The 60948-nt window shown below is 39.0% G+C and overlaps 1 protein-coding gene across 4 annotated transcripts; it reads left to right on the top strand.

Annotated features, from left to right (window-relative positions):
- The first annotated feature begins 218 nt into the window (after positions 1 to 218).
- On the top strand, positions 219 to 43236 carry SS18 (SS18 subunit of BAF chromatin remodeling complex). Of its 4 annotated transcripts, XM_041399374.1 has the most exons (11): positions 219 to 399; positions 3874 to 3950; positions 5207 to 5291; positions 17464 to 17617; positions 23955 to 24176; positions 32156 to 32323; positions 33043 to 33147; positions 35368 to 35460; positions 36187 to 36309; positions 38909 to 39042; positions 41159 to 43236. In XM_041399374.1, exons 1-11 carry the CDS (start codon positions 331 to 333, stop codon positions 41183 to 41185), a joined length of 1257 nt encoding a protein of 418 aa, XP_041255308.1. In that variant the 5' UTR covers positions 219 to 330; the 3' UTR covers positions 41186 to 43236. The 4 variants fall into 4 exon arrangements, with proteins under 4 accessions (XP_041255308.1, XP_041255310.1, XP_041255309.1 ...); XM_041399376.1 differs by lacking the exon at positions 33043 to 33147; XM_041399375.1 differs by lacking the exon at positions 35368 to 35460 and having other exon boundaries at positions 221 to 399.
- The last annotated feature ends 17712 nt before the right edge of the window (positions 43237 to 60948 follow it).

Below are 60948 nucleotides of genomic sequence, written 5' to 3'. Positions count from 1 at the left end.
AGACAAGAAAGGCGCGCGACAAGGCTGTATGGGGGAGATCACTTTCGAAGCGTCACAGGGTCGGCTCTCGGTCCAGTTGTTCTGGCCGGGCCGTGCGGGGCGGCCACGGTCTCATCGAAGCGCCCCCTCGCCAGGGGCAAAAGCTGGGACGCGCCGCCGGTCCTCCTTAACCCCTTCCCCCGGCGGGACGGGGATGGGCCGTCCCACCGGGCGCGCGCCCCCGCCCCCCCGCGCGCCGCGTTCTTCCCGGATCGCCGCCACTGCTGGGTCCGCGGGGCGCGCGCGCGAACGGGCGGGAGCGGACCCGGAGGCTCCCGGCAGCCGCCAGACATGTCGGTGGCGTTCGCGGCCCCGAGGCAGCGGGGCAAGGGCGAGATCACGCCGGCCGCCATCCAGAAGGTGAGGAGGGCGCGAAGAGGAGGGCCCGGCCCGGCCCGGGCGGCCCCGGGGGCTGCAGCTGCCGCTTCCTGCCGCGCGGGGAACGGGGGCGGCGGCGGCGGCTCAGGCCCGGAGCGCCGAGGGCCCGGCGGGGAAGGGAGGAGGCCGGGCCGCACTCGTTGTGCCCGGAGCTGGGCCCCGGCGGGACGCTGCCTCTCTCTCTGCGCTTGGACACTTGTTGGAGGGTCCCGGGGCCGGCGGGAGGCGCCGGGCGGAGACGGGCGATGCCCCTGGGCTCGTCCAGCCCTCGTTTTTCTTCCTCCGCTCGGGCTGCCCCGATCGCCCCCGCGGGCCTGAACTGACCGAGAGGACTCGGCCTGAAAGTGGAGGAGCCGAGTAAGTCCTTCCTGCGGGGGGGCTCTGACTGTGGGAGCGCTGCCGGGTTGTTCCAGACCCTCTGCCTCACTCCGGGCGCTGCGGGGTAGGAGGCGGCTCCAGTTGCCAAACTTGGTCGACCTGGTAGTTAAGGCTGCCTCCCAGTAAGCCTCAGGTGTGATTGAAAAAGAATATCGCGTTCGGAGCCAATGACAGCGGCTCCGGGCGACTCCACCTAAGCTTGTGTGGGAGGGAGCAAGTTAACTCGCTAAAGCGATCAAAGAAAAGCGCGTACAGGATTAATAATAATCCACAGCAGCAACAAAGGAGCATGTTCAAGTTCACTGGTAACTGTGGTATTTAGGAACTTAAGACTCGTACCATCACTGGTGTGGGTGGCCGTGAATCAAACAGATTTCAGATTGGTACCAGCTCTTTATTTAGAGTAGTTCTTTAGGTAGATAGAGCTGGCCTCTGATTTAGTAAAGAATTGGAACTTCTACAAAGCAGGTGTTGAAGAGATACGGACCTCAAAGAAGACCCTGGAGTTGTAATGGGAGCATCCAGGGCACTGTAGGAGAAGTCAGTGCTTGGGAGCTGTAGATGAAAAATACATATCCATTGGGTGGAAAGCTGCACAGAAGTAGTCAGTAGAGACTTCAGGATGCTGAGGTGCACATGGAGAATACGGACAATAAAGTTCTCCTGGGGCTGTAGTCAAAGCATTAGTTTGATGGCGGTGTGCTGGCAAAACCCAGTGTTAAAGTTGAAGAATTTTTGTAATGTGCCTAAGTTGTCAGAAGCCCTGAAGGTATTTTCATCCACCTGGAAACTAAATTCTCTTTCGATGGTAGGTGTTTATAATTATCCCGATTTTCTATCAGCAGACATTCAGTTAAACCTGTAAAAAACCAGTTGTATGCAGCCCCACCTAGGATACAGTTATATTCCTTCTTGTTCCCTGTCCTTTTAGCATTCCTGTCCCCCTCTGGTCCTTTCCTCCCCAAGATGTCTGGCTTACATGGCTATAATGAAGAATGCAACCATCTAATGGGCATTTTCAAGGTCTACTTGTCTGCTAAGCCTTAAGAATCTGCTTCCCTCAGGACTGTGGGAGGTATTCAGAGGAGAGCCTTGATTCACAGCTTCCTTTGTAAGTGCTCTATTAGACTTTGGTATCAAAAGTATTATCTCATTTTTTCCTTTTTTTCTGATGAAAATGGCCACCGTGTTTCCTACAAAACTTGAAGTTAGTACACGTGCTGTGTGCCAGTGTAGCTGTGGGTTTGTGGTCCTCTTCAGACAGTGCAGTTGTAGCTTGGCCAGTTTTCTGAGGCTCACATAGTAGCTGAAAATACTGCAGTTATGTCTGTGTTTAGTGCTTAATGAATGTGTTTCCAGATCCAGCAGTTTCAGGCAGAATACTGCACTGGGATCATTCTAGTCCATTTTGGTGAATTACTGTTAAAAGTTTAAGAAAATTTGGCTGACGGGCTTGTTCTTACTGGATAGAAGTCCTGAGTGAACTGCATAAGGTTTCTGACTCCATACTCTTTTCATAGTAGAGATGGATTAGGTACAGAAAAAAAAGTGTCATTACTACTTTTTTTTTTTCCCTCCCTGTAGAATTTGTTAGGGAAATAAAGGTTGTGGAATGGTGGTGTGCTTTCCTTGTGGAAGGATGAGTCTAGTCATGGCTAGTTTCAGCCATGTTTGGAAGAAGGAGAGAATCTGTGGATGTTTTAAGATTCTGCTAGTTTTGTGAAATTCAGCAGCTGGGTAAAGGGATCTAAACTGACTTTCCAGTGAGAGAAAGTAAATGAGTAAATTGATGCAAAATTTTGCATTTGGCAGTAAATTTCCCATTTCTGTAAGTTGACTTTGATAACTTGGCTGGTGGCTCAGATTAGCCATGGTTCTGGTGAATCTTGCCTGATCAGAGTGCAGAGAATAAGCTAGAAAGATGAGTGTGGGCCACATGCACTCCAGGAGACCAGGCTGTGTGGTTTTTTCCCTGTTTACAGAGCTTGGAACACTCTGACTTCATGAACTTTTTGTAGAAAGTTGTGAAATTGGCCATTTCCCACGATTTTTAGACCTACTCTTTCTTGATGAGAAAATTAATTAGTAGGTGTTCATTTTCCTGGACACTGCTGAAGTATGATAGATTTATGGTGTCCATTTGTTCTGGTTCTGGCCACCACAGCATTAATTCTTGCAGCAGCCAGGAGGGCTCATGGCATGGACCCGAAGGTTTTTCTGTAGCACCTCACTCCATTTCCAGGGAATGGGGGAAGGGGTCTTGTATTGTTGGGGGCTCTGTGTGGTGAACAGTTGTCTGTGAATCATTTGCCCTCTTGTACCCTCCATTAGTAGTATTTTTGTTGGTATTGTTCGCTTCTTATCTCAGTGGTATTTCCAGTAAATTTTTGCTATCTCAGCTGGTGATCTTAACCTTTTGTACCTCCAGTTCTCCCCTCCACCCTACCAGAGGGGAGAGGAATGCATGGTTTGGAGTGTTTCAATGGGAATACTAAATTGGGCAATACCATTCCTAAACCATAGTGTGCCATTATACCAAATATTTATAAAATGCAGCTTAGAGATTTTTCATGTAAATATTGCCTGGCTTTCCAGTGCATTTGCTTTTAACAAATCTGGTCAGCTCAGTTTTCATCAATAACAATTTCAGTGCCTTTTAAAATTAAATTTATAAGCAGTTGCAGGCTTTAAAAGGAGAAGGGAAGCTTGGGGCATAGACTTTTAAGTGAATTTCTTGTTAGCAATCAAATGAAGGAATGCAGAAAGCTTTTAAAACTTTCTAAGAACTTGGTGCAGAATCAGCATAGGTATTTGAACAGGATGCTTCACAAATGTGGCTGCTGATGGTAGCACTGTAAAACCCTTAAGCCAAAACCTGTAAAACTGATCAGAGGGTGGAAATGGGAGCAAAACGGTGTCCTGCAAATAAGTGGTGAAGTAGAACTTTTTGGATAACAACATTTTTTTGCTGTTTTTTAAAACTAAGAAGAGGAGCATTACTAAAGACTCAAACTTCTCTTCAGTTTCTTTCCAAAAAGAGCATGGAATTTACTTCAAACTTCTTCTTTATTGTTTCAGATGTTGGATGAAAACAACCATCTTATCCAGTGTATAATGGACTATCAGAACAAGGGAAAGACTTCTGAATGCTCTCAGTAAGACCTTAATCCATACCTACTGTGGACTGGGTGAATTTCTATCTAGATCATCATTCTTGATTTGTTTAACTTACCTTACAGGACAGCTGTGCTGTGGAGAAAAGCATTGCTACAGATACTACACTTGAAATTCTTGTGGAGGGTGGGTGGGTTTTATTTGGTCTATGAATATCACTTTTGTCACTGAAATGTTGCAACTTGCCTACTGCAAGTTGGTGTCATGATGATGATGCTCATAAAAATAAGGACTGCCTAAAAAAGATCTTTTTCTTCTGTATTGTAATTACATTGTTGGAAAGAGGTAGTTTTGTTTGAAAAATTCTCAAAGTTGTGTAGGAAAATGGACCCTTCTGCTTCCTGATGGCATGTTTGAAAACTACCTGCTTTTCACTTGCCCAAGAACTAACAGGCTTGTTGTAGAAGTTTGTCTTGCCAAAATATCCATCATAGACTTGCTGTCTAGTGGGGTCTTTGTAGAATGATCTGAGAGAACTATAGAAGGAGTGAATTGTTAAGGAATGTTATTTTCCCATTACTCTTTTCTGGCATGAGATGATGATGGCACCCATGTAATCAGACAAATATGGACAGATAGCACATCTTACTCCCTTGCCAAGAGAACTGGTAATCTGGAAATAGGAGTGGGATCATAAACAATAGGTGCTTTTGGTTTAAGGGACTACTTTTGTTTGCAAGCCTGTAGTTATGCACTTGTAATCTGCTCCAGCTTTCAAGGTTGTTTTTGTGACTGTGGTCTAGATACTGAGAATCAGGACTGTGGTTCTCTAGCAGAAAAATTATTCCATAGCAAACTTCCAAAGCTCAGGGTCCTGATGAAATGTGGTCATGTAAATCTATGATATCTTGACTATGGGGACATAATAAACAGCTCTCTTTCTGTAGTGTTTGTGATGGAAATTATGCCAGACACAAACACACTGGCTGTATGTATTCTGGTGATTTAGTTTAGGGCAGGAAGTGAAATATGTGAGAACAGTGTCACCCAGCTTTCGATTTTTTTCATAGCGAGACACTAGTACAGTTAGGCACAGGTATGATGGAGACATTGGGAAAGATTGGATAATAGATAAGTGTGAGGGAAAAGGCTTAAGATTCCTAATAATGGTACTCTTGTAAGTGTCCTGAGTCTTGTTTTGCATAAGTAGCTTTCTTTACATTTGTGGAATTAAAGTAAATTCTGATGTTACTGTATTTATGAATTAAGATTTGTTTTGCTTTGCTTATTTTGATAGATACCAGCAGATGCTGCATACAAACCTGGTTTACCTAGCCACTATAGCTGACTCCAACCAGAACATGCAGTCTCTACTACCAGCAGTAAGTACAAAGTAGTGTAAAAGTAGGGAATATATTTCATTTGGATTCCTGAAGGTAAAAAAAACCCCACCCAAACCAAAAAGCAACCAACCAAATGTTTGAGATAATGACCAAACACTTGGCCTCTGATATACTCTACATTGAATACATGATGCTGTGTCTTTATGCTCTATTTGGAGTAATCTCACTGCTTAGGTATTGCTTAAAATCTGTGTTGTTTAAATGTAGGCTTTTCCTGTAAATTAGATATGCAATGCTCAACTATCTGGTCTGCCTCAAAGACAGAATATTTTTTTTCCTTTTTTGTTTTTTCCCCTCAGCTGAGAACTGTAGTGGTATGGTTCCTAGTCAACTCCTATGTCAGTACTCTTTTCTCCCTTAGATTAGGGAAAGGTGGGGAATGGGATTTTTTCCTTGTCTTTTTATTTTTCACTGCAATATCATCCATTCTCTTGCCACAGTGGAATGAGGCTGGGTCAATTTTTCTCTGCTTTTCCACCTTCTAGGCGAGTCTCAAATTCTTTGCCTTTCTCCTCTACTGGAAAACAACCTTTTTTTAAGGTGGATTATGATAATATGAAAGAAGTAAGGGCCCAGAGGCCCTTGAAACACTACATCACTTTACATGTGTTGGATATTACTTGCTATCTTTTTTTAGTCTGAATTTTTTCTGAATCTGTAGTCCTAAACTCTGTATTTTATAAGATGCCTCAAATTTTTCCCCTTTTCCATTGTTTATGTGCAGTAAAAAAAGAAACAGCAGCATAAAGATAGCTTGCTGTCTGTTTGCTTTTTGTGCTAAACAGAAAGCTTAGGGAGTTCATTGTGAGTAACACAAGGAAGTTCTTTGTTTTTTGGTAATAAGACTTTTCTTGAATTAATATAGTTTGATTCATTTCTGCAAAATGAAGCTAAAAAGAATGTCTATAAAACAGCCATTCCTAGATACTAGTTTTCACCAACTGAAATTGAATTACTTTTTCTTTGGTCTCTGGAGAAGTGTTCTCCAATCATTGCTACTGGCGAAGCATCCTTTCAAGTTGGTACCTAGAGGACTATAGAAACAGTGCTTTATTATGTCCAACCTGTTGTGCCTGTAGAGGTTTCTCTTTTTATAAATCCATGCTTGTAGCTGAGGGGGAGGGAAAGAACCCTTTAAGAGGGCTGTGTGTGTTCCTCAACTAATATGTTTTTGGAGGCTTAATTCATATCCTGGTTCTGATGACAACTGGAAATGAATTTGACCTTATCCTAGTCCCTGGTGGGCAACCCTGTTGTTCAAGTTCAATGTGATGACATTCTCTTCCTAAAAGAAAATGAAGATAGGGCTGTGAGAGGCTTTTGCCGATCTGGACAGAAGTGTGTTTCTGATCTCCAGTGTCAGGAATATTCCATGGTACTGAGAAAAATAGCATAGTGTGTGTGAGTGGGTAGAGAAAGTCTCTTTTGGACAGGTGAGGAAGGGAATAAAGGTTTTTGGGTTTCTTTGGGTTTTCTTTCAAATATACTGAATGAAATTTAGATCTTCAGTCTTACCTAAATGTAGATGCTCTGACCTACAATCTTTGAAGATTGTCCCAAAATGTAGCATAATATGACAAGATGATTTTGGGTTTATAGGAAAATATTCTTTAAATTCTTTCTGTCTTGCTAGTAAATTTTAGCTAACAGAATTTGGGAACATGTGAGATGTCATGTTATCTTTCTTTTTTCAATGCAAGATGAACTAATTCAGAGTCTTTTCCTCCACTGGCTTTCCATGTAGGAGCTGGTGAGGCTCATGCTGACTTAGAGGTAGTATGATTCTCTTCACCATGCTTATGTATCAGTAGTTGATCAGTCTTACTAAATGCAAGGTGTGGGTGGTAACAGTAAATACAGAGCAAGATACTGTGTGTGTAGACATCTATTTTTAATACTAAAATATATCTATTTTATGCTACTACTATTGCAGTTTCTTTCCACAGAAGTTAGGAGACCTTGAATTTGGATACCTTCTGAAGTTGGGTTGTGTCTCATCTATTAATTTCTGGAAGATTTGTTCCCCCCAGTAGACTAAATTTTCTTTTTTGTTTTAAGTTTTATCCTGTTATTGTTTTAATCAGGTAAATAAGCTCTCAAGAAATTTCACAACTTTTAAAGCATTTCATAAAAAGTAATAGTTATGTGTTAAAGTGAGGTTGGAAAGAGAATTCTTCTCTTCAGATATCATTCACACTGAACAAAAGACATAAATTACCAGGTTCATTGAAATTTTTAATATTAGCAAAAATTACTCCAACTTTATGAGAACTTGATTGTGTCCTCTAGCAATATTCCTTACACTTAATGCTTTATATTGTTAGGAAAAATGCTTGTAGTCGGCTGTTGTGCCTTCTCCCTTGCCTTTCAGAATTCACTATTATAATGAAATGACTGATGTAGCTTCTGAAACTCTGGTATTACCTTAGAAAACAAAAAGTGTAGTGATGCAACAGAGCTGTGCAGAGAAATGTTTATATAACTGGGACCTGGAAGTGTGGAAAGGTGAAACAAGTGAAGCAAAGCACTGCAGAGTCTGGGTGAAGGGAGCCAGGAAGACTTTGAAAATCCAGTGTCATAACACAGCTCCTGTAGTCTTGTATGCCTACTAGAGTACTAAATTATTACTTTTGGGGTAAGACACATTTTTTCACATTAAAAGACAAAGTGTAGAGTTCTTGAGTCACCCAGTCTTTCCTCAGCTGTGTGAAGAGCTGTGTTATTAAGGGCAGGGCTGTTATCCCAGCTGGATTAGAGCAGTGACTAAGTTCACATGGGAAGTTGATGCAACATTTTGCTGTCTCTTTCTGAGTTGTGGCAGGTATTCATGGATCACAGTGGAGTCTCTTTACCATCACCTTGTGAGATAAGCTAGCTTCCCAGAAAGGGCTTTTGCAGCATGAGGAACACGACGCTTGCTTTCTTGTGGTTTTTCACTGGTGCTGCTTTTGAGGGAGGCCTGCAGCAAGATACCGGTGTCCTTGAGCTGTAGAGAGCAAAAATGCAGTTGAAGTGGTGGTGAGGTATTGTGTGTGTTTCTAAACATGAAATTTCAAACTGCAGAACAAGCATTCTCCTTGACTTATATTTTTTTGTTTTCTGAAGTGTTTTTAGTGCCCTTAAAAAGTCATTGAAGACTACTGAGTAAAAAAAACCCAGCTTTTCTGGGGTTTTTTTGGACATCTTCCCTCTCTTATATGTCTTCATTTTGCCAGATACTTTTAAGGAAACAATCCATGACCGTCGCTTTATTTGGTATGTAGTGGGAAACTTTCCATTTTATAATGGGCAGATATTGAGATCTGCAGGAATTATTTGGGAACATTGGTGTTTGGGTTTTTATTGGTTTTTTGGGTTTTGTTTTATGGGGGGCCATTTTTTGGGTTTGTTTTTTTTTATTATAGGAAGTGATTTTTTCTTTCAGTTTTTCTTACATTCTGTCAGCATGTAGAGCATGAGATTTCAGTGTGTATTTCAAGGTGTTGAAAATAAGTGCTTCTGATTATTACTCACTTGTGTAACATTGAATTTTCTTTTATGTTGGAAGTGCTAGTTTCTTCCAGTACTAAGTTGCAGTCTGTGTGTGTAATGACTTCCAAGAAAACTTACTGTGTCCAAATCATAGAAGAATCTGAATATTGCATTAGTTTTTCTAAATTTCCTGATATTGTAAAGGTTATTTATAAACTTTCTAATTACAAACAAGAAATACCTTTTTTCTTGAGCTGTTTCTTTCAAAAATTAAGCTTTTTGTAGGACTTGGCGAAATGCCTCATTTTGTGCTGTTCCCAAACTTGTCACACAGATTAGGGAGGAGTCCAGTCACTTTAGTTATAAAATACTTCTCTATAAGATAATGATTGCTTTTTATAAATACCTAATCTCAACTGTTGTGATAAGGCATGAAATGATGACACAGACACTGCTGCTCTCGAGGGGAACAAAAAAGAAGAGCTTTATTTTCTGACTCCCAACATTTGTGGATTGGAGGGTGACAGTGCCACCTCTCCAATGCCACTGGACAGACCAAGGGTCCATCAGTTCTCTCCACCTCCATGAAAGAATGCAAAACATAGGTTATTTACAAAACTGTATGTGAGAAAGTTTGTTGAAAGAATGTAAACATCAGAAAGCTTAACAAAGTCTTACAAAATCAGGGCGACACTCAACACGTACTGAAATGCTGGTGCTTTCCAAAGTAACTGCATCAAGAGATAGGAAAAAACCCAAACCACAACAAACCAGACTAATACAAAAAAATCTCTCAAACCAAAACCAAAAACAACCACTGACCAAACACAAAATAATTAAATACTTCCAAATATTAACTTGAAGACAAGCTTTCATGAAGTGTTAGTAATGATGTTTAATGGTTCTAAGTTGTGGAGATCTGCAGGCTAAATAGGAATCTTCATTCCTAAATAGGAATCTTCATTGTTTGGTTTCACTCAAACAATGAAAGCTCTCATATAATTTTACACACTTTTATTTTTCAAAGGGGTGATGTTCAATCTATGGTTTTAATCTACTTGAGATGTGGTTGTAGAAAAAAATTTGAGTCTTAAGAACTGAGCTGTGCACTATGGTTTTTTAGTAGCCTTTATTTTGAACACAACAGTTGTCTAAAATATATATTAATTGAATTACCTTGACTTGGCTTTTCTTGAAAAAAGCAAGGTGGCATCCTGAGAATAAAAATATGGCTCAGTTTTCACACTTTAAAATAAAATTGTGATGTAAACCTTTTATTACTGATGATGAGAGGAATCCTAAATTAATGAGATTCTTGTCCAGTTATGCACCAAATGCCTGGTAAAGTGGCACCTAAGTACCACACAGCTGCTTGGTTACCCCACACACCTTCCTTCCCCTTGTAGTGGGCTGGGCAAGAGAATCAGAAAAAAAGATGAAACCCATGTGTTGAGATAAGAACAGTTTAATATTTGAAATAAAATACTACAATAAGATTATAATTGTAATTAAAATGAGACCGTAAAACCACAGACCAGTGCCCAGCCTGAGTCTGGTGCCCTGTGGTGTGGATTATCCCTTTGGCCAGTTTGGGTCTGCTGTCCCAGCCATGCTCCCTCCTGGCTTCTTGCACACCTTGCTGGCAGAGCCTGGGAAACCAGAAAATCTTTGATTTAAGAGTAAGCACTGCTTAGCAGCAACTAAAACATCAGTGTGTTGTCAACATTATTCTACTGAATCCAAAACCCAGCACTGCACCAGCTACTGGGAAGAAAATCAACTCTATCCCAGCAGAAATCAGGACAGGTAGCATAGCAGAAAATCTGTTTCTGGTATGTGGAGTATGCTGCATAATTTTGCACAAGTCCATGCCCAGTTCAAGTTCAACTATTTGTAAACTGAATTAATAAAGAACAGAGCAAAAGGAAGGTTGAATGTTGCCTGTCAAGAGGCAAGGGAGCTATTAGTGATTACTGGAGCTTGGATTTTGAAGAATAATTGCTCTGATTAAATGTTAAATAGTTTTGAAAAACAATAATTTCTTAAGATGTTATAAAAGAGAAGAAGGTGGCTGTGTTGGCACAACTGAAAGGGTACTCTTGGAAAGGAAGAGTCACTGGTGGGAGCTTCTTAACCCAGCAACTACACTAAGAAAAAAATAAATACAGGAATTTTGGTTGTTAGGATGTTAGGAGTGAATTCAGAGCCCAATAGCTGCCATTTTAAACCACAGGATAGCTCTAAGTTCTGTAAGCTACTTTGCATGTATTGTTAATCAGGTGTGTCCACATGGGGAGCTAGTGCACTGTACACAAAAAACTACTTCTGTTGCCTGTGAACTTCTGTGGCTGATTTAGAAATCAGTAAAAGTCACTGGCAGTTTGAATGAGGAGTATGCTCTAAAGTGTAATTCTTTCATACTCAAAGATACCATTTGCCTCTCTGTAGTGCAGTATCTGCACAATAAATACCTTTTCAACTCTGGGCTGCTTCCTGAGAGCTGTACCAGGTATTCTGGTAACATAGGTGCAGAGGCTGTATGGTTTTGCTGTTTCCCAAATGCCTTGCTGTGAGGGTTCTGCTGGATTCTTTCTGCTTTAGGTGGGTTTACATAAAGCATTTAGCTAGAACAGAGGTGGATTTTTTTTCTCTTAGGCTACTAAATGCAAGCAAAACCTGTAAGTATCTATCAGACCAAACATTAAACCATCTTAAAAGCAAAAGAGGCAAGGGCTGTGGAACACAGAGCTTCTGAGGACAGACAGGAACTGCATTTTATGGGGCAGTTGCAGAGCACCTCAGAAGTTGTCTAGTTTCTATAATTCAGTGATCCCTGAGTTAACATCCACAGTTAACTGATTCATGGTTACTTTTAATAAACCCGTATGAATTAATACTGAATAATGAATTAGTTGTAAAAATTTATCATTTAAGTAATTTTTAGTTCTATGGAAGCTCCCCAAAGAATTTTACACTTATTTTTCTAAGTATCAGAGTAGCTATTGCTAAGAGAACATCAGATATTTCAGGGTTAAATTTTCTTTGTTGAAATGTTAAAGAATATTGGGACAGTAAAATATTTTTATGCAGTGACATATGCAATTTGAAACATTAAAGATTCCAATTTCCTCTTTAAACAGAATGTTTAAGTGTTAAGTCAGAATTTGTCTGATTTTTGAAGATACTGATGTAAATCAAGATGTGTAAACTCGTTGTCATTCTAAATTTAAAATTCCTTACTCTGAATTACAACTGGTAACCCAACAGTGAGAGCACAAATTACATTTGTAATTAACTTCATTATTTAGACATGATTGCGAATATTTTTCCTGTAGAAATCCTCCCTACCCCCAAATATTACACTAGCTGAGAGTTGATACGGGGTTTATTTTATTATTTTATTTTATTTTATTGAAGACACTCAGTACTAGAATACCCTGTACCTTGTAGAAGAGTTGTAACCCAATTAAATCTCTGCTCTTTCAAATCTCAAAAGCATATTCCCTTACAATCTTATTTCCCAGTCTGACACCTCAGTGAGTACTCCACAGGTGCCATCACCACCTATCAACAGAGTACTGCTCTCTGAGACTGGGACAGGTCCTGTGATATTAGCAATGTGATATGAGCAGGGCAGAGTACCCCCTGGGAAGGGGCATTTTGCAGAAAATGGTATTTGAGAATTGAAAACAAAGATGATTGATTAAATCCTGAGTTAAGGCTTCTCTTGGAAAGAAAAGAAGGCTATATTTGCATTTCTTGTAGCTTTTAATTGTTATTCTGAGAGAATTTCAAGAAAATTGTATTTTTGATAGTGTACTTTAAGTATCTATTGCTAGTTGTATTGATTAGCAGTGTTGTGTTTTAATGTGCTTAACAGTATTTCCTGGTTGTTTGGTTGGTTTTTTTGGTGTGTTTTTTTTTTTTTTTTTTTTTGTTTTTTTTTTTGTTTTTTTTTGTTTTTTTTTTTGTTTTTTTTTGTTTTTTTTTTTGTTTTTTTTTGTTTTTTTTTTTGTTTTTTTTTGTTTTTTTTTTTGTTTTTTTTTGTTTTTTTTTTTTTTTTTGGTGACTGAGTTGATGTTCAATCTCAGTTTTTGTAACGATATTCCCATAACAAATCTTTGAACCTGGTGGTGGTGGGAAGAAAAATCTTACCATCTTCAGGCTGCACGTTTTCACCCTAGGAGATTTTATTGTTGCATCTTGTATTTGATCTATTTTATTATTTAAAAGAAACTCCTCTAAAAATGCAGTGTAGCTGTTGTCTTTAATGCATGCTTTTAAATAACTTTTGGATTTAGTAGGATTTTGTTTGCTGGAGCTTGTCAGTTAAAATCTATTTTTTTTTTCCATGTTTCTTTTTTGTTGCAACTGTTGGGTCGGTTTCAGTCTTTTTCCAGTTCAAATTTCTAAAGTTTCAGTAAAGAGCTTATAATTATTTTTTTCATGCTCTGATAAATTTTAAATGCTCATAGCCACTATAAGTATAATCTGTGTGTTTGGGGAAATGAGCCAAAAGTTAGCGTTTAGCAAGTGAAGCTATAGCTAACATTTTCTAAGTCTTTAATTTACTTTTTATTGGAGTAAAATATTTACATTTTCTACTTCATAATTGGAATAAAATCAGCAGTGATTTCAATTTTCATTCCTTTTTGTCACACTTCCAGCAAATGGAGGGAAGTAGCCTTTCCTTTGGTTCTGTTAACCAAACTGTGTTTGGATGTCGTTTTACCCTTTGTATCTAGGTTTAATGGCTAGAGTTTATTTTGGGTAGCTTTGCTTCCATAAAGGGCTTCTTTTGAATACTGTGTGATCATTTTGCCTTTTAAAAAGTTTTTGCTATATGTAGTGCATGTTCCTGGGGATAGTCAATTTTCTTAACTTCTGTAAGGAACAAAAAAGGTTAAATAATCTAGTTTATGTAGCTGGGTGGAGTTATTTTGTTGTTGTGGGATTTTTAAATTGAAGTTAATTTAAAGAAGTTTATTATCTGTAAAAGTCTGGATCAAGTCCAATAGAAATTGGGGAGTTACCATTTAAAAACAATTTTTTCTTGTTTTCTACTGTCTGCATCCACTAGAAAAATACTCTGGAGGAATTTCACTGGGGAATAATTATATCTGCAGGAGACATTTCATTTTAATTACTATCAGGTAGTGATTGGTTTATGATCTGACAAAAAGGCTTGTAATGCTCTTTAAAATATCCTATATAACTGTTTCTATTGCATATATGTATGTGTAATTATCTCTTAATCTTATTTAAACTTAGTTCTAGCGTACTGTGTTGATGAATACCTCAGATTTATGTGATTTATGGCGTGTCTTGTATGTTTAATGTTATTCTACAATTTACTGACTATTCTCCTGAGGTTTTCTTTCTTGTTAAACCATAAATTGGATTATCTACTTTTTGTATGTATCATGCATTAAATTGTCTTTCTGTCATATCCTCTTAAGTTATATTCCTTTATAGGTAAAAAAAAAAAAATCTGTCCTTTTTGCTGTTTCAGGTGTAAAGTCGAAGTTTTTAATCACTGAATGCCTCTCTTTAGAATCCTGCTATTTTTACAGTATCTTTTTGAGATTACTTTGCCCAAATTGAATGTGTACTATGGTATCAAATACACTGGCATTTTTTTCTTTAGTATTCTACCCGACTTTGGATATTACTGAAGATAATCAGAAAGTGACCACAGGTATTATGCATAGATTTTGTGGGGTTTTGAGTTTTCTGTTCATTTTGTTGGGTTTTTTGTTTTGGTTTGGGATTTTTTTTTCCCCACCAAACTCTCTGGATTGTGGTCAGTTCGTTTTTGTTTGTTACTTTTTTTCTGGGTTAATGGCAATAGGAGCTTCCTCTTTCTGAAGAAAGTGCTTTACAGTTCCATGTAATTGCCGTATAATTATCCACATCACTTGGCGTCTTCTGCTTATTCTTTCTTCCACATTTTCAGTAATATTACAGTAGCTTCACATGTTGGCATTTACTAAAATATTTTCAGGAGAGCTCTGTAAGTTTCTTTACTCTTTCAGCTTCCCTTTGGGCAGTTTCTGATCAGTGCCATTGGACAATGTATTGCTCCAAAAGGCTTTGTCAAAAAACTTGTGTTAAGAGGCTTCTGTTAATTATGCAGCTAGGTGGTTTAATTTATATTTTTAAAAATTTCTAGTAAATTAGAAAGGTTTGACTTTACTATGTTGGTCCTACTTTTTTTATAAGTAGAATGTATAGTCTTTGTCTACCTTCTAGTTATCTGATAGGGTAGTTTCTTTTAATGACATATTGTTACTTTTTTAGCATCTTGGACCTTTTTCTTGCATAATATTCAACAATCTGATATGGATTCACACAGGTCTTTGGGCTGTTTCCATATCCAGAAGCTCCTCTTGATTAATTACTTTTCTGGTAGTACCTCTTCAAGTGTTTTTAGTTGCTCCCTCAATTGATTTAATTCCCTGTGGCTTGTGATGTCTCTTTAAGGTTTTTGTATCTAAAGTCCTTAACAATTTTTTGTTCCCTGTCCTTGCATGTCTACATTCTCTCATGCTTTTTGATAACTGCAATGTTTTTCTTGAAGGATAGTTGTTTTGAAAACTTCAGACTAAAGAGAGTTGGAATATATATAGTTTTGTTTAAATAATCCTTGGAGCTTTTTTGCATCCCTCTTTCCAGAGATAAGGGCATGCCCATGTTTGTACAATGTCATATGCAGGATAGCTAAAACCTAGATATGAGCTGATCTTCTTTGGTACTTCATTGGACTTCCTAATGTTTCATACTTGGAATTGAAGAAGTTCATTGTAATTTTAAAAACATTTCAGCTTGGATGATTTTTGACTCTGCTCTCAGTTTGCTGGCGTGGGCCTTCTCTGAGGCTTACATGGGACAGTCTCTGAGCTCTGTTCATGTGGAGGTTACAAGTGTGTTGGTTTTGATAGTATCCCTGAACATACTTTCCAGACAAAAATTAAAATAGTCTGTTTGTTTTCTTTTTTGTTGTTTCTTTGTATATCAGTTTTAGATAATTTCTGTTAGATTCTCTTAAATGAAAAATTAGGGTGATAGTGGGTTTTGAAGGTGAAAGGATGGAAGACTTTAACTGAGGGGAAGCAACCTTGCCTTGGTTGCTCACTAGTGGAGGAAGAACAAGCAGAATGGAGCAGCATTTCAGTCACAGTGTTCAGAGGGTAGAGCTGCCTTTCACTCTTAACCTTCTTCACCTCCTGCCGCTTCTGCTATAGGCTGAAGAAGGAACTTTGCTTGTAAAATGTTACTCTTCATGGAGGAATGAAAGGAATTTAGTAAGAGAAGTTGCCTATTTGCTTGTATTTTTCTTCAGCTCCTTCCTTCTTCCTGCTGAAAAAAAAAAGCCTTCACTAATTTCCTGAAGAATTTTTTAAAGTACTGAAGGGAAAATAATACCTGCTTGAGGTATTTGAAGAAATGTTGAGACAACAAATTGCTGCCATTCACTCCCCTCCCCTGGCAAGTGAATGTATGTGTGTGTCTGTGTTACCCTGCTGTTACCATCGCCAACATACACTCACTGGGAAAGCCTTACTCTTCACTACTGTATTGTGTTTTGTCTTTATGAACCTGGTGAATAGTGTAGGCATAGGCAGGGACTGGGTTAGAGAGGAACTTGGGGTTCACCTGCTTGTTCTGTCTGTGAAGAGAAATGTTGAAAAACGCACACGTGGTTGTCTCATGGGGACAGTTTTTCATGAATGGTTATAACCTGTAGACAGAGTCCTCAAAAGCCAGAGAGCCAGAAATTTGCTCTCACTGAGATGATTTTTACTCCCCTGAAAGTGCTTGGCTAAGGTATGTGAGAAGGATTGTAGAGTCTCCGAGGTGTTTTTAGTAGGAAAACAAAGCTGGCTACTAGCAGTTTCTCTGTCTCCTTACATTGCTATGAGTAGAACCTACCAGTAAATTCCCCCTTGTATTTATTGTTTTTCTTGCTCTCCCTCTTTGAACTCTCAAGGTTATTCAGTTATTTTCCTCACAATTTCATTAGGAAATTTGCCAAAAACATCCTTTCTAGGCAGCTGTCTCTGGACCTTTGGAGGCCAGCACTAATGTGCTTCCAGTCTGTAGGGGGTGTTTGGCATGGAATTATGAACTAGGCCTTCATCGCTTTGGGGGAGAGCGGGGAAGAGATTGCCAGTGTTTTACCACACCCAGGTGCAAATTTTTTGCTGGTCTATGAGCATTCAGAGGCTTTCATCTCATGTTGTACCTGTTTTGTCCCAGTGCAAGGTCTGTTAACAGCAACAAATAGTTGATGTGAGAGAATTACAGTGAACACTTATTTCTGTGTTGAATGAAAGCTTTTGTGTGTGTGTAAGAGAGTGACTCCAGCAATCTTAAACTGTTCAGATGCAGTTTTTAATGAGGCTTTGATTTTTATTTTTTTTTAATTTTGAAATAGTGCTCAAAGGTGCTGTGGTGTTGTCTGCATGTAATACTTAATGTAAAATGGATTAAAATGTTAAATGTTTTGCCAGAATTAATGTTGGAAGGAGTTAAACATATCAGATAGAGAAAGAAATGCATTTCAGCGCTTTCCTTCATACGCCATTGAACAGTATAGGCAAGTGCTGTACCATATGTACATATAATATATTTGTCAGACTAACTGCTTCTCGTGTTTGACTAAACTGTCTCCTTTCAGCCACCCACACAGAATATGCCTATGGGTCCGGGCGGGATGAGTCAGAGCGGCCCTCCCCCACCCCCGCGCTCGCACAACATGTCTTCAGATGGTATGGTAGGTGGGGGCCCTCCTGCACCACACATGCAGAACCAGATGAACGGCCAGATGCCTGGTAAGTTTTTCTCCTCTAAGACATTAACACCAACGTTGCCTGGCAACTGAAACGACATGGGGGCTCAAGGGATACTAGATTGTTGATGACAAAACTGCTTTGAATGCCCCCGAGTACAAGCTCTCTTAGAGTTTGTTAGCTACAGAGCTACGTGACCTGTATTCAGTGTTTATCAGGCTGCCCTTGGGCTTTGATGTAGCTGACACACAGCATTCCTCTGATGAACAGAACTGGCTAAATTTAGTCTGTTTGAAACCATGCAGTACAGCTGGCTTTAGAGGGCTTACTGGGGAAAGGTATTGGCCTGTGGCTGAGCGAACACAAATCCTTCCATAAAAAGATAATGTGAAATCATTGTAGCTAAATAATTAGATAATAATAAAATAGATACATCTGAAAGAGGCTGTTTCTGATTTGGGTAAATGCTTAAAAGAAAAAAAGATTGCTTTTATACAGCTTCCACTAATCTCCTGTGTTCTTTATTATTGAAGATGTGTTGAATTGTAAGGGATTTGTAAAGAAATGGCCTCCGGATTATTGTTCTAGGTGTAAATTTTAAGTCAGTTTCTATGCCATCCTGTTTTGTAATAAAAAGAAATGTACTTGGGAAGAAGAAACAAAGCAGAGGAGGAGGATGATAAAATTCCACATTGTACTACCAATACTGGCTTTGGGGTAACTATTCCCTTTAGCAGTCAGATCAGAGTGGAGTAGGCAATGGAAAAGCATGCTTTCTTTATATAGAGGCTATTTTCCCCTGAATTTCCACTTGTAAAATCATACTGCCTATTTCATGTGAAATGGCTTTCAGCTTAAAATTGCATTCCCAGGATTGCTTTTGTTCAGGACCCCTTCCTTTTTTTTTTTTTTTTTTTTTTTTTTTTTTTTTTTTGTTATGGAGGAACTTTTCATGCAAAAGCTCCTCATGGTATTGATACTTTCAAAAAAAGGAAACTACTGTCAAAGGATCTTCTTTGAAAATTCATCTCTCACTGGTGACAAGGATAACCTTCGTGACAGCAAACACAGTAATAACCATGCAAAACTTAATACAAAGTAAAAAATATAAAAATTGCTGTAGTCTCTAATTTCTGTGCAAATCTTGATAATGGTGGCTTTTCTGAAAGAGTAGCTTTAATAGCCTCCAGAGGCTGTGTGTAAGAAGTGCAATAAAAGATCTAGAGAAGTTTCATCATACATGTTGGTCATGGCCTGTATTTGGAAGGGTAAAAAGCAATATATGCTGCTCCCTAAGTAGGGCAGAGATATTCTGATTATGGTGTCCTTTATCTAAGATCCATCAGTTCCCATGGAGAATAGCATTGCCTCTCAAAAATCAGTCTCTTTGACCCTCAAGTGTAATCATATTATTGTTATTATAGTGATCTTTTCGAAGGAGAAGGATTACTAAGTCACAATGTGAGCATAATGACTTCACTGCAGAGCCACGGGGGAGAAAAGTCACTCCTTAAACATACATATTTTGTAATTAGATAGAATAAGAAAAGAGCTCTTAGGAAAACCTGTGAAAGGTAAATAGCTTTGTTTTGGTATTCACCTAGACAGATACTTAAATACAGTTTCCAACTAAGCTTTAATTTAGCCTTTCGTCCAATGTATTCCCTTTCTTGAATGCCTGTTCTTTCCATCTCAGTTTGAAGTTTTCTCTGAGGATGTGAAGATAAACAGCTTAGGAGGAGGGCATCTCTAATATCAGAAAGGCTTCCTAAAATCATTTCACAGGTTGGAAGAAGGGAAACAGAATTATCTTGTTAAGCATACAGCTGAATTACACATACCAAGTGTGTGTTAGTTTACCTGCTTGTGAACCTTTCAATATTTCACAGAGAAATTTCTCTGTATCTCTAATAATTTCTGCATTGTATGCATTTGCTTTCTGGTTTTAGGGTGCTCACTCTGTGCTTACATAAACATTTATACTAAAAACCAGATACAAAATCTTAAAATATCTGTAGAGATGATCTGTTTAAAAGGAGTAAAGTCACTAACTTAAACCGAGAGACCCAGGACTGACATCTGTTGACCAGCATGGCAAAAATAAAATGCAGGCTCTTAAAAATGCCCGCTATGGATTTCAGGTATTACCTGGGCAGGGGCTTCCACAGATCTGAGTATGGGCAGAAGAGAAGGGTTGATGAGAGGATTAGAAGAACTGCCTAGTGATGATCAGGGCATGAGTAATTTTAAAGTTCTGCTACAGACCTGTCCCATTGCCTGAAGGGCAAAGGATGATTTTTCTTGTACTTGTGTCCTGATTAATGCAGAACCTGAAGTGCTGCTGGGGCCTTTAATTGCATCCCCTGATAAATGTGTGTGTGTATCCTCTTGCCAGGAAAGACAGTCATGACAAACCTTTTTCAGCTGGTGATACACTTGAGTGTTATTTGTACCTGTGACAGATTGTGGTTTTTAGCTGAAAAAATTGCTGTCTGAAGAGTTGCTTTGACTGAGTTTATGTGATGCAAAGTAAGGGTGGTGTGGATTTGGAAGGAGATGATGACCTAAGATGTGCTGGGGTCAAGTTGTCTTCCTGATTTCTTGAGGTTGTTTTCTCACATATAAAAAGTTGAAAGGTAAGACTAGCTGTAGGGGTCTCTGTCCTTTGTTGAGCCACTGGTAGGTGACCTTCCTGAATAACAGGTTGTCCTGGTTCCAGCCAGAACAGGGTTAATTTTTGCAGTAGCCAGAAGGAGGCATGTCCAGCAGGATATTGTGGGGCTTCTGTGTGGTGAGCAATTGCCTGTGAATCCTTTGCATCTTGTACAGTATTATTAATACTGTTGCTGTGTTAACTGTTCTTTTTTCCTATTTCATTACTGTTTCCAGTAAATTTTTCTTATCTCAACTTGTAATCTTTACTTTTGATGCCTCCTGTTCATCTCTCCAGCCCAGCACAGGAAAGGGGTACAAGGGATCGAGCAAAGTGCTGTGTGATTTGGAGTGTTTTAGTGGAAACGGTAAAGTGGGGAATAGCATTTCTAAACCACAATGCAGGTGTTTGTGTGTTCCCAACAAGTTATCTCAAAATCTTTCCTTCCTGCAAATGTAGTCTCAAATGTATTTAGTTTGGATTACAGCTTCTTGGAGGTAAGATGTATGCATAGGAGGTTAAGAGGAAAAAGGACTTCTGTTTATACTTAGGATAGATAGTTACTCTGCTAACTTCATTATAAAACAAATCTAATTAGAAGTATATATATCTAAGTATAGCATTTAAAGCACTTACTTTAAAGTGGAGATACACTTCATGCCTGGTTAATTCACTCTCAGTCCATTCATATTCTCTTCTTCCTATTTCATTTATCCATATAAAAAAAGAAAATCAATTGTTTTGTCTTTATACGCAAGAGAACTCAATGAAGTGTTTTGACAAACTATAAAAAAAAACTTATAAGTAAAATGTGGTTTTATTATTTTTCATTTGCAAGGTTTTTGATCCTATGGTCTTAGCTTTTTCTCTGTTCTTGTTTTCCAGCTTCTCACTAAGAAACCCCTAGATTTTGACCACAGAAAATTCAGATATCTTGCATTTCATATGACAGCTTTTTCTTATGAGTGCTTTCTTCTGTTTTAGTGCTATCTAGAGACATGAATATAAACCAACCTTTTAGAGAGGGTGTGTTATTTTTTCAAGCTATCTCTTGCACTGATTTTTGCCTTCCTCATTTTGCTTCTTATGTTACCAGTTTTTAAAAACTTGCTCCCCTGTGTGCTTGCCTAACTCTCTGAAGACTATCACTGACAAAGTCTTCCTTTAATCAGAAAGAAACAAAGCCACTCCCAGGCCCTAACTTTGTGACACTAACCCTGAGTATTCCTTCCTTTACTTAGGCAAGTAGTCTTCTAGCAGCTCTGCAACAGTTGCTTGGCACTACAGTAGGAAGCTTTTCATCACTGTAGCTTTACCTCAGAGCACATTCGTGATTGAGCTCATGGTTAGAGACAAGCTCACTTTTTCATAACTAAACTGTCTCCATGTTCTCATTATTACAGAATTAAGCAGTGTTGAATTGAAGAGGGGCAGCATAGGCATCTGTAGTACTCTTGTGGGCATAATCCTATTCACTGAATTACTTTTTCTGTATTTGTGGTGGACCTGCCTTTGTACATATCAGCAATCTTGGCTCACCTTGTTTTGCAGGCACAGTGAACTGCATGTTTGATGCCTTTTTCAGCTTTTACACTTTCCTTGACAAAATAGGTTTGTGTTTATTTCAGTAAGATGTCTTAAGGGCAAGAGGATAAACACATTTTAAAACTTACTCTCTGTTTCTTCACTTTGGCTTTAGTAGCCACGTTCATTTATCATTATCTTTTCCTTCTGCATATTTTTGTTTCCGTCAGTTAGTATTGTATCTGTGACCTTGTGTGCAGCTCTGTGTCCTTTTTTCTGCCTTCATTCTACCCTAGATTAGTGCATTTTTTTTTTTCATTAGCCAAGGACTTAGGAGCTGTTTACATCTGAAGGCATAGGGGGGTGTGTGTATGGTTCTTTTTTTTTATTTTTTAATTTTCACTGGGAAATATGTAAACAAATCAGTACCTTTCTACAACTCTACTACTGTAGTTTCTTTTAGATACCCCTTCTTAGACTTTTCTAGCTTAACAAAAAACCTGTGGCATGTTAAGCAACCAGCAGCATCTTCTTGGTGAAATCTGTAGGTATCAGATTTGCCTTGTTTACAGTTGACCTAGTCTGTCATGTCCTCTGGTTCTACATATTTTCACGAGGTCTTCATGTGGTGCTTGTCATGGGCATAATGCATTTCGTCTACTTCTTTACTTGTCATAGTTACATCCAGTCCCACTTCTTACTAATTTTAGTTCTAGTAGCTGTTCACCTATTCCACCTAAAGTAATGAGTAAACTGACCAGATGGCATTGTAATGTTGTACTTGTTAAAGTACCCATTGAGAGTAGATTGAATTCAGAGAATGATCCGAATTCAACCTCTGTTGTCAGGAGAAAAGGAAATAAAAGGTGTAAAGATGTTGTTGTCACATGGGTGTTTGAGCAAGTTGCTTTTCCTTTGCATCTTCACAAGCTGAACTGATAATTTGGAGACTGTCCTTTGAGTCATCATCCCCCACTCTAGTAATCTGCAAATACACTTGCAGAATATTGGCTATATATAGTATATGATCAAAAATGTTAAATAGTTCTTCAGCCATTTTTATTCTACATTGTTTCATACTGCAATGCTAGGTCCGTTAGAAATCAAAAGCATTGATATTCTGTTGTGTTGAAATTTTCTACTTTATTTACAAGTAGAGAAGATGCAGCACATCACCTGTAACATTTTCCCTTTGTTCCTTTTTTCACACTTTCTTGATTTCCAAGGTTGTTCTTTTATGTATTCACAGCAAAGGTGTTTACCAGCCTAGGTCACTAAATGCTTTCCATTTACATGTCTTTCTTATAAAAAAGTCGTGATTGAAGTATCCAAAAAAAAGTCTTGATGTCTTACCACAAAGATTTGTTCACATTCCCATCTCAGGAGATAAACTCAGGAGTTGTCTTCCTGTCATGAACAACTTTTGGTTACATTTTTTTATCTACAAGGGCATTAAAACACCTGTGCAGACTAAGTTTGGCTCACAGGTTTTCCATAAAAGCCTTTGCTGTTGTATCAGTGATCCATGGAGTGCTTGTCACCTTCTCTTTCTTCTATGGGTGACTGTATAATTATTTGAATGAAAATTAGCCCAAGTTAGCATTTTGTGGTTAACTTGGCAGTGTTAAATTTGTTGTTGGACTTGGCAATCTTAGTGATCTTTTCCAACCAAAATGTTTCTATGATTCTATGTAGTTATACCATGTCAATGTTAATGCTGCCTGCATTTAAAAATAATAATTGTTAGTTTCAAAAAATTGTCTAGCATGAGTTGTTTGAATACACAGAAATGTTACATCCATTGTAACAATTACAACTCTGATGAAGTTATCAAACTGTCTGTTTGGTCTTGTGCCATTCAGAATGACATTCAGGCTGTATTGTGCAAGTACTAAAAATACTAGTTTTGTGTATGATATGGATAGAAGATGAGCTCTATGATAATTCACCTTTGTTTCAGTAGTTTTAGTTACTCAACAAAAGAAAATGTATTTCATAGTAGAGATGAATTTTATTGTTCACTTTGTTATTTTTAAAGTGAGGAAATCACCTGCAAACTGTATTTTAAATTTATTTTCATGTAATTGTATTTAATGACTTCTGTTTAGTTTTGTGATTCAGTATGGCTGTTTTCACCTGGTGATGGTTTATGGTTTTGTGATGGTTAATGTACAACTATTTTCCCTGTTTTTCTTTCTGAAGGACCCAACCATATGCCTATGCAAGGACCTGGACCTAACCAGCTCAGTATGACAAACAGTTCCATGAATATGCCTTCGAGTAGCCATGGGTCCATGGGTGGCTACAATCACTCAGTGCCATCATCACAGAGCATGCCAGTGCAGAATCAGATGACAATGAGCCAGGGACAGCCGATGGGCAACTATGGGCCCAGACCAAACATGAATATGCAACCAAACCAAGGTAAGTGAGGTATCTGTTAGCTTCTGTAAAAGGAAAACATCTTGGGTGCAGATTTTTTTTTAGTGGTCTTATCTTGTCGATTTCCTTTTCTGTATATGTTTGTAACTGAGATTGGCTCCGTTGCTTAGAGCATGGTGTTAAGAACACAAAAATTGTGACTTCAATCACCCTATGGGGGCCATTTATCTAAGACGTGGACTCAATGATCCTTGTGGAAGGATCATCTCAGAATACTCTGTGAATATTCTGTACCCATATTTGGAGGATTCTACACCTCTTTTCTCCCATATATCTGTGACTTTTTGTTTATTTGCAGACATTTAGCTTTTCAGGTATAATGTGAGAATCTGGAAATGATCTACTTTCAGCAGTTACAAGCTGAATCTACTGTTTGTCTTTTTCAGACTTGACATTTCTGGCTAAGTGTTACTGTCATTCAGGTTGATAAATACATCTCTACTTTTAAGTCTCTTGGTTAAATGGAAGAATCAAATTCAGATAGCCCTCAGATAGACCTAGTTAGCCTTTGTTTTCTGCTGTATGCTGTTTCAGCAGTTTTAGCATGGAATGTTGGTTTAGTCTTAGAGAAGCAAAATTCAGTTCCAGGAACAAATTTGGTACTCCCTGCTGTTTTCATGAGATGTCATTGTGTATATAGTAAAAATCAAAGCTAATTTTCTATCTAAGGTATTTCCTTTGCATATACTGATGGTGTTTTGATGTCCTTGTTGAAGTGCAAGGACATTGTGGAATTAAAATATTGCATTAGAGTCACAGCACAGCAAATTACTAAGTTGTATATGTACTGCATATTCTTACAGAGGTGCTTTACAAGTCAGCAATCAGTATTTTCAGCTTACCTGTTAAGTCTGTTACTGCAGTGGATCTGTACATAGCACCTGCTAGAAGACATATGACAAACCAAAGCTCCACTTTATGTGTAGATACCATCTGTTCCTGAGGTGTACAGACAGACCAGGTCATACTGATCAGTTTGATTATTAGGTTACAGAAAGGTGCAAAACAGACAAAAGACTAACTTAATAAGAGGCTAAAAATAAGTCATGATGAGAGAAGCTGTTTCTGCACTTTTCTTACCAGTAGAGAAAGTGAGTGCACTGAGGCCTTTAACTTCAACATAGTTAATGCATTTTTCTTAATGTATAACAATGGAATAAACAAAAGATAGGTACATAGTAGGGGAAATCATAAGTGGGAGTACTCTCTGAACTGGGAAGTTATCTCTGTATTTTGGGCAATACATAGTGTAGTAATTCTGTGAACGTTGTAAGATGCTTTGGAAAAGCCCTATGCTGTTTCAATTCAGATTTTTTAGTTGCAGAGTTAGCAATAATTGTGTAGCAGTATGTGAGGGAGCCATCTAGTAAGTCACTCTGCAGAAAACAATTTTGTGTGACTGGCCTAAAATTTAGGAGATGATTGTGTCTCACAGTAGCATTCTTTACATAATATTCCTCTGTTGTGTTTTCAGTACTCTGTTAAACTTGAAAATTGGTCATTAGAAACCAAGCAGAAGTAAACTTAAAAAATTTCTGTGCTGAGCAAATAGTGGTACTGAAGTGACTTTGGGGAATAGAGAATGAAACAGTATTAGTGAAATTATAGGCTCAAGAACAAGAGCAAAATCTTTACTTAGAACAATGCCATTAGGGCCACAGCAAGCTTTTGCATTGTGTAACTCTAATTCTGCAAGTTTTGACCCTTTAGGCTGATACTTTTCCCATTTCAAGTGTCTGCTTCAGGGCTGGTTCTATTTTTTGCAGAAGTTTCACAGAAGGAGAGGCCAGTAGGGTGAAAAATCATGTTCTTTAAAATGCTTCAATGTCTCACAAAAACATTAGTGAACAGAGAACTTCATATATAAATATAGGAGTGCACGTGCCCCTTTCTTTAAAGTAAGGCTTTGAAACTTGTCTGTTATGCAAGCAACGTGCTATTTGCTGTTAAATGAAAATACTGTTCCAAATACCTGTGAGAGAGGAAGTCTTAAGTCTGAAGATGGGGATGTTCATTATTCTGATCTAAGATGATTCCCAGTCAGGTCTGCTTAATACATTTCCTCCATTTTCTAATCTTAGTTTTTGCATGTGTATTGATGTTTGATGGCAAATTAGAGGAAGTATTCTTGTATCTTCACTCTCTTGTGACTCCAAGACAGCTGGGCAGATAACTACAGCAATCTCTGAAACCATAAAAATTTAGAGGCAGGTAGCCAAGCCCCAGTCTGGCTGGGCAGATGTCTCATCCAAGCATGGCCGCTTCAGGCTTCTCTCCTAAGTGAAGAAACAAGAATGAGCTGCTAGGAAATGCACCCAGTGCTGTTTAACAAAAGGGGGGTAAACACATTTGGACTCAAAGATTTCTTAACTGGTCGTATGTACAACAATTCAGAAATACAAGTGAACCAAAATTTCTGAACCTCAGTGTTCCTGGTCAGGAGACATTTGTGAACCCCTAAGTATGTTTTGTTTCTTTGTCTTACAGGATTGATCCATACTGAAAATGAGAGATCCTACCAAATCTGTCCATTAATAACAACACTAGCTAAATATAATGCTAAATATTCCACAAGATGAGATCTTACAATCTCAAGTTGGCTGTTAAAAATTAGTAGATGTTTTTTGCCTTAATCTTTCCCTGTGTGGGCTCCTCATCTGTAGAGGAATGAATCTGATGGTAAGATTACAATACCATCTGATTTCACAGGAGAGTTGTCAAAGTGTATTCATTATGAAGATTTGGACCAATTACTTATGGGTGCCATAAGAAAACTTTTGAATAAATTAATAATTCTGTCTTCAGTGTTTGACTAGGCATCACATCTGACATGAACTATTAGGAAGAAGCAAAATACTGAAATAGTTTTCCAGTGGGTAATATCTGCCATGTAAAGATGAAGCCAGTACTTCTGGAGGAAAAGAAGCATACTATTATATGATAGATAAAACCACCATAACACTTAGCCTTGCTCTAACACTTGGTTTATGCTTAAGCATAACCTCTTTATGTGCACTTGCTACCAAAACATCTTGCTGTATATACACCTTGTGAGGCAGATGGTGTTAGCAAGAAAAAAATGAAAAAGTGCTAATTAAAAAATAAAATGCATAGTAACAGAACTGTTTTCTGGATTTACTTCCTGTACCCACTCTGTACTCGTTATTGATTTGCACTAGTTATAAAACGCTATCCAGAGGAATACCTTAAATGAGAAGGAAAGTTTTCATGGTATTGATTTTATATAGTCAGTCCAGTTTAAAAGAGGAATTCTAGTAATTTTGGACTTAAAAAGCAGAATATTATAAGTGGAAGATTCTGTAGATGACTCTTCATTGAAGAGTTAATACAGCAGCCCGGGACATCTGCAAGGAATATTGGCTGCCTTTTTGGAAAAAATATGGAACAGAAGGAGCTGAATGAGTATTGAAGAAACTATGTTCTTATGGGTGCATTTCTTCTTGTGTGTGGTAAACTACTTAGGTTGAAAAAAAAATTCAACTGTTGCCAGTTTTTAACTTTTCAGGGGGGAAGATGTAGGCATGATTTTTCTGAAACCTGAAACTTGCATGGAAATTCCTCTTTTTTATGTTGAACAAATCTTTCACACTCAGGGAATAATATTTAATAGTGAAATTAATACATTTTATACGTAAGAACCAAGAAATTGTAGCTTGGTCATCTCAGAAACTCTGTTTGGTACACATGGCCATCCCAGAGACTGTTTCTCATTTGTCAGATCCCTCTGCTGGGATTCCATTTCCCTGCTAGAAGAGCTTGACACAAAATTGCCAAATTCCCAGTCTCTATTGAATGAGTATTATATGTTTCCTGTGGTAAGGGAGGGGAAATAGTTTACAGGTAACTCCTGCAGGACAAGATCATGTTGACCTAGTCACTTGCAGACCAGTTGTCAAATCTGGTGCTGAAATTTTTTAATGATAGTTTCATTTATATAACCTTGGAAAAATTCCATTAAAATTTCAAAGCTCTTTCTCTTACAAGCAAATATGAAGATAAGGAAAGAGTAGTGATGAGACAGATGCGGATTCTGGTTGTTTTGTTATGCACATAAAGAAACATAAAGATAGGAACATCCAATGTTAGCTAAAATATAAACATATTCAGGGTATGGCAGATCAGGATAAAGTGATTTCTGAGTTTGACTACCTTTTGTAGGTGTCTTCACATCTGTTCACTCCCATGTAAGCTGAGACTGTTAGGTTTCAGTACCTTGACTGTTTACAGTAGTCAAGATGTTCTGGAAAAAGCAGGGCAGTCTCAATTTTTTTTGAAATCTAGCCTATCAAAGGGAAATAAAATTGCCTCCATATTCTGAAATGTCGTCATGCTATAGCTGCGTTGTGTAGGATGTCTAGCTGTAGAAGACACTAGTTTTGTCATGAAAAAACAAAAGATATAAACAGCTGCCACAGAGCTTGTGCTTTCATCTTCTTTCCCTGGAGTAAAACATGAAAGGCAATGTTAGTAACTAAGGAATTTTTTTCTATGTCATTTTATGTTCTAGTTTTTTTTAAATGATACCTGAAACTGTGGTTGAGTTTGAGATGAGAAATTTGTGGAGTAATAAAGTGTGGAAAAGTGTCTACTGTCTTTAATTTGCAGCCTCAATCATACATTAGAAGTAGGAAAAAAGTTTTGTGTGCTCAAAGTCTTTTGAGATAATGTTTAAACTGCTCCTGGTGTTAAAACACCTTTAGATGGTGGTTCATTTGACTAAGCACATCTGAATTGTAGTGTTTGTCAAGTTAAATTGATCCTGAGTTATGGTTTCTAAGATAGTTTGCACAAGCTTAAAACTGTCTTTTAAAAAAGAAGAATTTTTTTTAAACATGTGGAAAAACACCAAAAAAGTTTCAGTGAGGGCTGCTGCAGTTTGTTGTTACCTGATTGGAGATTCAAGAGCTGTGTTTCAGAGAGCTTGTCAAAATCTGTGCCACAAATATTAGAAAACATTATAGAATCGTTGAATGGTTTGGGTTGAAAGGGACCTGAAAGATTATATAGTTCCAGCCTCCCTGCGTGTGCTACAACTAACCTAGATTTCTCAGAGCCCCATCCATCCTGGTGACCTGAACACATCCAGGGATGGGCATTCACAACTTCTTTGGGCAACCTGTTCCAGTGCCTCACCATCCTCACACTGAAGAATTTCCTCCTAATATCCAATCTATACCTACCCTCTTTCAATTTAAAACTATTGTCTTTTGTCCCATCACTGTCTGCTGTGTAATAAGTCCATCTCCCTCCCTTTTATAAAGCCCCCTTAAAATACTGGAAGGCCAAAGTGAGGTCTCCCTGCAGCTTTCTCTGCTCCATGCTCTCTTAGAGTTTCCTTATCTATCCCTCTGATAATCCTTGTGGCCTTCCTCTTGATTGGTCCAGGTGGTCTTTCTGTGTCTTTCTGTGCTGGACACCCTAGAGCTGGATACAGCACTCTGGGTGCGATCTCACCAGAGCAGAATACAGAGGCAGGTTGACCTCGCTTGACCATCTGACCATGTCCATGCAACCCAGGATACAGTTGGTTTTTTGGGCTGCAGGCCCTCGTTGCCAGATCAGATCCAGCTTTTCATCAATTCAAACCCTCAAGTTCTTCTCAGGGCTGCTCTCAGTGAGTTTCCCACTTGGTACTCATATCTGTCTAGCTTTGCCCTGACCCAGGTGCTGCACCTTGCACTTGGACTTGTTGAACTTCATGAGGTTCTCTTGGGCACACTTCTCAAGTTTGTCCATATCCAAGTAGATAATGAATTAAGAATCTTAAGTGTTTTATGAAGTTTTGGGATTTTATGTCATATTAAGTATTACATGATGAATGTACATAGCTTTCTCCTAGGCTAGATTTTTCAAATGGAAGAATAAATTCAAAGTTCCCTCATCCCTCAAAACCACTGCATAAAATGGATATGTTCCATGAGGCAGTAGAGACCATGGTGGTTCTTTTAGGTATCTTTTTAATAAGAAGAACCAAACTGGAAGGAAGCCAGGCCGTCTGCTATGAACACAACACACAGCCTAATACAGGGTAGTGAATTCTCATTGTGGCTCCACAAAGCGTTAATGAAGTTCTAATTTAAAAAGCAAACAGAAAATCTCTACATTGCACCACAGGGACCCAACACATTTTATCACATTGTATTGTGACTAATATTAATATTGTTAATTAACAAGCTTTCTTGAGATCTAGGAATATTATGGCAACAAGTTTCTATTTTTTATCAAGACTGCCTAATGTTTCTCAGTACCTCCAAACAGAGGAGCAGTGAAATGGAATAATCTAAATTACCTACTCATTTAGAAGATCAAAAAAGGAAATGTATTTTTCCAATAATTAAAATAAGTACATCTGAATTTGACCCCTTTTTTTTTACTTTAAAGTCAGGACACAGAAAGTTGCCATACTGAAGGACAGAAGCATAACTGTATCTTCTTAAGAGTGGCCAATATTTATCTTTAGAGGAAAATGCAGCTTAGGCCGCTTTACTTCTTAGTGAGAGATTCCACATTGGGGTTTTATGGGATTTAAGTAATGCATTTTGAATTCATACTATTAATTAATTTGTCATAACTTTCCTTCAGAACTCTGCATAGACAGTATATAAGTGACTGCATATTCCTTTGCCTGTATAAATCCATTGTCCCTTGGCCTGTATCTAGGTATTTCTGCGGTACTGTAGTTGCATAAAGGACTTTCTGCTTATACTTCAGCACCTAGTTATTCGAAAATACTAAATGAAATAGAAAATCTAAGGATACAGAAAGAAGGTGATACCTTCCTTTTTCTCCTTGGATGGTACTTAGGAGTGGTTCTGCTAGTTTGATGTTTGATGTCATGGTTTGTTTTAGTTTTTGGTGAGGCTACTAGTTTCTTACTCTCTTTGTAGTTTATAAAATAAATTATTTTTTCAAAAGCCAAAAAAGCTTAGGCTTTCACCATTATAGACTGGGCAGTATGTGTGAAGTGGTGTAAATTAATATATTGCAAAAATCTGTTTTAAAAAAAGTTTAGCTCCTTTTCAAAACTTTTTCCTCTTCACGTTTTTGATACTGGAATAACTCTTTTCTGAAGTGGTACTACAGAGGAGGTGCAGAGGCTGTTCTTTGTTACATGTGGTATCAGTCTAACCTGCAATCTCATATAATGAAACTGTGTAATCATCATTTTCATTGCTGTGTGGTGTCAGTAGGGTGCTCTTTAACTGTCTGTTTTCATTACTGAAATTTGCATTTCTTCAAGTACAGCCTTAATCAGATTTTGTCAGTTGATAAAACATGGACAATACTTGATCTCTCCTGGTCTCTTCCTGGGTTCATAGAAACTTGGTGCAGCTAGGTATGAAAGATATTTTGTTACAGATTGTTCAGGACTGTTCAGTGTCAGGCAGAGCCTGTCTTCTGTGGGTCTTTTGCGTATGCCTTTGTGTAATTGCCTGTCTGGTTCATGTGGTTTGTCTTTACAGGCTAAGTAAAATTGTTGATTTTGTGATAACGGCTGAGTGGTTTGTTGATGGAAAATAACAGCAACTATGTATTTGTACTGAAACTATGCTCTGAGGAGATCACAAATGTTAAATAATTTTTCTATGACTTAGCAAGGTTTTCACCTACACTTTTTTTGAAGATATTTTTTAAAACAAAAAGTCATGAAAGTGTTTCAGTTGTCTTTGTGCATGTGTAAATTAATATCTGTGGTTTTGAAGATAAACCATCTAAAAAAGCAACCTTGTTTAGGCTGATAGCTGTTTTCTAGTTCGGCTGCTGAATTGTTCACCTACATTTGCATAGGTTCAGAAACAACAAACCCTTACCAGAGCAGTGGATATACAGAGCCTTTTTTGATCCATTTTTAAAGGTCAGTTTTTCCAGGTTCTTTTGGACAGGTTTAATCACAAATCATTTTTGTGTATTTGACATTGTTGCTGCTTTTCCTTTTGCAGGTCCAATGATGCACCAGCAGCCTCCCTCCCAGCAATACAACATGCCACAGGCAGGTGGCCAGCATTACCAGGGGCAGCAGCCACCGATGGGAATGATGGGCCAAGTTAACCAAGGAAATCACATGATGGGGCAGAGACAGATTCCTCCATACAGGCCACCACAGCAAGGTAGGAATTCACTTCAGTCTTTTTGCATTGATTTTAAATAACCATGTTTAAAACCATTTTACATCTCTTTCTTGCTTACACCAAATTTCTGTCAAGTCATTTGGTGTCACAGACTTTGTTTGCATACTCTTTTTGTTACCCATTTTAAGGGTGGTTCTTGCAGCAAGAGATTACTGCTATCACCATGAAATGTGAAGACAAGTTTGTTTTCTTTTTCTTTTGGTTCTTTCTGAGATTATACGTTCTGAAATTATGCATCTCAGATATACTGATGCAGAATTCTGTTTTGATATTTAAATGATAGGTACAGAAAAGGAACAGAGTACCTACTTGGTTCTGGATTCATTCATTTACAAAAAAAGGAACAATGTTCCACGATTTTGGTTTTGTTTTTTTTTTTTTAGTCCTTTTCAACAAGGAATAATTTTATTTTTAACACCCTAGTCTGTTATACACATATTCCTAAAATGAGCTCAGAACTGAAGTTTGATGTATATAGTCTCAGTCTAGTGCAGCCAAACAACTGTGTGTTTGTTGTTGTAGATAGATACATTTACATATTTTTTTTAACTAAACCAGATTACATATATTGTCTGTAATGCAACAGTATGGGTGGGGAATACATTTGAGAAATATTTCTCATACTAAAATCAGAAATTAGCAGGGTTTATAACAGAGAAAACAAGTTATTTACGTATTGACTGGTTGTGGTTTTTCAGGCCCACCACAGCAGTACTCAGGCCAGGAAGACTATTATGGGGACCAATACAGTCATGGTGGACAAGGTCCTCCAGAAGGCATGAACCAGCAATATTACCCTGATGGTAATCTCTCATAAATGTTAACTTTCCCATTTTCTATACCTGCCCAATACTAATGTAGTCATATGCCCAAAATTAGGGGATGAGGCAAGAATAGTAATTGGATATCATACCTCACATTTAAAAAACCTTCCAAATTCAGAATTGTTACTACATTTAAGTTACTTGACTAGTTAAATTTGCAACTTAAAGCATGTAATTTGTATGACTCCCATTTGAAATTCTAAAAAACAGTTTTAGGATTTCATAAGAATGCAAATAATTTGTTTCTCTCAAAGAGATGGAGAATGTTTCTTGATGGATGTTTCTCTCAAAGAATGGAGAATTCTTTAGCATATCTAATATAATTGAGATGAATTTAAACAGTCATAACTTTCTTATCAATAAGAGAGGGGGCGATATCCTTTTATTAAAAAATTTACTGAACTGAAAAAACTTGCTAAAAAGATGTGGGTTTTTTCTGTAAATACTTTTTTAACTTAGTGTTTCATTTTCATGTAAGTCGCACAAATGTGTTATTGCTGACATGGTGTGGGCCTCAGTTTAACATTTGTATAGGAATAAAGTGGTCCCTGCCCTGAGGATATTGGAAATGTGAATCCTCTTTAGATTTCCCCTCAGTGCTTTCAAGACAAGACTGAAACTTTGAATTTCATAAATCTGTCCTTCTACCTCTTGGAATATGGAGTGCTGAAGACTATTGGATTGTGTTATAAGTTAGGAAGGTTGAAATTAACTTGTTTTCAGGCTGAGCAGAGACTGGGAGAACAAAGATGCTAACTCCTGACTACTGTGATAACCATGTGTGCAACTTAATGATGTCTTATGAAGCTCAAGAAATGTGGTAGATATTAATATTTAAAAAATACGTACAAAGCAGAGCTGTGTAATTGCCAAAGCAACTACTCATAGCAAATAAAGGGATGCGAGTCAGTTGTTTGAATTCGATTTCCGTCAAATTGATTTTAAGGTACATCAAGCCTTATCTGTATAAGCTTACATGTGTTAATTTCTGGAGGTGTGTGTGCAGTGTTATTTTACAAGTTGCATTAACTGGTAATTATTCAGATTTTGTTTTGGAACATTTATACATACACATGAACACTGAACTATTACAGGCAATTTACTCTAGTAAGGGCAGTTTGATGTTACCATCAATGGCTTTGTGGCAGCACAGATGACTTCTAGGATCTATTCTTTCTAAAGAGTCATCTTTATCATTACCTCATTATTACTCTTATGTAGAATACAAGTAGAATATTTTAAGACTTGTTTTAATGGTTATGTATGCATGTAAGATTCAGTCAGTGACGTATTGTGCAGTTGCAGACCTGATGACAAAACCACTGAGTTTCAGAACTGTTTCCTCCTTTCCTTACTTGTATCTAAAAATTTTATTCTAAATTGATACTATTTCATTTCAAATGTAAACAAAATTTTGGCATATGTTCTTGACCAAGTTAGCAATAAGATACATCTTCATCATCTGTAAGACAAAATATATGTGTGCTAAAAACAACAACAGGTGGGGTGCTTACTGCATATATTGGTTTCTTAATCAGAGATGCCTGTAGTCTCTGAATAGAAAGGTTTGTCTGTAATGAATCTGCTCAGGACTGGAATGCAAGAGGAAAAGTTTTCTTAAGACTTTAAGTAGGAATTCTGTTTGTAGGAAAAACCTTGAGAATGTTGTATTTCTGCCATTCAAAACCAGAATTTAATGTAGATGATGGTTCATAACTTCATTGAGCTTTATTTGTTATATTTCACACTGCTTTTAGCATATGCTTTTGAATTGGAGATCAGCAGAACAGGTGTTAGACAAAGTATGATAATTGCTTTCTTTGTTCATTCTAATTTAATTCAGGTTATTTACATGTGAAAGGCCTAAATGCTTTCATTTTTTTTTTTGAGTGAAAGATGAAGGACTTCTCCCCCCGTCCCCCGACTCCCCCAACAAGGATTATTGGAAGGTTAAGACCATCCCTTACTGTGATGTTTCTAGAACTACTGCATTAAGCCTTTTTTTTCCCCTGTCACATGTTAATTCAATATGAAAGGAAATCATATTAATAAGTCTTTGGCTAATACAATTGAAAATTCTTTTTCATGTATATCCAGTTGAAATTTTTTTTTTTCATTTTTCTGAGAAATGAAATATTTTTAGGGTTTTCACTCAGAGGCCATTAACGTTTCTTCCTGTCTCTTGTCGAATTGATGTAGGTCATAATGATTACGGTTATCAGCAACCGTCGTATCCTGAACAAGGCTACGATAGGCCTTATGAGGATTCCTCACAACATTACTACGAAGGAGGTATCTATATACCTTCACACACATACGCACATACATTCCCTTTCCTCCCCCACCCTCAACGGGAGCAGAAATTCTTGCACAACACAACTTATACCCATGCAAAGCTCTTGTAGAATACTAGTTGCTGGCTGTCTTGGAAATGGCAGGGAACTTGGAGCCTTCAGAATAATTTGTTGCAAACACCTTAAATATATAACCACAGTTTGCCATTCTAACAACAGTAAAATGACTAAAACACTCTAGAGATTTTTTTTTTTTTTTTACCTCAATGGAAATTTTTATTTTAACATAAATTTGTTGGTTCAGTTATATATCTTTTTGTGTGTGTATATATTTTGTATAATTATAGTGCCGTTAGGAAACAGCTTGCTGATCTTGTGTAGCTAGTCTGTGCTCTTGTAGCTGTCCTTAATTTTGTCTTTTTTTTTTTTTTATTTTATTTAGCATAGTCATGATCTTATGACTGTGATGTTCCAGTAAATGTAATGCTCGTTTGGCAGAGATGCTGAAAATGCTGCAGTTCAACTTTGCAAAATTGGCTTTAACTGCAGTTTGTTTGGCCGAGTTCCTTCTGTTTGGTTTGAGTTTTCTTTGTTTTGTTCAGTTTTTGAAATCAATATTGCATTTTCATTTTGTTCTTGTGTTGTTGGCTGTGCATCTTAGAAGGAAAAAAGTAGTAAAATAGGTATCTTTATGAGTTTTTGCTTTCTTACAATGATCTTACAGGAAACTCGCAATATGGTCAGCAGCAAGATGCATATCAAGGACCGCCCCAACAGCAGGGTTATCCACCACAACAGCAGCAATATCCCGGCCAACAAGGCTATCCAGGACAACAGCAGGGTTATGGTAAGAACCTGAGGACACAGACAGCTGTCACAGAAAGGACTAAGAGAGATCTTTGTTGGGTATTACTCCATCCCTGTTTGACTGTGTCCAGAGGCCAGGCTTGGACAGAACAGCTCTGTGCCTGCAATTTCACTGGGCTGAGACAAGAAAACATAGAAGGCAGCATCTTTTGGGAATTAGATCTGTTGGCAGTCTGGGAGAGTGTGGTAGCACAGAAAACCGAAGGTGACTAAACAGCATTGCAATGGGTGTCTGTAATTTAGAAAGACCTAGAAAGATTCTGCTCTTTTCTGCCTTCTGTAGGTGAACGAACTCACAAAGATGAAAAAGAACCACTTTCATCGTGGATTTGCCAATTAAAATAGTCTTCTAAAAACTGGTTTAAAACTTCATTCAACATATATTAGTCATTATTTTCAAATTGTTGCATAAATCAGTAGAGAAATGACTGTAAGCATTGACAGCACACCTTTAAAGAAACTGTGCCTTATAAATTTGCACTAGTAGTCAAAACCTTCTGATACATGGCAGGAATGAGAAATACTTTGCCACAAGTCCCTGGATTCAAGGAAAACCTCCCAAAAAGGAAACTTAAAGCAGTAGAATGTAATTTTGGTACATTAATTCTAAAAAACTTTGTGTCAGAAGAGCATACTGAAACTACTGCTCTTTTATTTGCTTGCATACTGTAAAAAAATGTACATAAATTTATGACAGAAGAAGGAATCTCTGAAATTCCATAAATTCCATGTATTTTAGCTTTCAGCTCTTTTGCAGGCTTAAACGCTAAAGCTTTCAGCATTGTGTGTATGTGAGGAAATGCACGGGTAATTTGTTTGCCATGTAGATAAGATGTCAGATTCACGTGAAATCCAGTTACGTTGAGACAAGTTAAGTTCTAAGAGAATCCACTGAGATTTACCAAGTTCTACTTCTGTTGTTTATGGATGAATTGATAGTTCTGAGGTAATACCTGTACCTGCATTCTACTAAACATAATATGGGAACAGACTAAAAGTCAGAGTAGAGGTCTGTGTAGATCACTGCTCTGAACTTTTTAAGTAAAGAAGTAAAATCTGATTTATTCAGAAAGTGTAGGTTAAGAAATACTAGAAGAAATGGGATTAGGAAATCTTTTGGAGCCAGTTACCCAACTTAATTTGTAAAACAGAATAACATATTTTTCAGTTTCTGGTTTTTAGCAGGAATTGTTACTGAAGTTCCATTTTTTTCTCTGAAATGTGTCAATGAATATTTAGAATTCAGCTATAAAGAGTTACCATGAATAAATAAACCCATGTTCATTTGTCAGATGAACACAGCACTTTTAGGATGTCGTATTTTGGCTCAATTTAATATTTAATTACTTTCTAATTTTCAGAAATAAATCAATATCCCAGACATCATTATCAATCTTTAAGGTATTGTTTCGCTGTGGAAAGCTGAAACTGCATAGTTCAAGGGGATTTGAGGCCTGAGGAGAATGGTAATAGCTTATGGAGCTTTTCTTCTCCAGGTCATCTTTTCACTGTCTTACAGATCTAGAATTGCTGAAGGAGTTACCAGCTGATGTCATCTTAATGTCCAGTGCCTGTAGCTCAAACTAGCCCTGTCTAGCACTGAATCACTGTTGCTAAAAACACATATCTTTCTTCTGAAGGGAGGGAAACAAAAGTGTTGGTTTGTTTAAAAGAAAAACCCTTCTGAAAACCTGCAGATCTTCAGCTCTGAAAAATAGAGACCCAGTTTTTAAGGGGTGTTGTTAAAAAAGCTAACAGATCCACTGCAGAGGATTCATAGGGAGTACCACTGAAATACAGAGTACATCTCTCCCAGTGCTGGAAGGGATGAGGATACTTTTGTTTGGAATATTGCTGCACTGCCTGATGGTGTTAACGTGCAGCTTCCAGTGGTAGACAGACCAAGTCCCTGTGAATAGCAACAGAGAGTTATACTTGCAAAAGAACTACTTCTTTTACAGACAAAAAAGACTGGAGTCCAAGTTTTGGGTTTTTCCTAACCTTTTTCTGGGAAGTTAATATTACCAAAGGAGTATGGAGTAGAGGGTGGTTTTTTCCATCTCACAATACCTTTTACTGCTTGTCACATCTCACATTTTATACATATATAGCTTGCTTGCCTGACACCCCATCCATGATTGCCTGCTGCAGTGTGAGACTTCACTTTCTGGCAGCACAGTACTGCTGGTCTCTTCAAAAAGTCCAAATGTTAAACATAGCTGATTATCTGGCTGTTCTTGGCATTGGAAAATTCTGGAACTGAAGCAGCATACATCAGGAGACTGCCTTCCTAAATCCTGGAAAGGCCTCATTTTTATAATTTCTTGCCTTGTTCTTCTCTGTCCTGTATGTGGAACTACATGCATTGATACTAAATAATGAATATATATATAAAAGTAAATGTTTCTGCACAGGCCCTAGCAGCCAAGGTGCTTTCCAGGAGGAGGGGGATGGGGCACTCAAAAGACCTAATCGCATAGTAGTGGTATTTTTTAGTCCTGGTTAGCTGTAAAATTCAGTGTTTTTCCTGTTCTCTTCTTTCCAACATCTCAAGTACTTTTTAATTTAATGATCTCCAGGTCCTTCCCAGAGTGGTCCAGGGCCTCAGTACCCCAATTATCCACAGGGACAAGGACAGCAGTATGGGGGATACAGACCCACACAGCCTGGGCCACCACAGCCACCACAGCAGAGGCCTTACGGATATGACCAGGTATTCTGTTTGATGAGAAAGTTGTGATTCTTACACTCATTTGATAGTCTTAGATTCTGGACACTAATGAATTTTAAGACATGGTCTTTCAGGTATGTACGTACAATTCTCACTGAGTTTATTTCTTGGTGAGTTACCAAGAATCATTTATATTGAATTGTGATTAGTCATTCTCTCCTGAGTTTGCTAAGTTTTAATGCAATTTGGCAAAGTGAGGCCTTCCCAGCAGTGTTTTTGGATGTTAAAAATTAAGGTGATGTGTTTCATAGCCTTATGGTGAATGACTAATATGAAAGATGAGGTTTCTAAATCTCATGGTGGATCATTTTTCATTGCTTCTTTGTAATAGAAATGGTTGAATTTATTTTCCACAAACACAAATCCTAATCATAATCTTCCTCTTCAGTTGCAAAAGCACCTGAGGTGTGCAGCTGAGGTCCTTCAGCTGCAGAGCTTATGGGGAGACTTGAACTTGTTTTTGCACAGATTTTCTCTGAGCAGTATAAGGGGGCAGTGAAAATAGGAAAGAAGTGACCTGGAAATCAACAGTGCTTCATTCCTGTCACTGCTAAGACAAGATAAAAACAAACAAACAATTGCCACCAAAACTTTAGGCTGGAGTTGTAGTGAAAGGCTCATGTAAAAAAACTCTCTTAAAATTAAAGGATCAAACAGGTTTTGTTCGTGTAAAAGGTACAAACTTGTAAAAATCCAAACTTTTCACTATGAATCATTCAGAAATGTCATTAAAATGTATACCATTACTTTCCTTGGTATAAATAATGTTGAGATTAACTAAATTATAAACTTGAGGTTCTAATGTTTAAATAAAATTCTGTTATGTCAGTAGAAGATCAGTTGAACTTTCTAGAAAAACTTCTCTGAGGAAGTGAGAATTGCCCACAATTTTGAAGAACAGTTGGCTTTCTTTCTAGAGAAATTAGAAAAGACAAGAAAGAAGGAACAAACTCTCTGTGTGGTGGTTTAGAGATGCAATTTCTTTTAATTATTTAACAGATAAAATGTTTATGCACTGAACCAGTAGCTTCCTCTGAAAACAATAAGCTACAGAAGAATTCTTTGCTTGAGGCCAGTATAGGGTCAAGGAAACTTAATCACAGTTTGCTGAGTTTTTCCAGCTTTCCATGCAGTAGAGGTGGATAACCCTCTCTGTTGATAGGCTGTGCTCCTCTGGTTTGTGCACTTCTAAGTTCCACTGGGAAACTCAATTATAGAGGACCTCTCTTTCATACTGGCCATTCCCATAGGAATTCTGCTGCTTAAATTCTCATCTGGCAGCTGTTGTGAAACTTCTTCATGACTGATTGTTATATTATAATGGAACATAACTGACATTGCAATGTAAAATACTGCCTTGTTGTGGTAGTACTTTACATGGAATGGTGGCAGGATCAGTTTGGAGCACGTTCACTTCCTAGCACAGTACTTCTTTCTGCAAGCCTTGAACCCTGTTGTGAAGGATCATGATAAGCTTATAGCATTGATGCTTTCACCTCTGTCCACCTCTGCAATACATGACATTCTGTCAAAAGAAGCAGAGAATATCAGTAGAGTGGTAATTCTGTGTATCAGATCTGTGGAAAAATTGCCTCTTGTAGCGTATGTAGACTGGTTGTTCATGTTCACCAGGATGTGCCTTGGTTTTGAAATACATGTACCATTATTCTGTAATGCTTGATAGATGAATAATTTTAGATACCTCTGTGTCATGGTTAGTTTCCTAAATTACTTTGAATTTCGATGACCTTGACTTTTTGAAATAATTTTCAACATTTATGTGGGAAGTAATCCCCATCTCTTTTTTGATATGATGTTCTGATGATTTCACAGCAGCCTAGTGAATATAAAGGTATACTCTTGAACAAATTGGGTTCCTGGGCTTAAATTCATGTCTTTGGTCTTACTTCTACATTAGAGCACAAAATATTTTTAGTGAGATGAAACTATACTGGTTACTTGTATCAGTATATTGTTTCCTTGTATTTGTTTCCATGGTTTTAGTATCACAGTTTATTTGGATGGTCTTCCAGTTACAGCTTTAAATGCAGGAAAATATGCCATGTGGTCTAATTATGTGTTTTGAATTTTTTTTTAGGGTCAATATGGAAATTACCAACAGTGAAAAAGTACTCACATTCCGGTAGGCAAAATCTATTAGCAGCCATATTGTCTCCTCAGCACTGTGGACATCTTCCCAAGATGAGAACCTCCCATTCCATCTAGATTTTGGAAAAATCTTGTGGCTGTTTTATGGTATACAGTCTTTGTGGGTTAATTGTTAAAGACTGTAGCTTCTCAGAAACTAGTTTCACATCTCTACTCTAGATGGCAATATTGGACAGAAAATCTGTGACATAACAATTTGCAGTGAGTCGAGAACTGTATGTCAAATATACTGTTACAGACTGAGAGGTGCGAACAGCTTTGTATGTTTATGAAGGTTATGGGAATTTAATATTTTTTCCACAGATTTTTTTTTGTAAGGGGAAAGGGGAAATGCACACTTTTTACAGCAGCAATATTTTGTATATTATGTTTTACATGTGGTGAATATGCAAGACAGTACACTACTTGCTAGGCAGGATAACAAATCTGTTAAAATGGATAGGGACATGGTAAATGCTTGATTGTATTAGTCTCGAAATGGTGTACAATAAAGATAACAGTGAAAAGATGGAGAGCGTTCTATGTCACTGATGGGTTCACGTACAAAGATTGAGAATCCCAGTTATCTAAATGGGAACATAATTAAGGACAGTGTAATATAGTCTTGTGCAAAGATAAATTTTTTAAGCTTTCCAATTTTTCTGAGTGAAGCGGTTTTGTAAAAATTATTTCTAACATAGTTTGACAATTTTCTGCGACATTTTTTGGGTAACAAGATAAACGTTTGGGTTTTATTTCTCAAGTGTTTTGTCAGAGCTTTGCGTAAGCAAGCTGTAATCCTTCTTAATAATTGCAATAACAAAGAAAATGACAAGTGTTAATTTTACTTGGCTTGAATATGCAAAGAACTTGAAAAAGAATATGGAGAACAGGACTGTATTGTATAAGTGTATTTTAACCTTTAGTTGAATAATTTGTATGTATCAAAATAGCCTAGAGGACTTTGTAAAACCTGTCTAAACTTTTGTCATGGTTTAGGAATGGTGTCCCCCAATTTTAGTCTTCCCACTGACACACTCCAAACCACATGCCGCTCGCTTGCTCCCCGCTCTCCCTCCCCTCCCCTTGTGGCAGGCTGGAGAGGAGAATCAGAGGCACAAAAGGTAAAGATCAGGCTTGAGAGAACAATTTACTGTGAACAGCAAAACTAAGGAAACGGCAACAATACCAGTGCCAGAGGGTGCAAGAAAGAGGTGAAGGCTTCACACGTGGTTGACTGCTCACCACGCAGAGCCCGGTTCCACCCCATGCTACACAGGCTGGAAGGGTCCCCCTAGAAGGGTCCCTTGAAAATGAGGTGTCCTCTCCTGGCTACTGCAGAAATTAACCCCGTCCTGGCCGGAACCAGGACAGCTTTCCTAACTGGGAGTTAATAACTTTAGAAAAGGGGCATTTTTGTTTGTGCCCATTTTTCTTATTGGTTAACATGAGACCAAGGGGATGTTTTATAACATTAAGTATAAAACCTGTTGGTGAGGCAAATGCCAAATTTTGTTTGGAACTGCATTAATGCTTATAGAGTTGCATGTGTGAGAGAGGCAGCACCTTGATCATTAACAACAGTACACAAAAAAATTGTTTTTGAAACTGCCCTACAACTGTGTATCAGATAAATAAATGGATATTATATTCTGCAGAAATATATGCGTTCAAGAATCCCTTGCAACTTTTATAAATTATAAAACCTAAAATTAACCCAGCAGTAAAATGATACTTTGTGTTTTTTCAGTTTGCAATCAATGTTCAGGGGGATAAAAACCAACTCGTGTTCATAGTACGTGTGACATTATATATGGAAGACAAGATTTTCAATTTGTGCATCCTTTTTAAAAGGAAAACAGTCAATAGAAAATACACATCAAGGTTTGAACAGATATGGCATGAGGAACATTATTATGAATTAAAATCTTGTAGGTTCTGTGCCAATTTTCCACCACTGTGTACTTCATTGCTATTTAAAACTGTACTCCATCAATTCTAACGGAAGAATAAATTATTTGTGATTTTAATTTTCTCATTTGTTTCTTTAAATTAGATCCCTATCACTCTGATGTCTCATCTGGAGACTCTGCTGTGGGTTTTGATTTTAAAGATGTTTGGCCAGAATAACCAGACCTTATTTGCAGTCTAGGTCTTTATCAAAATTCTCTTGCCATAGCCAAGTTAATTAGAATTAACTGTTCAGTAATCAGCATGTTGTGTAGGTTGTTTGTTAAGAAATTCTTTCTCTGAAAATGAAGGTCCATGAGGCTATAATCAAGATGACTGAATTAGATAAATGAGTTGACGAGGCAAAAATGTGTTGAACCCAACCTGGTGTAGATACGTTATCTCATTTGAAATAGGCTCAGCTGACATTAAGAAATAATTTGTCTTGCCAACCCATCTTCTGTTGTCTTATTCTCCTTTTTAATGGAAACTAAAATTGCAGTTTTAATAAGCAGAATTTCCTCCAGGGTTTCCCTCCTAGAGACTACTGCATTTGCAAGGTTTAATTGTTTTATAACAGTCCTGTTTCGTAAAACTTTTTAATTGGTGGTGACAAAAATTACCTTATTCCTCTGATACTATGCCAAAAGAACAACTTGAGAGGAGATAGCTCCACACAGAAGTATTTCTACTAAGACTATATATTAAAAAGGAACATGTGTTCCCTAAACAAAAGAAGAAGCAAAAGTGCATGACAGGACCAGGAGAAAATGGCAAGATACAAAGTTCATTTTAGTAAGTCTTCCTTATTAAATAAAATCCCCCCAACAGGAAACAAGTAAAAAAGATGCTGCAACTGGCATTTTACATTCAGAATATAGACAATAAGAGGGGGACTGACACAGCAAATTAAACACATGAGCAGAAATTATAAAAATGTTAAAAGAGTAAAGAGGAGAGGTTAATGCATTCAGTGACTTTTAATTATCGTAGGGTTATGATTTTTGCCGTTGTATTTTTTTCTCTATTCAGACTGTATTTCCTTTTCTGCTCTGTGAATGACTCGCAGAAGGGAGAAGCTGGCTCCTTGTTTCAGTTGAAACTGACTTCACAGTATTGGCCATAAGAAAGCAAATGTGCTGCTTTATAGGCAGGGTAAATGTATCATTTTGCAAAAGACACACTTCCATTTTCATGCCTAAATTACTCTAAAATGTGTAAGGTAATTGATTTTTTTTTTGAGAAAATGCGCCTGATTAAAGAGGGGCAAGGACTTCAGTGCAAAAATATTGTTGTATTTCTACAGTTTTCACCACAGAGGATGCTAAAAGACTACAGTGTGATAAGAGATCAGATTTTATATTCAAAAAAAGAATACTTAAATTTACAAAATTAGGAGAAACTGTTACTTCAGCAAGTCTAGGTGGAGTTCTGCCAGAAGCCCTGAAGAAGTTCAGAAAGAAAGTAGCAGGATTTCCCTACAGGAACAGCAATTGCTGTATCATAAAACAGAAGCATAAAAGTGATATCCTGTGAAATGAAGCCAAACAAACCTGACATGAATAGATACCTGGATAAAGCAGTAAGTAAAAAAAAAAAACAAAACAAGCAAACTAAGCTAAATATGTTCATTAAAAAAAAAAAGCTACAAAAGAACAAAAGCTGACCCTCAGTCTGGTAGAGTTATAGTAACAACTCATAGCACAGTCTGATGGAATTGATCTTTATGTTCACAAAGCCTGAAGTTCTCTGACAAGCTGCTATTCTAAAAATAAAGCATGGAGTTAAGGTTGACTGTGAAGCACTAGGAATGGGATAAGACAGCAAAAGGGGAATAGGAATAAATGCTAAGTATCCCAAGTGATAGAGGTTGGTAGTAAGTTATGCTGGACCTCTCTAGGGATCACTGATTAACACTTAAAAATAAACTGGAGAAAAGAATATGTATTTCAAGAGCAACATGAGGTGGAAGTGGTGCTACTTAGATTGTGCAGGACTTAAAACTAGAAATGCAATGGAACATATATAGCAGAACTTAAGAAATTACTGATATTTATAAATACAGTACTGGGTGAGATAATTCCTTTTTACTGGTGCCCAGCTATTCAGCTGTCAGGAGTAGTCCAGCAGCTAACGCAGTAAAGTTCTGTTCAGTGGGTGTCAGGAGTCACACGGCTACAAAAATACTCAAAAAGCTGTGCTGTGGAGTGCTTAAGGAAATACTCTAATACTGATAAGAATTCTTTTCAGTTCAGAATTGTTCAACCTTGTCTCTCCCACATCAAAAAGATAGCTCAGGTGAAAGGTAAGTGTGTAACAAATGGCCAAGAACAAATATAGTGTGTTTGAGATTATTTCACATGTCAGTATGTGTAAACTAGCAGTAAATAACAGAAAGTGTAATTTTTGTAAGGATACAGACAGCATGACCAAAAATCAAAAGCAACACCTTTGAAATTGATAAATGCTTCTTATGGTATGCAGAACTGCAGCCTCAATCCAATGGGTTTAGTAGGATTAAAAAATGGATAGATATACAATAATGTAAAATTGGTTAGGTTGGAAAAGACCTTTAAGAGCAGTGAGTGCAACCATTAGGTCAGCACAGCCGAGTCTATGAGTAGCCCATGTCCCAAGTGCCACGTCTGTTAAACACCTCCAGGGATGCCAACTCCACCACTTCACTGGGCAGCCTGTTCCAGCACTTGACGACCCTTTTTGATGAGAAGCTTTTTCTAAATACCAAATCTAAACTGCCCCATGTGTGGTTTGGTAAGTTGGTGAGGGGAGAACAGGACTCTTGTCCTATCAGCTGTAATTTGGAGAAAAGCCTCACCCCCACTTTGCTGCAACCTCATTTCACATGAACAATTAAATTAGGGCAGATGAAAAGCTTAATTTGAAAGAATGTTAAAACCTGATGTTTCGCAGCTTTGTGCAATAAGCAGTGTTCCAAAGTGTAGAAGTGTGTTGGTGCCTTGACAGTAAATGTTGGGAATATATTTTGATTTTTTTTCCAGTTGTCACATTTAGAATGTCACCCTGCAAAACCTGGAAGTAGGCAGCACTAGCAGAAGACTGTTGTATGTTCCAGTATCGAACTGGAGCTGAACTGGGGTAGCAATATTCTATTTAGCGAGCTGGTTTTTTTGCTATGGTGAAATATATCTCCGAAATAATGTGAATAGTGAAATACTTACATTTCAGTCTTGCAAGATGCTGGCTGGGCACTTGCACTAAACTCTGTAAAGCTTCCCATGACATAATTTTTCAGGAAAATTCTGACTAATCCATCAGAATGTCTGTTTTTCCCTGCTTGATACCTGATGATTTTACAAGAGGTTTTTCTGTTTTCCATACATAAAGTTTTCTAATTTTCTCTTAACTTTTCACATGTTGGTCTTGGGAAATGAAAGTAGTTTGTTATGTCAGTGGCTATACACAGGTACACCTGGAGGTTTTAGTGGGATGAGTTGTGGGGCTGGAAAGAAGCTGTTGGAATAGCCAAATGCAATAGTCTGTGAACTTTTCAGGGCACTGTGTTATTTTCACTTGCCTTGGCACTTTTGAAACAAATGCTGTAGGTGAATTGCCATACAAATGCTTTTGCATTTTGATTCATAATTTTAATTTAATCTCAAAGTTAATTTTACACAGCATAAATTCTAATCACCTACTGCAGTTGGTGTTGCCAGAAGTGCGCTGGCATCTTGACACAGGTTCATTATGGATGCTTTTATAGAAAAATGCCATTTGCGAGGGCAGGCTTGGTAGAAACACACATTTTGTTTTTATGAAATTCAGTTCCATCAGTTGTACTTCCTGATGCTTTTAGCAAATTTCAAGTTAAGAATTTTTGGTCTCTGGTATTAAGTTGCCACATTGACATTTTTCCACATGTAGCTTTTCTCAGCCCAGAGCCTTTAGACTTTCTTTCCACAGGGCTACAATGTAAACAAGTGCCACAGTTCTTAGAGTATCTTTCTAAATGCTAATTATGGCCTTACTTGTTAAGGTAGTTTTTTGGCAAGTTGATGCAGTGTCAGTCTCAAAGGTTAATGATCAGAATCTCTGTCTCTCTTGTCTCTCTCCTTTTTTTTTTTCTTTTTTTTTTTCTTTTTTTTTTTTTCACCCCAGCAAGGATGCAGATTATTTAACAGCTAGCTCTTGTTTGAGCACCTAGATAACTGTATCTATCTGCTCACAACACTGTTTCCAGTTTGGCAAAAGTGTTTGCCATCTATCCTAGAACGCCTTCTTAGCTTACTGGTGTGTAAAAAGGGTTCTGCCTATAAACACCTGAGTTTCTGATTTCATAAGCACAGAGATCCAGCCCATCTGAGTATGACAAAGTATTTGCTAGAGTGACACTGGCTTAGGATTTATTTCCTGCTTCAGTGTCCACGTAGGCTGGGGAAGAGTGCATGTGGCAAACCTGAGGCAGCTTGAAGGTTTCTGTTGTATCCCCCACCGTTTTTGGTTGATGACAAGAGGTTGATTTTAGGACCAAAATAGATATGTGGTGAGTACGAGGATGTCTGTCATGGCTACAAGCACCTTGTGTGTGTACAAACATGTCTAATGGAGCCTGTGTTCATTGGTGCTTGTTACAGCTGCTGCTGTGGTCTTGCTGTGAAGACAGCACTGATACTCTATTGCCTCAGAAGCTTAGTTCTAAGTTGCCTGCGTTATTTGCCCATCAGTTTCACATTGCTTCGTGTTTTCTGCCTCTCTGGCTGCAAAAAAGGAAGGCAGAAAAGCAGGAGTCTTATGTGAGACTGCTGGCAAGGAACTTGAGACTAATTGATTTGACTGCTTCAGTAGTTCTTTTGACTGTTGAGAAATCTGGAGTTTAAAATGTGGCAGACCTGAGATCTGCGGGCCAAGCACGGTGGCAGTGACAGGCTGTCCAGGATTTCGTGATACTATGCCCCATTATCAGTGTTAAGGTGACCACTGACAGCAGCTGGTGCTTGGCACTTGGCTGCACGTCCAGCTTGTATCAGCTGTTTGGTCAGAGTGAGCTTATGGGTCGAAGCACCTTTTGGGCTGCCTGCTTTCCACTGAGAGTTGTTGCAGAGGATGCTGGAATGTGCTGTAGTGCTGGTGAGTGTGTGGTTGTGTCCTTGCAACAGGCTGATCCAATCACTCAGTAACGTGTAGGCTATCCCACATCATGGCATCAGTAGTGCAGACAGTTTGTATATAGAGATGAATATTCAGAAGCTCTCTCCTTTGCTGCTGTTTCTCATACAGCAGTGAGACCATGTTGGCCATCTGTTTGTTGTAAGCCACGACAGTTTACCTTTTGACCATGCTCATCTTCTAGAAGGGTAACAGGCAAGACTCTCCCAGATCCCTGACGAAGATGCAAAGGTAGAATTGCTGCTGGAGATACTGGGAGACATCTGTAACATGGTGTGTGTTTTGAGACTGCTTTCTCCATTGTTGTGAATAGGCTCTGAGACCAAGAGATAGCTATGGATTAGTGGACTTAGTTTATATTTGTAAGCAGGGCCTTTGGGTGAACATCTGTACAGTGAACTGCTCCTTGAGTTTCTAAACAATCACAGCATCTTCCAAGCACCAGTTCATGTGAGGGAGAGGGTGCCCAAGAGGTTTGATTCTGTTGCTCACTGACTGATGACTTAGGAGTGGGAAAGTCTACTGCAAGGAAGATGGACAACAAAATCTGCCTTGGCAGATTTTGACTGAAAAAATCTGTAAGGTTGTATGGCACTTATCCCAGCACTGAGTCCTCAGTTTTTGGCACTGTGAGCACCTGTGACTCCATCAACAAGAAGAGTTTGCTACTCCTTTTATATGAGTATTCCTAGATTTTCGCAGATTCACTGGCTGACCTCACTGGCCCAAACTGGGACACCTTTCTTTCCACCATCTTCTGCAAAAGTAGATCTTGATAGTGGGAAAACCAGTACTGTTTTCTCCAGATAAACAAATATCCAAGAAGAGTGGCTCCCTATGCGCCATCTGGAAAGTTGTGGTGCAGTTGCAGCATAGGGTCATGAAAAGATTCCATTTATCCACCATATTGTACACTGATGAAACTGAAAGCTATGTAGCCTCTCAAAGCAAAAAAAATCATGTTTGAGTAAAAAGAGGGTGTAGAAAGCTTAGGAGGAGGAATAGATGATGAAACTTAGACACATCAATAAGCATAAAGGATTAATCCTTAATGTAACCCAGGAGACTTGCAAAGACAAGGGAGGGTCTGTAGCACCAGTGCCAATACAGATAGAAAAAGGGGAGAATTTGGTGGTTTACAACAACTTTGATGACATTCTCAGAAGGCAGCAAGTCAAATAATAAGCTAATACACATTGGAAGGGACCTAAGGAGGTCTCTAGTCCAACCTCCTGCTCAAAGCCTGGTTCAGATCAAGTTGACCACCTTCCGAGAGGAGAGACTGCACAGCCTCCCTGGAGCCATGGTCCCCTGACTGACTTTCTTCCTCCATGTGGAGAAGTTTCTTCTTTTAGCAAGTCTGAACCTCTTATGCTTCAGCTCAGTCTGTTGTCTCTTGCCCTTCAACTATGCACTGCCAAGATGTTCCTGTCTTGGTCTTCTTGCTAGCCTGCCTTTATACACTTAGAGGTACACTGCTTGTAGGTCCCATCCCAAACCATCTCATCGCAGCTGGACAAGCCCTGTGCTCACTACCTCCTCTCGAACAGCAAGTGCTCCAACCTGGGGGCCTTCCACTGAATTTGCTCCACTTCATCCGTTCCTTTGCTGAGGGTGGGACAAGCCTGGACACAGCACTGCAGGTCCTCATGCACAGTGAGTCCCCAACAGTCAAAGATGTCAGTGCCCAGAAACAAAGGGTCAGGAACCAAATATTTTGTAGACTGAGGTGGTTGATATTATAAGATCAGAGGATGAACAAGAATGAGGATATTGAATTGATAAGCTTAAAACTCCAGATGTTTGTGTATAAATGTAGTAAGTGCAGGAATATACAGGAAGATTCATAAGTGTATGATTGAAACTATAGCTACACAGGCATAACAGATACACAGTTCTATTTATTTATTGCTGGTTTTGAACATTAACATACATCTTTTTTTACAATTGAAGAGAGGAGATACTTTGTCAGTGAATAAGGCATTTCTCTGAGGCATGGAAGATTGACCAGTTGAGAATGCATGGTAACAACAGTTGGAAGAGACCAAATGCAGTCATCATGGTGGGATTTTACCCTAGAAAATTCTAATGGGGAAAAAAAGAAGTCTAAAAAAATGAGTCCAAAAGAGTTGCCAAGTCCTTAAAGAAAACTACACTATGGTAGATGTACAAACTATCCCAATGTGGAGGATCAGGAGCTCATCACTGCCTTCAAACAAAAGAGAAAGTGCACTGAAGGCTCTCATTTTTAGAACTTGGCTTAAAATAACAATAACATTGAAATAAAATCAAGGCAAGCAACAAACTGAACTATAATTATTGAGAGATACTGGTAAAAAAAAAAAAAAAGAAAGAAGAGGTGGTCCATTACTTCTCAGAGAACAAAAGCTGTAGACAGTGTTGCTGCAGAGTATTCAAGCTTAGGGCATTGTTCCTAAACTTAGGAATAATCAGTTACACAAATACCAGATGTGGAGAAATTCATTAGGTACATAGAATTTTACTGTTGTTGCCATGAAGATTGCTAGCCCCATTCTAGGATCAAGGAACTAGTAAAATAACAGCAACAATAGCAATAGAGTTCAGATTTGTTATCTTATCAGACCAATTTATGACAGAAGGAAAGACAGTGGGCACATTAGAGGTAGGATCTTGGTGGGGATAATTATCCCCAAATGACTACTGGCAAGAGGTGAGTATGGGAAGATGATGGTGGGGGCATCTCAGAGGGGAATAACATCTATTGATCATATTTATCAAACACAGTGAGCTGACCACAAGATCCATAATAGTATATTGGCTCATTATAGTACAAAACATATATTAGTTCTAACATAGATTACACCTTTACTTTTAATCCCCACCAGCGCTGAGGGAGTAATGAACTTCCAGCAAAGGAGAGAGATGGGGAGTAAATAAATGGTCTTGCAGAGAACCTGCCAGCTGCCACATCCCATGGAAATGGATGCTGGGAAACCAGCAGATAAAACCCATTTTGGACATCAGTTGCTGCTGTTATTCAGTTGCCCTCTTCCTCTTTTCAACTTCAGAAAACATCCTTTAATTTTAAATTTTGTCTACACCAATTCATAATGTTATGATTCAGTGGGTCCTGTACTCCTGAGTGATTTTCAACCTTATTAAACTTTATTCCAAGTTTCCTAACTGGTGCTAAGAAACCGTGATTTTTGGGGAGGTGAGAACCCAAGGTCTTTACTAAATAGGCTGTTCTTGGGCACCATCTTAGAATCAAAGAATAGCTTGGGTTGGAAGGAGTCTTAAAGATGATATAGTTCCATCCCCCTGTCACAGGCAGGCACACCTTCCACTAGATCAGGTTGCTCAAACCATCTTCTTTAGTTTTTTTCTCTTTTTGATACTAAGAACATAATGCTTTTCAGGATATCCTTCCATCTTCGTCTTCAGCTAGAGATGAGGTGGAGATGGCCCAGCTGGAGTTGCCCCAGCTGGAGCTGCATACTGTGCCTGTGCTAGGGAAGGAGGCTGAATTACCATCATGAGTAGAGTTCCCATTCCCTAAATACCCTGGCTTTGAGTTGGGAGGAAGAGGAGGTGAAGAAGATCTTGTATGCTTCCTCCTTCTTTTCAGGAAGAAGCAAGTGTGCAGAACAGCTGGGTGCCAAGTGGTGCAGGGAGAGCTGCACTTCCTAGAGTGGGGAGCACTGGAGTGGCACTGCAGATGCCCTGGAAAACACAGAGCTCAGGAGAAACTGGGCTTCAAAGTTCTTTAATTGACCCACACCTGTTTTGGACCATGCTGGCTGATGAATGCACAAAAGCAAGTACTGCTTCTGAGGTCTGCTGATAAAATGCATTTGTACCACCTATGGTTACTCCTTATCTAGTAAGCACAGGGATTTGGGAGCAATGGAGGTGGGATACACTGGGAAATGACAATCCTAGTATGCATATTTTGGGCACTTGCTGCCACATCTGAGACCACAGGAGCAAAACAACTATTTGTATGTTACCTCCAATCTCCTCACACTCTTAAGACTCTTCAGAATCCCCTTAAAGGTTTCTGAACAGAATCCTAAAGGCTGCAGCTCTCCTCAGCAGCTGTAATTCTACCAAGTTACCAAGACCTAGTTCTTTAATTTCAGCATCCCATCCTAGCAAGTCATGGAAGCTTTGTAGCAAAAGTTGAGTACTTCAACCCTGCCAGTTAGAGCTCAGTCCTCATTCCCACATAAACACAACCATTTTGCAAACATGATCTGATATTAATTACCCCCCTGGCACCAAAAGTCAGGATTTCCTGATGCAGCCCGCTAATGTAAAATGCATTAGTGAAAATGCTGGCTCCAAGGGGTTAGGTTCTCTAAATAAACATAGCAAAGTTCTTTTTTATTTGCAACTCCCAGGCTATTCTGAAAGACTGATTTCTCCAACAAGAAAAAAAAAAAAGAAGACTAAAATCATCCTTGGGTTTTTAATAGGTTATAAATGCTTTTTTTCTATTCAGTTGCAGGAACTGAATGTCAAGCTGTAGATCAATGAAATTGGAGTCTTTGCCTTAGAATGAAGTTTGTCCAAGCTCCTTTCTACAGCTGTGTGCTTTGTGTTGTGTCTTTCAGTACTGAGGGCTGAGGATCAACAGGGCAGTACTGCAATGCTGACTTTTGGGCTAAGGTGACAATGCTAACATTAGTAGATAAAAAAGGGAAAATTGTGCAAGAGTTAGGGAAGATTATTATGAAAAAAAAAAAACAAACCCAAAACTTAATTTCTGAGGCAGTGACTTAGAATTGTTTTTCTTCCACTGAAAATCAGAAGTAGAACTCAAACAAAGCCAGCTTGCAATGAATGAGAAATGTTCAGCTCTGTTAACAAAATATGGCTGTGAGGCCAGTGATTTCCATCTGAGAAATTGCCCATGTCCTCATTGGCAGTACCAGCTTAAGGCACTGCCACCTTCTGCCAGTACTGCAGTGCCTTGCCTTCACATTTGTGCCAGGACTTGGACACAATCCAGAATTTCGTCTGGCTTAAGCAAAAAAATAAAACCTTAAAAAATACCTAAACCAAAACAACAAGACAAATCTCTCAAGCTCTTGCCAGCAGTAGTGTCCTGGGACACCTGACAAACACAGAAAGGCAAGAATAAGGGACAGCAGATGCAGGGGTAACCCAGACAGGACAGCCCAGAGCTGCCCATTGCTGAGCTGCTGCTGCTCCCCAAGTGCCAGCAGCAAACAGCTGGGGCTGGAGCCTTGTGCTTTGCAAGGCTGGAGCTGCCTGGCATGCCTGCACAGGGCCTGGCATGCTGGGGTTGGCTGGGGAAGATCCCAGCATGGGCAGGAGTGAAAAGGATCAGGGAGGGCTGTGCTTCATGTCCAGAGAGGTTCTCCTGGCTCTCTCTGGCCAAAGCTCGTCCAATGTCCCGTATTGTAAAATTTCCACACTGCTAATGAAAGCATCCCTTAAACGAGTGTGGGAGATGCTGCAGAAGTCACACACCAGCAAGCCTGGGCACCTCTGCCTCACTGGGGGCTCCCCATCCTAATTTGTGTCCCAGGTTTTAGAAGGGTCTTTGGAAATTAGATCCATGGTATCCATCCTTGTTCTGCTTCTGCTTGTACATCCTGTTCTTAGGGATGAAAGGAAGGAACTGTGTTGAAGCCCTCGTCTGCCTTCTCATGTGATGAAAAGAGGCTGAAACAGTGGTGGGGATTTCAATCCAGAAGCATATACATATAGCTAGTACCATATAACTGAATTGCTAAAAAAAAATATGTCTACTTAGTCCTCTTTCCAGTTCAGAGCAACTAAAAATTTGTGCACTGGTGTGATAAGATCAGGTACCAACACCAGTATCTCATCCTCACCTGTTTCAAAACACAAATGCCTGTTTAACATTACTCCACTGCAAATAAATTTGTATCTGAAATGCTGTTCAGTGCCTATAATAGAGTCTATTCAGATAATGGTCCCTTCATATTTATAAGAAAGGCTGAAAACTTCTTATATGTTGAAAGAAAATTCAATTACAATTTCAAAAGAGTACTTGTCCAGGTCAAGTTTTGTTTGAGTCATCTAATGAGGCACACTTAATCGCTGGGAAACTGCAGCACAGTTTGGACCAATTTTTAAATGTTAATTCTGAAAGTAAGCTCATCTTTATATTCAACAGTTTCTCTTTACCATGTTTGGTTATAAATTTAACTTCCTTGATTTCAGCTAAAACAAGATCCCTTTCTGTTTTGGTGGTCTAACCTTGCATATTCTGTTTTTTCTTGGAATCACATCCTAGAAAATGTTTTCCTTTTGTCTTCCATGCTTGTGGAGGGATGAGTAGAATGCCAGCTTCAGTCTACACCAAATGTTTTAATGCAAAAAAAAAAGTTTGCTGTACAGGTTTTCTACCAGGGTCAGGATCTAGGGGAGGGGGTAGAGGATTCTAAAATTCCAAAACTAAGTACCTCTTTTCTACCCAGAGTTTTCAGAATTCATTCTTTGTCTTGCAGGTCCAAAAGGTTAAAAATAACAGTACCTCCTGAGACTTCTCCCTGGGCTGTGCTCTTCCCTGGGATTCTGTGAGCTTTTTCCACCCAAACTGGGTCAGCCTCGTGCCTAATTTTAAAATCTCTGGGATCCAATGCTTTATAAAAATCAATGAGAACTTTCCCATTATATAATCCCAGCAGTCACATATGATGTGCTCTTGCCTGATTCTGCTTAAGCTTGATTTTATATATTGAAATGATGATTATTAGTTTTAAAGCGCTGCGAGCTTCTCTTGAAAAATTATGGGGAAAATTCTTCATGTGTGGAGTCTTTTCTCTATCTCTTTTTGCAAACTCTTCCCTTTTCAGGCAGGAAGACTTCTGTTAAAATGAGAATTTTCCTCATTGAACGTAGGAAATTGACTTTTAAGCTAAAGGTTCAGAAAGTACATTTTCTTATATTTGCTCCAGTTGTGTTTGTGATCTGTTTTACTCGCTGAAAATGTAATTACAAGAAATATTGATGGAGTTTACAAATATCTCTACAGATCTGTCTCTCTAGACATTTGATACCCAAGTTATTCCTGCAGCTAGCCTGCAAGGTCTGGGAAGAACTCAAGCAACATCAAATTATATAGGGGGCTGTAACTATCAGATCAATGAATAAACCAAAATAATTTCATTATTTAAGTAAAATACCTCATTGTTTTTTCATTCTCTGCTTAGACAGACTCTTCTTTGCTATAATGCCTACAAAATACTTGACAACTTGACTGCTTGCATGCTGCACTGGTGTCCATCATACCCACCTGTTGCTGTGCTCTGGCTTTCCTGGCAATATCCAGCTGTTTCTAGACTTAGACTGGGTATTGGAATAAGAATTTTTTTGATCTTTTATGCAGCACCTAGCACAGTGTCATCCTGATGCATGGCAGGAACTAGAAGATGCTCCTGCAAAGCAAATTAACAGTGTCTTTGGGATTTGGAAATGACATGAAGAATTATTCAAGATCCGGCTCCAGAAAGTAAATCACTAAGTCAAACTGTTAATGATAGCTGTGACAGCAACGCATGGTTTGGAATTTTATTGGAAAGAATTTGACAAATGCTTTAGATAATGAACAAAGTAATAAAAAATCAATGTCTATTCCCAGATAATTTGTGAAAAGGAAAAGGAGTTTATTTATCAAATATATTGTTTCTGCAAATAGTTCACCTCATGATTTCAGAGGGGAAGTAGGTAGGAAGAGAAAATGAGCTTAGCAAAACAAACATTGGTTTATATGTCAATATTCTTGTAAATGACAATGACAAAAGGGAAATACAGCTAATACGATATGGGAACAAAATAACTTCTAAAATGAAAATTTTGTTGTGACTCTTCTAAACCTCACCAGATACGTAACAATGACAAATCCAAGAACCACCTAGTGCACTCTGATATTGAACATGGGGCTGTAGGAGAGCCCTGGCTATGCCGCTCCAGTAGTGCTTCCCAGCTCTCCCACTCTCTCAATCACTTTTTGGTGCCATGTATTTCCTTTTACTCAGTTTGTCTGCAGCAAATGACTGTTTGGGAAGCAAACAGACACATTTCTGTATTCCAGGGGAATAGCTGGCTGATTTACAGCAGATTTCCTTATGACTTTTTAAGGACAACATTAATATCATTTATAGTCAACCTAATCATTCCCTTTGACAGAAACAACTGCAGAAGAGGGAAACTTCTTCTTGTGACTTCTACCTTAATTAGGAAGCCAGAGGTGTATGTCTGAAACCTATCTAGGATGGAGCTGGGCAGGTTTAAAAATGCCAGGACATCTGTCCATTTAAGACCCAGCTACCCCCAGCCCTAGCCAGGGTGCAGGAATGTCTGTGTGACCTTTTGCCACATCCCTTTGGCATTGAGTTTCATGGCAGCTCCCCTCCCCACCTTCCAAAGTTTTCATTTCAGTCTGATGAATTCCTATGATGGTTTTGGATGGGCTAGGGTTAATTTTCTTCACGCTAGCTGGTAAGGGGTGCTGGCTTGGACTTGTGCTGTAAACAGTGTTGATAGTTCAGGGGTGTTTTAGCCATTGCTGAACTGTGCTTACACAGAATTAAGGCTTTTTCTGCTCCTTACATCACCCCACCAGTGAGGAGGCTGAGGGTGCGAGGGGACACAGCCAGGAGAACTGGGCCCAACAGACCAGAAGGGTATCCCAGCCCATACGGATCATTCTGAGCAAAAAGAGCTGGGGGATGAGTCAGGAAGGGGGGACGTTCAGGGCGATGGAATTTGTCTTCCCGAGTCACTGTTAGGTGTGATGGATCCCAGCTTTCCTGGGATGGCTGAACACCTGCCTGCCCCTGGGAAGTGGTGAATGAATTCCTTGTTTTGCTTTGCTTGTGTGTGGCTTTTGCTTTACCTACTGAACTGCTTTTGTCACAACTGATGAGTTTTCTCAATTTCACTCTCCCAAATGTCTTCCCCCATCCCACGGGGAGAAGTGAGCGAGGGGCTGTGTGGGGCTCAGTTGCCAGCTGGGATTTGCAGGCAGAGGGGAACAGCTGCTCCAGAAAGGTACAATAACTGATTTTGTTTCCAACTGGAGTCATCCTGATTTTTTATGGCTTATTTTTAGTCCGATCAGATGTGGGAGAGGAAACGGGTAACACCACAGCAGAGATCAGGATGAAAAGCAAAGCCAGGGGAGTTCAGAAAGCACAGTTGAGATCTGCCCCCCTCTTGCCTGCAAAAAACACAAGTTATGACCTGAGAAAGCACAGCAGCCAAGTGTCTGTGTCTGTGTGTCTGTGTGTCTTTGTGTGTACGTGTAGGTGGTTTGTGGTGTCCTGCCCATGCCCATTTGCTCTCCCCTCGGTCAGATGCTCCTCCTCACTTCTGTGAGAAAAATAAGCGCCTGAAGTTTGAGGTTTGCCCTTTCAGGTCCCATGTCCTCTCCCAAGGAGGGCTGCTGGTGTTGCTCTCAGGGGGATGACAGCCCCCAAGCACAGCTTGGCTCTGCTTGGGAGAAATCCCACCACATGACCCACTGTGGAAGAGCAGCGTGGGGCAGAGGTCTTCTGCTAGTGGAATGGCACAGGGGAAAGTGGAGCCTTCAAGGTGCTCCAGAGTCCTGGAGACCTGGCAGGTGAAAGGAAAGCCGTGGTCAGGGCTGGCAGCTGCACGCTGTGCTGTCCTCACACCCTGGATTCAGCACTGCTTGCTGCTCCCCTGGATGTCTCAGGAGCAATCCAAGAGCTGGCCTCTTGAGGGGCCACCCCTTAGTTGTCTGTGCTTTATTCCCAAAAGCAGAATCTCATTAGATTCTTGTGGAGAAAACTGTCACCAGAAAAAGGATTTTTCTCTGCCAAATACCAGGACCCTAAATAAGAATGCAACTGCAACTGGAGAATAAGCTGACCAAAATTAACCTCTCAGGAGGTCTCTTCTTTCCCATTAAAGCCCTAAAACCAGGCAACATGTATCTGGGAGTTTTATCTTTTTCCTTCCTTTCCATAGTGCTATCTTCCATTAGTAATAATTACCTTTTAGGGATATGTTTTCCTGTGTTTTCCTTTCATGACTATCCTACTACACAGAAATACAGGCAAGCAGTGTCTGTCTCCTTGACAGACCCTGTTTGCAATGAGGGAAAATGACATCTGAAGAAGACAGGTGACACTGAGCTCTCCAGACTCAGCTCTATATTTGGTTACACCACTGCAAAAAACTTTTCCAAGGATCTTAGAGGGCGTGGAGGGGGACGGAGCATTTCCACAGCTTAGTAATAAATGGCTGCAAAATTCAACTTATTTTGGGGTGTCAGACGGATTTCTGCCACTATGCCCATTCAAAGTCAAGATATCCTAAACTGGGGATATGACCAACAGTGCTTGGGGAGCAGACAGCAGGCACTGAATGCTGCTGTGATCAATGAAGGTTTATGCAATGAGTGGCTTTTAGTAGTATTTAAATCTCAGATGTACGTGGAAAACATCAACTTGAAGAACTTTCTGTCCTCAGTAATTTAGATTGTGTTCATTGAAACTGAACAGAGAGCATCGAGTACTCTCAAGTTCATTTAAAGCCCATGCTAAGCTATGGCCTCAAATTCACATTTAAAGAACCAGGGAAGAAGAAACCTGACTTTCAAACAGTGGTTGTAAGTCCTAGTTTTAAAGGTAGTAATGAAATGCCCATGGAAGGAAACTGTGTATTATTGGTTTCAGACATACTCCTTGGCTTGGAGAAAAACAAAAGAAAAACGTTGGGAAAGTCATTACAGGAAGGATTGGTTTCAGTTTTTCAAGGTTACACGAGTCTCACCCTGACTGCTTTTGTTCTCCAGGAGGCTAAGTGCTTATCTTAAACATCAGGGAGCCTCTTCGAGTGCAGCATCCACTCAGGCAATAGTAAAGGTACAGTAAAGACCTTAAAACATGAAAAAAGAAAAACCAAAGAAACACAGTCTTAGTCTGCCCAGAAATGTACTTTTTCTTTTATCTGACCAGATTTCTGAAAATAATATTGGCAATACTATAATTTTTCCTTCTGAGAAGAATGAAGTACCTTGAGGGAGCCTACAGGAGAGATGGAGAGAGACTATTTACAAGGGCCTGGAGTGGCAGGACAAGGAGGAATGGCTTCACACTGAGATAGAGTAGGTTTAGATTAGGTGTTAGGAAGAAATTCTTTACTTCATGGTGGTGATGGTGGTGAGGCACAGAAACAGGTTGTCCGGAGAAGCTGTGGATGCCCCATCCCTGGAAGTTTTCAAGGCCAGATTGAACAATGCTTGGAGCAACCTGGTCTAGTGGAAGGCATCCCTGCCCCATGCCAGGGGAGGTTGGAAGAAGATGACCTCTAAGGTCCCTTCCAACTCAGGCCATCCTATGATTCTGTGGATTTCCTTCTACAGACTCCAGCTCGCCATCTGTGCTTTGCTTTCCCTTGCACAGTCTGAATTTACTTTTCCTGAGGATTGATGAGCGCAAAGACCAAATAGCACAGTGCAGGGGAATCTGGCAAGCCTCATCCTCCTGCTGGGTGAAGTACAACATCTCACTGTACCTGATGGCAAATTCCATGTTTTGATAGATTTAGATGTGAAGCTCCAGCTTAAATGGTGGCACAGAGTTTCAAGCATCTACAACCTATGGGAAATCACTGAGTGCCAAAGTCTCTTTATGCTAAATCTCAGGCTCCTAGTCAGAGAAGTCTGGCCTTTCCATACAATTATAAAACTTGTAATCCTTTGTGCATTTTTAAATTGTTTTTTTTAAGTGTTTGCTATGCCAACAGCTGATGCGGAAGCCGAGCCCACAGCTGTTTGCACCTGCAGCAGTCCTTCAGCTGAGCTTCACAGCCTCTAGAACATCCACAGTGTCTGGTGCTGGCATAGGATGGTTTGATACAGTCTGTCAGTCAGTCTGGATGTCTTTCTGCTCTGTGTCTGACTGCCTGGACCACTCCTCAGGCTGATGCCCTGGGTATGAGTGACCCACAGCACCCACACTTCGTGGCTCCCTGCAGCACATCCTGGCTCTGGCTGCTCAAAGGGATTTTGCAGTTAAAGTGCTGTAGATCCCTTGGGACTGATGTTAACTCGCTGCAGCATGAGCTGGCCCTTCCCAGAGCTGCACCTCCTCCATATCCCTGTGTTTCAGCTTTCTGCTTTGGTTACACTGGGGTTTGAATGCACAGGTAAAGTTGACAGAAGATATGAAACCCAAACAATCCTTACAATGGCAGATGGAAACAAAACTCACCTCTTTGCAGGGAGGCTTTTGCCATCTTGCTTTGACCTGCCCTCACACTGGACCTCGTCTTGCTAGAGGATGCCTCCCTACCCCTAGTGCTGTAAACCTTGAGGGATCAAAAACCATCAGTTGGATTCCCTCAAGACAATCACAGTGAAAAGGCTGCAGTCTTAGATTATTAAAAAACAAACCAGCAAACTGTGCCTTTGTTTTCTTCAGCTGATCTCACCTTGTTTTGCATTGTTTGTGCATCAACTTTATTTAAACCCCAATATTTAACACCTCCAGAAATTAACACCTCACCTTGCCTGCTCAAGCAGGGAATCTACACATGGTGAAGACAAGGGAAATCCATATCATGAAGCAGTTTGGACTTCCCTCTCTACCACAGCCTCATCTCTGCTGTACTTGCTCGTATGTAAGGGTTCTT

The sequence above is a fragment of the Onychostruthus taczanowskii genome, unplaced genomic scaffold (genome assembly GCF_017590055.1).
Source record: "Onychostruthus taczanowskii isolate IOZ18803 unplaced genomic scaffold, ASM1759005v1 scaffold16, whole genome shotgun sequence".
Taxonomy (NCBI): Eukaryota; Metazoa; Chordata; class Aves; order Passeriformes; family Passeridae; genus Onychostruthus; species Onychostruthus taczanowskii.
The sequence above is the reverse complement of the archived record's forward strand: the minus strand, read 5'-3'. Positions and strand labels throughout refer to the sequence as shown.

What these genes read in the sequence shown, in the direction of transcription:
- SS18 (XM_041399374.1), top strand. Translation starts at nt 331, where the DNA reads ATGTCGGTGGCGTTCGCGGCCCCGAGGCAGCGGGGCAAGGGCGAGATC. An exon ending in GATGAACGGCCAGATGCCTG is followed by an intron (nt 17,618 to 23,954) that starts GTAAGTTTTTCT and finishes TTCTTTCTGAAG; the next exon opens with GACCCAACCATATGCCTATG. An exon ending in GGCCTTACGGATATGACCAG is followed by an intron (nt 39,043 to 41,158) that starts GTATTCTGTTTG and finishes ATTTTTTTTTAG; the next exon opens with GGTCAATATGGAAATTACCA.